Here is a 70,369-nt window from a genome sequence, read left to right as displayed (position 1 = left end):
TTTGCATTCTTCTGTAACAATTTAATCTCTCCCCAGGCAGAGGGAGGCCTGTGGCTATCCAAGGGGAAGGTCATATCCTCTGAAAAGCAAAAGAGAAAAGCACATGAGTAATTGTTCAAAATATTGCCTTCTTTATAATAATAATGATATAGAAGCATAAAAATAGGAATGTAACAGGGGCATTTGTGGATGGTGCCAATCTAAGCGCTGCTTTGGGAAAGGAGTTCTTGGCTAAGCTACCTGGTCAAGGCTAAGGAGCTTGGGAAAGGCTACTTGTCAAGAAGATGCCTCAAGAGATCCTCAAGCGCTCAGTGGAGAGCTATAGCCCAAGATGATGAGACCCAGAACTGCTGGAGGATTTACTGTTACTTGTTCACGTGGCCTCTCAAGTTTCTCACAAGGAGGAGATACACTGGTTAGGTGCACTCAAGTCTCTGGTTCGTCAGTTATATTTTGGATGGTAGCTATCTAAATAGTTGGGTATATTATCCTGAGGAGCTTGGGCAACATAAGCTGCCCCTGGGAGAGATCCTCTATTTGATTCTGAAAAATGCAAATTCCTGAACCAACAAGGCTGAGGATCAGACATGGAGAACAATGAATTAACCAAGACCAATGCCCTCTCACAGGACCCACCTGGGCAGCCAGGTGTTCTGAGGGGTCAGCTTCTCTGTCTCTGTCTGAGTCTGGAAGCCACCAAGAAGAAGAGCTCGAGACAAAGCCTTACATGTGAGATTTTATCAGAGAGGGGAACCAGAAGGCATGTGTAAGAGGCAGAGGGAGTGAGCCAGGGAGGGAGAGAGCGGACTCCAAGATGCATTGTCCGTTGGGCTTCTTCCTGGTTACCCGATTGCGTGGGACTGTCTGAGAAACCATTTGACAGACATCTCAGGACCACCTACCTGGAGGAAAGAAAGAGAAAGCTTTTATCCATCAATTCCAATCCCTCTCTGGTCAGAGGTTTGTCCCTCCACCCACTGGCCAAAGGTTAACTCCTCAGCACTTCTAGGTTCCCCTGCATATGGCAGAGAAGTCCTGGCTCACAGTGGTCCATGGGAATACTCAAGATCTCTCATCCCAACTGGCTCTGAAGTTCAGGCTGAATCCGGTACTGCCCCTCTGTCCTGTTTTCCAGGTGAGAGTCAGGCACAAGTTCAATATCTAAACCCCCCGCCCCCCCTCACCCCAGCTTCCCTCTAGTCAACCTGTGAGAACACAGTAAGCTCTCTAAGAGGTCCTGTAAACCCTCTCTCTCCCCATCTTATCTCTTCCTCTCCTGTGGATGGAGTTGGCTCTCTCAGACAGCAACAGCGCCTTCAGAGAAATCCTCTATAAATCCCTCCTTCTTTGTTTTCTTATCTTTTGTATATACTGGATCTGGCTGAGGGGGTCAACAATCGTGGAAAGGTTCTTGACCATTTCCTTTGTGGGTTTCATATAGGTATAACCAGCTTTGAAATTTCACATCTATTGTCTCTTGGTGTTTGGGTGGCAACTTCTATTTAATGTTCTGTCGCACTGAAGAAACCAATGAAGGCGAAGGTGCTTTCAGATAGTAATAAGCTGCATGAAGACGTGGAAATGGGGTGATGTGATAAAGAGTGGCCTGGGGGAAGAAGGCCTCATTTAGAATGTCTGATCCAGTAAGGCATCTCTCTCTGAGGAGGTGGCATTTTGAGCTGTGACCTGAAGGTCAGGAGCCAGTTTTGCCGAGAGCTGGGTGTGTGTGTGGTGAGGGAGGATAGCGCGTTTCAGGCAGTGGGAACAGCAAGTGCAGAATCCCAGGTGGGAGCAAGTTTGGTGGATTGAGTTGAGTAAGTGAGGGGAGGTCAATGGAGAGGGGGTAGGGCCTGCATCACACAGGGCCTTGGGTGTGGTAAGGGTTTAGCATTTTATTCTAACTGCAAGGGGGAGCCATTGGAGGGTTTTGAGCAGGAAATGACCTGATCTGATTTATAGTAAGAACCTGGAAGGACATAACAAAACACAATGTCTACAACTAGTGTGGATCCTGATTCAAACAAACTCTGAAGAGAGATATTTGAGGCAACCTAGGAAATTTAAATGCAGACTAGGTATCAGGTGATATTAAATAACAATTGTGTGATAATAGCATGATTCTTAGGTTAAAAGAAAGTCTGTATTAGTTTGAGATGCATAATGCACAGGTATTTGTGGATAATATGCCATAACATTTAAGATTTGTGTTGACATATACAGACACACACACACACACACACACACACACACACACACACACACCAGGGCTTCTTTATACTGTGCCCTCTACTGTAAAAATGCATATGAAAAGTTACAAAGAAAAGAATTTGGCGGTTGTGTGGAGAATGGATTGCTGGGGGTAAGGATGGATGGAGTAGGAGCAGAGACCAGTCAGGAGGCTTTTGCTGAAATCCAAAGAGATGAGAAGGTGGCTTAGTGTTGGGTGGCAGGGGCGGGGTGGAGCTGGAAATAAGACAGATTTCAGAGATAGAGCCCGTGGAGCTTGCAGATCAGATGAGAGGGTATGGTAATCGCCTGGGCCAGACTAATATTAAAGTGACTCTGAGGACACAAGAGTCTACATTCTCAAATTAATCCCCACTAGACTGGGAATGGGCAAATGGGAAAGCAGCCTCTTCAAATTATTTATGTCCCAGGTCAAATTCATGTTATTGGACTTGGGGCTGAGTCCAAGTTAGCAACGCAGCTGTGGGGAGCTAGCAAGCGGGTCGGAGGGGGGGGGTAGCGGGGGCTGGAGGACTGACTGAAATGTTTGACTAGCTGGAAATTCTGTAATTCTACAAAATTCTACAAGGTGGGCAACCAGAACAGATCTCTTCCCACTGGGAGTTGCAGTTCTCCACCTTCAGGTGAAACCCTTGGTTTATGCGCTCCTGGAATACATTGCCTCTTCCACCCGAGGCCATGCTATATAGTGCATTTCATCAGTGGGGCCCAGGAATATAGACTGCAGATTTGCTCTTGGTTAGATCAATTATGCAAATACCCATTGAACTGCCAGAACCTTGACTTCACATTTAGGGAGCTTTAATTCAGCCACAAGTACCCATCCCAGCGGGGGACTCCTGCCCGCCTGCAATCCGCCGGAGGCAAAGCCGTTTGTTGGTAGCTATTTGTTTTTGGTGTCGCTCTTTTCTTTTGCTTCCTGTACATCTGGTAAGACAAATGGACATGTGCACCTGTCATTGCGGATCTGTCGATGGCTTGGGTTTTCCGGACATAATCTTGTTTAATGGAGCCGGGTCTTTTTTTTTTTTTTTCTGTTTGAGTTTTTTCCCTATGAGTGAAGCATTGTTTTTGATGTTGTTGCTATAGTGCTCTGATGTCCTATAGCTAAAATACAAAAAAAAGGGGGGGTTGCTCTTGTGGAGACTTAAGAGTGGAGGCTCTGAGGCTCTGAATGGTGCTTGAAACACAATTGGGACAGAGATGGGCCGGCCTCTCCCTCCTAGGCAGCAGCTGCTTTGTTTTCTGCTGTCCTCCCTGATCCTTGATCTGCTCCCTCGGCTTGGCCCACCTTGTCGTGTTCCCTCAGATACCGGGTCACCCTGTACCTCCGGTTTCCCTGGCCAATGGTTTTAGCTGCTTATTGAGCTGGTTGTGTTGTGTCTCATCCTTGCTCAGCCCTGCCGTGAGCGCAGACATTCGAGAACACCATTCATCATCATTTACGGACCATAATATCTAATTCTAATGGTGAGAACAGAAAGCCGCCCTCTCCCTTGTGTCCAAGTGGCCGTTGCAAACTGCTGGGATGGGTCTCCTATTGTCTTCTTAACAGCTTAGTGTCTCCTGAGTTGGGGCCTCAAATCTCACGACTCGACTCGTAGTATGTTTGTGTTTTTAGAACATGCTCATTCATGTGCTTTCTCTGCTGCCAGAGATTGGCTTCTGCTCCTCAGGTGTCTGGTGGGTTTCTCCAGTAGGAACCAACCCTGGCCACTTGCTGTCAGGCAAGTCACTGAATGTATTTGAATCCTATTTCCTTCTTAGGGAAGTAGCATTTCTTCCTTCTTCCTTGTCATGGAGCCAAGGCCGGAGGGTTTGCTGGGCTGATCCCATGAGACACAACTTGGGTTTGCTGGGCTGATCCCATGAGACACGACTTGTAATAATCCTTTACAAAATATAAGATCCTGCACAGAAGCAAGCGATCATTATAGTAAAACAAAGAACTGAATATAGGAGGTGGGTGGTATATACAGAGCAACAGGTAAGCGTCTGTTTTAGTCAACAAACCTTATGGAGTACATGCCCAGCACAATGATCACTAAGCCACTCTTTAAAGAACTTAGAGTCTTGCCAAAACCGGTTTAGCTCAGTGGATAGAGCGTCGGCCTGCGGACTGAAAGGTCCCAGGTTCGATTCCGGTCAAGGGCATGTAACGTGGTTGCGGGCACATCCCCAGTAGGAGGTGTGCAAGAGGCAGCTGATCGATGTTCCTCTCTCATCGATGTTTCTGACTATCTATCCTTCTTCCTTCCTCTCTGTAAAAAATCAATAAAAAAAAAAAAAAAAAAAAAAATAAAGAACTTAGAGTCTTGTTTACAGATGAAAAAAAAACATGTGCTTACAATAGAGAGTTATAAGAACTATGCAGTGCTAAGTGCCTTATGAGAGTGCACAGAGAACACATCTAACGTAGATTGAGAGAGGCCAGGAAGACTGCCGAGGAGAGGTGGTGGGCATGTGCAAAGCTGAGCCCGAAGAGAGACTGGGAAATAGTGGCCTCTGGGAACCGTGGATGGAGCAGCGTGGCTCTGAGAGTGAAGTCAAGGGGTAAGATGGAGAAGCAGGCAGAAGTCAGGTTATGGAGGGTTTGGGGCACTATTGGAGAGTGACAGGGTCCAATTTATCTGAAAGCCAATGGGGACTATTTTGGAAGGAGGGAAGGCTGAATGAGGAAGGTCAGTTAAAAGGCTCCTGGGATAAGCTAGTTAAGAGATTATAATAGCATGGTCTAAGATAATGCTGGAGAGTTGAAGAGAAGTGGCTGGATTCAAGAGATATTTGAGAGGTAAAAATCAATAAAATTTGATGTTTGATTCGATATGGGGATTGGGATAGAAGAGACAGGGAGGGTAACACCTTCATTTCTAGCTGGGAGAACTGTATGGATGGTGGTGATATTCATTCAGTTCAGGGTAACAGAAGGAGGAGAAATACTGATGTCTATAGAAATGATCATTTCAGTTTGGGCTATGATTCATTCTCAGAGCCTAGAGATTCCACGTGGAGACATACAGATGTTTGTTTCACGATGCTGGACTGCTCATAACACCAGGAAAGGACAGAATTACAGACTTCTGGTTCTCCCAGGACTGTGACGCTGACTAGATATGGAATAGACGCCAGGCACAAAGACAGCATCCACACGGCTGACAGGTAGCTTTGCCCGTGTGCTCTGGGTCAAGCCATTGAGCTATACCAATCAGATGTTGTCTCGCGAGAGTTCCAGCCACACCACTGAGTACTGCCAGTCATTCATGGACATTGGGGCTAGAAGGTCGTATAGTGACAGGGGATGTGGCAGCAGCCATTGGGCCAGATGTAACCTGCTGAGAGGGCAGCGAATTGGTCCCCCATTTTCTTCCTGAAAGGCCTGGAAAGTGAGGAGGCTGGAGCAGACACAGATTGATGGAGAACTGGGTGACCACCCCCAAGAGAGAGAAAAAGAAAGAGAAGATGACTATTTTTGATTTGTTTTGTTTTTTCCCAATTTTCAGTCCCAGTTTCCCGGAGCCTGGCTGCCTTGTTCCTTCTCTTTCACTAGATATAGACAGACAGACAGACAGATATTTAAATATTTAACTTACATTTAAATATTTTTTACTTGAGTGTGTAAACCAGAAAAGTTGCCATTAGAATAGGGTTGGTACCAGGAGTGAGATTTTAAGCAATAGAGCCTTCAAACCTGAGACTAGCTATGGTATTACTGAGATGAAATAGAATTTAAAAATTTCCATTACAGGAGAGGAAGTTTGCAGCCTCTGATTTTTGGTTAAAAAAAAAAAATACAAACAAGTAATTAAGTTGTCACCTGCTCTCCCTTGAGACCCAGACCATATGCCCACTGAAGGTGGAACTTTGGGAGGCCTGCTGCCTGATGGAGAATGAAGCAGGTTGCGTGTTGCTTATAACCTTAGATAAAGGCCAGTAGCAGACACAGGTTTCGGTCCAGAATGCCTAAGAGCAAACAAGCCAAGCAGGGCGGTCATGTGACTCGGGTGCAGGAAGCCCATGCTGCATGTAGCGGGAGCTCCCTGATGACTTAGAGCCACGTCCAGGAACCAGTGGGTTTTGCCAAACTGTGGTCTGGTCCTAATTTTCTGTCTCATTAAGTGGCTAGTGACCAAGTTAAAGCCCTGATTGACAGAAATGGATGTTCAGGCTGTTGGAAAAGAAGTATTTGGGAAGAAAAGGAGCTGCTGGGGAAAAGGCATCTCTCACTCTGCCTTCCCCACCGAATGAGAAGAACCTCCTCCCTGCTGAGAGGCAAGTCTTCAGGGCTGCGGTGGGAATGTGGATGAGGACAGGCCGCCCTAGGCCTCTTCAGCTACATCTCCTCTGGGCCATGCATCAGCCATTAGGAGGACAGGCAGGTTGTGGGCCTGGTCTTCGCGATTCATTTGGGCTGTTACGGTCGGCAGCCTTCCAAGGACCTTGGCCTTCTGTGCCAGCCAGGGGCCCCCTCCTGCTTTGGGATTTTTTTGAGATGTGCATGGACCAGAAGTCACCATGGTTCTGCCGCCCTAGAGACGGCGTTCTTCCCTCTTGTTTTCTCATTCTTTCCTCTATTTTCTATGTAAATGGTCCCTCCCCACTCCCCACCCCCCCTCCTGGTTTTGCTGCATTATTTGATATTGGGGATTGATTGGCAGAGGTTAAATTTATCATCTAGTTCATAGGTGGTAAGAAAGTGAGCAGTCACATTTGGACAGGATCTCACAGATTAGAGGAGGCTGTGTCTGTGCCCCAAGTTTTACTAGTTGGGTTGGGTAGTGGGGACAGATGGTAAATGGTATTGTGTAAAAACAGGGTGGCATGGCCAGATTTGGGGAATGCTGAGTTAAATAAACACAAAGAGATTTCTTCCCGCAGTTCTCAGCCTGTTCAGTGTGCTAATGTGCGTCTTCCCGAGGGGCCTGTTATGGGAAGAATTTCCCAAACTTACTTGACACAGAATGACTTCTGAATACTGTTGGGTTTAAAGCAGAAATGGGGAAGAGGAGAAAGATATTACGGAGGGGAAGCCAGGGGCTTACAACACCATCTCAGATGCACCTCAGGGGTTCGAAAGCACCTCCTCTATATCGGAGCAACTGGCCTTGGCTTGAAATCTTGAGCACACGTGCGCAGTGTGTGTGTGTGTGTGTGTGTGTGTGTGTGTGTGTGTGTGTGTGTGTCCATGCACCCTCGCACGTAGGCACAATTCCTGGCTGTGGGTTCAAAGGCAGGAACCAGGTTGATTCTTATCCCTTAGCCCTGAGGCCTCTCATCCCCTGACATTTGCCCGGGTCTCTGTGGGGACTCCCTGTTAAATGAGGCGTAGCCTGCCTCCCAGGCTCTGCTGGGCTGGGGCTGGCTGGGGCGGGGTGGGGGAGCTCATTATCATTCTGAAAAGTGTAGGAAGGAGACAAGGCTTGTGCCCCTCCTATAGGCCCTGACCCTCTCTCTCTGGCCCGCCCAGCTCCTGAGAGCATGTTCGAGGAGCCTTTCCAGGGACCTCTCAAACTGACACCCTCTGTTTATTTTTGCACCCCCAATTACCCTTTCAACTTGCCTGGTTTATTTTTAGAGGTTTCCCATCTACCTCATTAACATCTCGTAAGAGCTCCTGTCTCATATTTTTACCATTTATACCCTTAATTAAACACGGTGGCCTTTGTTATCTCCAAGTACAGGGCCTTGTTAGAATTTACATGGGGTGACAGCGCAGCTATTGCCTAACTGATTTTTAAGTATTCCTTCCCTTTCCTCCAGCCCTTCTGGGCCACAGGCCTGTCCTGTCTCCCCAGGACTCTGTTCCCCTTTGGTTATTCTTTCCATAATCAAGGGCCGAGGGTGCAGAAGGAGAAGGCTTGGGCTGCTGGCTGCTCTGTTGTGTTGATTTTTTTCTTTGGCGCCCCTTGAACTCCTTGCTCTACCCCCACCCGGAGTCCTGAGGGGAGATGGTGGGGATTGCGTCAAGCTTTGCCATTCGATGTGTGAACAGAACAGCGATACTTAATTAAATGCACCCCAGGACTCAGCTCCCTGATCCTGCACCCGCTGACCTGCCTACCCCATCAGGAGAGCTCGGCCTAATTACCTTGTCCTGCTGGCCCAGTTTATTTTCAACCCTTCTTAGTGGGACTGGCCACTATATTGAGAGCATCCATCATCACAGGCACCGATCCTAGGTACCACCTTGCGGAGGGAGGGAAGCTGGCGTGGGTCAGAAGCAGCACCTTCAGTCTGGAAACAGTGGCAGGGGCTCAGGTTCCTAGGGCACAAAGGAAGGTGTTTTCTGGGCGGTGTTTGGGGGCCTGGGGAGGAACCTGAGCTTTGGGCAGGAGAGATCAGTGGTCTGTCTTGCGTGGCCTGAGTCCAATCTGCTGTGTGGAGTTCACAGTGTCCCTGTAAGAGGTAAACTGTCTGATGGCCCAGGAAGAGCCAGTGGGTGCAGGCTGAGGTGCACCAAGCCCTCCAGAGGCAGGATGGAGCAGTTAGGGTCAGACCCACCCACGTTTGAATCTCGGTTCATCCCCTTGGCCTTGAACAAATGACTTTTACTTCTCTTACTTGTTTTCTCATCTATACCATGAGGCAATACTAATGGTGCCTGCCTCAGAGGCTTGATGTCAGAACGAATCAGGTAACACATGTAAAGAAGCTGGCATGGTGACTGGCACATCATAATCGTTTAACAGGTGGGAGCTGCTATTATCAATATTAGCATTATTGGAAGATAGTGGCCATTGTGGTCATAAGAGGCCACTCGAGATCATAGCAGCAGTGGGAGCCCATAAAGAACCTCTGAAATATGTATTCCCTTCAGCCTGTCTCTCCAGAAATGACCCTGTGGTGTGTGGCTGGTGTAGGATAATTCTGGGTCATTGTGATGATGTGGATTTTGGCGTGTAGGAGAAGTCATCTACTCATTCATTCACATCCCAATGTATCCAACACACATTTATTAAGCACCTACTATGTGCCAGGCGCTGTGTAAAGTACTAGTGTAGTGGAAACATCAGCCCTCAAGCAACCTCAGTTCTGATGAGGAAGACCCTAACGGTAATGTGCACCAGAATGAAATGGGTTCTAGAGAGGAGATACAGCATTGAGTTGGAGAGCGGTAGGTGGAGGGGCTCTGGGAGACGTGCCCAGGCCTCCTGTCCCTGCTGGTGCCCAGACTGTGGTCAGTCTGGTTAGAGCAGGTGCTCTCAGTTGTGGGGGAGGAAGAATTTTTCCTCTAGCCTTTTAGGTTATTCCAGTTGGTCTAATAATTAAATCGACATGAGACAGATTAGCAAGAGAAAATAGCCAAATTCAATTACATATGTGAGTCAGAGACCCCACATACATGAGAGGTTCTGAAACAGAAAGTGAAAATGAAGTGTATATGACATTCTGAGCCAAGGAGTGAGGGGAGGCACCCTGGGGCTTCAGAGAGGAGGAGGGCAATTCACGGGAAGATAAGCAAAGCAGATGTTCAGTAATTAGTTGTTGCCCAGCCACGCAGCTCAGTGGTTGAGTGTTGGCCTACGAACCATGAGGTCGTGGTTTGATTCCCAGTCAGGGCACATGCCTGGGTTGTGGGCTCGATCCCCAGTGTGGGGTGTGCAGGAGGCAGCCAATCAATGATACTCGCATCATTGATGTTTCTATCTCTTTCTCACTCTCCACTGCTCCCTGAAATAAATAAAAATATATTTTTAGATGTTTTAAAAAATAATTAGATGTTTGTCCTGTCCCATAGATAGGCCATAAAAGATTATCTGGTAATAACTCTTTTTAAAAAAAATAAATTTTATTGATTTTTTACAGAGAGGAAGGGAGAGGGATAGAGAGTTAGAAACATTGATGAGAGAGAAGCATCAATCAGCTGACTCCTGCACACCCCCTACTGGGGATGTGCCTGCAACCAAGGTACATGCCCTTGACCAGAATCGAACCTGGGACCCTTCAGTTCCCAGGCTGACGCTCTATCCAGTGAGCCAAACCGGCTAGGGCTCTGGTAATAACTATTGTTGTGGGCAAAGCTCCCAAATTTAGATTCTTCTAGAGAGAGGTAAAATTTCTCATGAGCCTGCAGGGTCTCCATTGCCTTCAACTTATAATTCATATGCCCAAGTGGCATGTCTTGGGGAGCCTGTTCTGAATCCCTGCGCAGCCATGATCAACCTCCTGTCTCTGCTTTAGCTCTGTGGCTACAGAAGAAAGGATGTAGGAATGGGAAGCAGATGGCATGTCCTGCTCTAGTAGGGACTGAACTGCAGTATCATTGGTTGGTGACCTAAAGGGCGCTGGGCAGGGCTTCTGGAGCAGGCGCCTAACAACCTGTTTGCTGCTTACTCCCCCTTCCTGTTCAGTTCGACAGTGTGCTGCCCACGGGGCTGTAAAACAGAAATGCCCAGGGGGGAATAATCCGCCCCCCGACAAGACTCGTCCATGCGCACAGCCCTCTGTGACCGCCTGCTTGTGGAGTTCAGAACACAGTCACCCTGTGAGCTGGCTCTGGGTCAGGGTCTTCTTGATGAGAAACAACTGTCTCACTCCAGGTGAAGCCAAATCTCTGATTCAGGGACCAGATGTTCCTCGGTGCGTGGGCCTGAACTTGACTGGCATCACAAGCATCTGCCAGCTTGGCGAAACACAGGCTCCTAGGCTCCACCCCAGCACTAGAGCATCGGAATCTCCGTGGTAGCAATTTACCTTTTTCACAAGCTTTCCGGGTGGCTCAGATGCACAGGCATGTCTGAGAGCCGTGGCTGGAGGCCGTCCTCAGTTCCCATTATGCTGGGTTTTCTAGATGCTGTTTCCTGAGCCCAAGGCTTGGTATTCTGAATCTAGGCACTTGACTGGTTGTGGCTTGTGTGCCCTCCCCCTTCTGGCAGTCGGCGCTTCTCTCTGGCAGGCTCACTACGATGGGCACCTGGATATGCAGGGCAGTGGGAGGGAGCCAGACAAGGAAAAGGCTCCGATGCTGGTTGCTGGTGGACAGGAGTATGTGCACGGAAAAGAGTAATAAGACAAGGAAACACACACTGACATCCAACAAGGGAGTGCGGGCCAGCACCTGCTTTGGGAGTATGGGGAAGGAGTCCCTCTCCCTGCAGGGGTCCGGGAAGGCCTTTCCAGGAGAGGCTGGGGTTAGGCCTTAAGGAATGGATGGGCCCCGGCCAGTGTGGATCACGTGGTTGGAGAATCATCCTGTGCAATGAAGGTCGCAGGTTCCATTCCCAGTCAGGGCACATGCCTAAGTTGTGGTTCGATCCCCGGTCGGGATGTGTGCAGGAGGCCACCAGTCGATGTCTCTCTCTCACATCGGTGCTTCTCTCTCTCTCAAATCCATTTTTTTAAAAGGAGAGAACGGATGGGTTTCCCAGGGGAGGGCGGGCGGAAGAGCAGCATGGTGGGAGGAGCGGTTTCATTTGCCTGTGGGAAGGGTGGGGTCCCATGCAGGGTCCCGAATGCCAGTTAATCCACTGCCAGCTTCCTGTAAGACAAAATCCTGGGTGATTTTTAAATTTTACGCAGACATTAATCATTCCTTTTCCCCTGTGGGCAAAGGGGGAGTCAGGAAGGGCTTTGACTACCGTAATATGGAAGGCATACTAATCATATTAGAGTGATAACACTACCAGGGAAGTGGAGGCCTGCTTTTTAGGGGTGCAAAGTCCCTGTCCAGGGAACAACTCTGATTAGTTTGCCTAGAGGGTTTTAAATTTTTAAAAATTTGAATGTCTTTAGATAGAGCTTACACTGTCCGGTGCCCACAACCTGCCACTCATCCTTTGTCTTACAGCCTCACACATTCATGCCACCCTTTTAGTGCAGAGTTCTAGAGTTTTCAGTCCCTGGAGGGTAATCCAGGAGGGAAATAACAAGGGTCTAGAGAAAGAGTGGGCAGTGAGACCACACAGAAGAAGAAATAAATGACTTAAGGGCTGATGGAGGGAGAGAGGGAGTCAAACATTAAACCAATGAGACAGTGCTTCTGAAGTTCAAGGACAGCTGAAGGAGCAGCTCTGAGAGGCATTCACCTTGGGAAAGGCAGGCTTTAGGCTGCATCAGGACATCCGAGGGCCTGGTCTCTGGCAGGTGGCTGTCTGGGCCGGGCACTCCGAGAGTCGTGGCAGCTGGGATGTGGATCAGCTTCAGCACAGAGGCAGTAGCTGATGTGGAGGCGATGGGGGTGAAATTGTCCAGGAAGAATGAGAGTTGGGGAGAGGCCAGGGCCTGGCCTGTGGGCCTTCCCATTTCTAGGGATGCGTTTGTAAGAGTTGGGGTGGATCCCACGAAGAAGACCAGAGTCAGGCAGGGAGAGAACCTTAAGGAAGTACGGCTGATCATGGGGGAGGCACTGTGGGAGTCACGAAGAGATGGCCTGGGAACGAGTAATAAGCCACTGGCTCTGCGTAGGGGTGAGAAGGCAGCGGGCTGAGTGTTCACGTGGTTGGCTCTCCTCTAGATGATGGTGCATTTAGGTGGGGGAGACCCTGTGTATGTGGCTTTGCCTGAGGGGCTGGCATGGATTTCTTGGCTAAGAGCTGGACTGCCAAGGGTGGCCTGTCCTCTGACATGTCACTGTGTACTCCCTGCGCACCTGGGCTTGGCCAAGGCCGAACTGTTACCATTGGTCCTGAGCTGGCTCGTCCTGCCCTGCTCCCAGCAGCCTGGAGCACCGTGGCCCTCCCTGGCTCCTCCTGCCAGCTCCTGCCTCGGTGAGCTGCACTGGCCGGAGCTCTGTCGTCGGCCTCAGCCACATCAGCTTCCAGGCTGCTTGCTCACCAGCCAGTTTTCCACTCGGGTCTTAGTTGCTCCTCCTCCTCCCACCTGGTGCCTGGGAAGGTCACAGAATGGCCGCTCAGCTGGGGCTGACAGTGGGAAGCTCACTTTGGGGGCAGGGATGGAGTTTGGGACAAAAACCGTGCAGTGTCACGTAGCTGCACATTTTTATCCAAAGTGAAAATCCAGCTGGTCACTCTCTGAAGCGTTATCTGGTATTTATAGGGGTCGGAACCAAGGGCCAGTGGCTCGGAATGGAAATTCCTGAGCCTGGAGCAACGGGATCTTGGCTTTCTCTCTCCCTGGAGTTCAGCTAAGGTTTTTCTCCTGAGAACTTTCAAGCGCTGAGAAGTTTGAAGAGGCACCGTCGGGGGGCACCTTCTTCTCAGTGTGGACACCTCGTGTGTTCTCTAGAGTTGATGGCATGAAGGAGGGTGAAGGGCAAGGAGAATGGGCCAGTGGGGGGACCCGAGGAGCAGCTGCCGTGCCCGGCTCTCTGGGGTGACGGTCATTGTTCCCTGTCCCCACAGCCTCTAGGACTTCCTGCTTCTGAAACCACGTGCCCATGCTAACCTAGGGGGCAGAAACAGAGTCAGTGCTTGTCGTTGGCACAAACCTTCCAGCTGCAAGGAAAAGGAGCTGTGAGATATTTGACATTTAAAAAGACAGCTGGAATGAGCGAGATATCGACTGACACATTCATTAAATGTCACCACTTTTGTTTCTCTTCAACGGCTCAGTGCTTACATTATTCCAAATTAATTACACAGCCACTCGATTTCTTCCCTACACCCCCTCCCTGCTCCTTCCCACCCTCGCCAGGGTTAAGAGCAGCACAGTGGCCGAGCCCCTTTGTTCTCGGTTACCCAGTTATGCGCGGTGACAGGGCCTGCACGGGAAGAGGACGGTGTGCAGGCAGATACGCTGTGACATGCTCTCAGGGTGCAGATCGGAAGCCGAGCCTCAGAGGGGTTATCTGACCTGCCCAGGGTAGACTGGGGAAGTGGGGAGCCAGGATTGAACCCCAGTCTCTGGCTCTAGGCTCTCGAGTTTTCCAGATGCATTGATGTCGAAGCGATGACTCCATCCTCACGTGGCCAGCCTGGCAGGAAACAGCGCGCCCTGTCAGGTGGCCCCTGGGACTGAAATACGGGAGAATGGGTTCAACCCCCAGCTTCAGTGCCAGGGAGAGAGCAAGCTGGGGCGTCCGGGCAGCTGCAGGTTCCGAACCAGAAGGCAGAGGAAGTACTCGCGCATGGCAGTCGCGCATGTTGGAACCATTTGAGAAAGAAAGCTGCTGGTCCTTTAAGGAAGACCGTGTCTGAAGCTCGTCTGCTTCTTTGATTTCACAAGCCACGGGTGTCATTGCCAGTCATTTCTCCAGGAAGATGAAAGGCCATGGTTCAAAGGGCATAGCCCTTTCAACCGTGATGAGCTAGTCTGCGTCTCAGGGACTCGCATTCCCCCAAACACTTAGGATTTCTAGCCCCGGGGGTTCATTCCTGACTGCCCAGCCCTAAGGGTCCCCACAGGCCTGGCTCCGGCACAGGCTGCAGGTGAAGCTGCAGAGAAGACAAGAAGCGCTCCCTGTCTCAGGAAGCCGGAGGCACCTGCCACGTGGGTGCTCTGGTCTCTCTGGATAATCCCTGATGTCTCAACAAACTCCCCCAGTCTGTGTGGGAAAAAGAATCACCTCAGGGAAAGGAGTCACAGGTCTGCCCACTCCAGCCCCAGGGCTAAGTTCCCGCCAGTCAGTCGTCCCAGCTGAGACCTCCTTGAGAGGGAGACGCAGGAGGCAGGAGCGCTGAGCCAGCCTGGGTGAGTGTCTGGTTTGCAGACACTCTGAAGTCTCCTGCCTGCCCTCTCCCACGGCAGCTCATCCACGGGTTTCCCTTTCCATCAAGTCTAACGGCACCGGCTTTGTTTGGAGCTGAGTATTGGAGAGTAATGAGCCTTCCTGCCCCGACTGAGCTCAGCACCGCTTTCCAGTTACAGCCAGCTTCACTCAATAAAAATATTTTTATTGATTTCAGAGAGGAAGGGAGAGGGAGAGAGGGAGAAAGAAGCATTGATTGGCTGCCTCCTGCATGACCCCTACTGGGGATCGAGCCCGAAACCCAGGCATGTGCCCTGACCAAGAATGGAACCGTGACCTCCTGCCTCAACCACTGAGCCACACGGGCCAGGTGCATTTTCCAACATACAGCACGTTTATGGGTGACTGGCCAGGGTTGGTGTGGTGGGCGGACTCTACACTCTTTAGCTGTTCCTGGAGGAATACCTGGTGGAGGGGATCGAATTAGTATGCGTGACCGATGGCTCACCAAGAGGCCGCTGCAGGTCCTTGACCTCTAAATTTTGATGGTGCCCAAAGAATCTCTCCTGGTCAACTTGTGCCCTCGTGGCAGAGTGCCCCTCTGGCTTCACACCTCTGGCTTCCTGTGAACTCACGGCTCACGCTGCCCTCTCTGCCAAGCTGCACCTTGAACTGCAGCTGTCAGCTAGACGTCCCTCCAGCATCTCAAACTTGATTTGGCCCAAACTGGGCTCATCATTTCCCCCCTGTTCTGCTGAGTTTCTGGTTTCTGGAAGGCACTGTCATTTTTCTCCTGCTTCAGATGTAAAAACATAGAATGCTTTTGAATCCCCCTTCCCTCTCCGTCTTCCCGGGGTACTGCCCATGCCTCGCTCAGCCCTTCGGGAGCAGAAGCCAAGCCAGCACGGGAGGGAGAGGGGCAGCAGGTCCATGTCCAGTGGAGGCAACAGGAAGAACTGGGCAGGGGCCGTGCCTATGGCCTGCAGGTGGGGTTCGGGCGGGGAAAGGAGGGCTCTGGGGCAGAAGTCCAGCGTCTGTTTGGGCTGAGCAGGGCAAGTAGGGTGGCATTTGTGCTCAGCGGGTTCATTGTCCCTCCGGGGTCAGGGTGCTTGGCAGCCCTGGGAATTCCTCAGCTCTGGGCCTGCACTGCACCTGGGTGGGCCCTCTGGAGGGTGTGCCCTCCTCACAAAGGTCTCGGTCAGATGCCCCTTCTCTCTCGAAGCTGTCACTCACCTGCCCCCCGGGACTTCTGGAGCCTTTGTTTCACCGCCCGCCCAGCACTGACACTTCCTATCCTGGGCTGCGTTACTTGTGTTGGCAACTTACTAGACTAAAAGCTTTTTGTGGGCAAGATTCAAGCCTGAGGCTGGCACAGCTGTGTTGCCCAATGGGCAGTCCTTCTTTTCATCACACAGGAAATAAGCTAGTTTCTCTTTACTAGTTTCTCTGAACCAGCCCTCCCAGGAGTCTAAGTTCACTGTGATCCTCCCAGCGCCGAGAACCAAATAGTTCCAGTTCTTCCTCCCCTGGCACTTGGGCCCCTTACGTTTTGAGAGGTCACATGAGTAGTTCCGGGTGATGAACTGTCAAAGGGAGGTGACATGTGTTCCTTTCGGGCCAGAGCATCGAGGCCACTATGAGACCCGTCTGAGCTCTTTTCTGGCGGCAACTAGCAGCGTTTGAGATGTTGGCTGCTGTGCCATTCTGAGTCCCGCTGCATAAATCCGTGAGCAGATACTCCCCCCCAACCCCAGCCCCTCGCTGACCTTCGATAGACATCTGGCATGAATAAATAAGCCTTTATTTGTTGCTTTCAGCCACTGAGATCTGAAGGCTGGCATTGCTGCATGACCCAGCCCGCCAGCCGGGCACATGCACCCCAGGGTGGATCAGCTCTAGATACCACTAGCACATCACCGCGTGGGAGCGTGCTGCCTCGTGGGTGACTTGATGAGGAGGCGGAAGCGAGGGGGAGCAGCAGAGTGCTTCTCTCAGCAGCTTAGCTCCCTGGGTGGCATCTCACTTAGATGCAGAGATGCACAAATGGGTGGCGCCTTCCCTCTCCTCTCTATGGGCTGCCTTCTAAATTAAGAGCTGTGGTGAGCAGAGACAATATTCTATGAAGCTAGAATGCTCTTTTTTACTATATATTTTTGATTTTAGAGAGAGGAAGGGAGAGGGAGAGAGAGACAGAAACATTAATGATGAGAATCATCAATCAGCTGTCCGCTGCATACACCCCGCCCCCCCGCCACACACACACACTCGGGACTGAGCCGCAACCCAACCCAGGCATGTGCCCTAACAGGGAATCAAACCATGACGCTCAACCATTGAGCCACACCGGCCGGGCAGAATGCTCTTTTTAAATGTTCCAGTCTGCCATCGGATCTTCTTATCACTCAACCGCGGTGTGTTTTATGAGAATTAGCAAGATCCCTCCCCTGGTGGGCAAAGCATCTCGCTTTCCAGATTGAGGGTGTGACCCACTTCCCTAGAGAAGTTGCGGCATCTGGAGGGGCTGCGGATGGTGCTGAACGGCTGAGGAAACAGCCCTGACCGGGCCCCAGGTGCTGAGAGCCCGCAGCCTGGCAAACACAGGTGGCTCCAGCTGTATGGGCCGTGCAGGTGTTCCTTGGGCAGAATCAAAGCCACCAGCCCTCTTGCTGTACCGTGAAGGGAGGTGGTCACCTCCGTGGAACAGATGAAAAATAAAAGCTTTGCAGCGTCCTGTGTGCACGCTGACGGATAGACCCCAGGATCGCACAGTGATGAGAGAAATGGGCAAGAGACAGCAGTTTAATTGAATAAAGACTCCAGACAGTGATGGGTAGGGAGATGCGAGGCAGTAATTAACAACATAATTTTTTAATTGATGATGCAATTAATTAACATCCCGAGTATGGGGCGGGGGTGGGGGGGTGAGAGGAGGCACGTTTCAGTCCAGGAACACTGCGGCATAAAGGAGCAGGCAGCTCCGCAGTTTTAAAGAAAACATCTTTGTGCCGAGGCTCCGTTATCCCAACGTCAGCAAAGCTCACAAGAGCAGCCCAAGAGGTTTCTCATGGCGGAGGAAACTAACAAACGAATCAACCCTGTGTTTTATTTTATTCAGAAACTTGTAATTCATTTTATTCTCGTCTATGGGAGAGAGATATTGGGCCAGATAATGAAGTTGGCAGACGTTCAGGTTTCATTCAGGCTTCCGGTCAGAAACAGTTTCCCCTGAGGATGGGGAAGCGGGGGTTGTGGGGGGTGCTCCCAGCCTGTGGAAATCTACCAACTCACCAAGACTGCAGTTGGTTAGGCTGGTGTGGGGGCTGACCATAGTCTGCTCAGGAAATGATTTTCCAAAATCATGTGTGAGAGAGCTGCTTGGACAGAAGGGGAATGGCTGAGAGCAGTAATTAGCCCAAGTTTCACACCAATCACACTACCTTCTCCAAAAGTTTAGAGTGGTTATCTGCAAGTGCCTACAGGTTTTAATTTTTTCTTTTTTAATGTGTTTTTATTGATTTCAGTGAGGAAGAGAGAGGGAGAGAGAGATAGAAACATCAATGATGAGAGAATCATTGATCGGCTGCCTCCTGCACGCTCCCTACTGGAGATCGAGCCCGCAACTCAGGCTTGTGCCCTGACCGGGAATTGAACCGTGACCTCCTGATTCTTGGGTCGACGGTCAATCACTGAGCCACACAGCAGGCATGCCTACGGGTTGTGGATGACAGCTGGATGTGCATGCACTTGAGCTCACTTCTGGGCTCCTTCTGGCCCAGGAAACTCAAGTGTCCCCTCGTGGTTGCAGGGGACTGACATGGCCCTCTTGTCTGCTCAGTGATTGACATGGCCCTCTTGATAGGGTCAGTCAAGAAAAATGAAGTTTATGGCTGGATGTGAATCTTGCCATGACAGTGGGTTTTTTTTTCTCGTACTCTCAAGAGAACATCGGCTGCAGAACTGCCTAACTAGGAAGGCCTATCTGTCCATCACAAGACATTTGGGAAGAAAATGTATCTTTATACCAATGACTCAACTGCCCCTAAGTTGAAGGCTCAGTACAATGGGGAGTTGGGGTTTATCTACATTTACTTTTCTAAGCTTAACATGTCTTCTGCCACCATATCCTATTACCTCATGCCCAATCTGGTCATTTTTAGGACTAGAACACACTACCCAAAGGTATTATCAGCAGAGAAACCTGGTAACTTGGCTTTAAAATGAGGGTTACTTTATTGAGTTGCAGCTCCTACAGTATGTGGCATATATAAAGAATAAGACACAGGGTGTGTGAAGAGTTTGTACGTTCTTGACCTCTCGTGGTTGAAAGAAGGGGTTCTTCAGCAGACCTGCCTTTGGGACGCCACACACGGTTCTGTCTGAGCACAAGTTGAAGGGGAAAATCTCCTCCACCATTGACGAAGGCTCCACAGACTGAGCTGAGCACGTCAACCTAGTTCCAGGGGTGGGGGGTGGGGTGGGGAGGCCAACTCAACAGAAATGTACTCTGACAATACAGAATAGTTTAAATATATTTTTCCTAAACTGAATTTGGCCTAAGATAGATATCTAAAGGAAAAAAACAAACAAAAACACCTTCATTACCACTGAAACAAACAACAAACACAGAAGTACTCAGTAGTTTATAGAACTAAAGTTCGAGATGAAGATTGCCCCAGAGTCAAAGGGGCTGAACTAGGTTTAAGAGAAATCAAGAAGACACTCTTCATAGAAAGCTGGGCTCCCACTATTACTTGGATTTCATACCTCCCCATTCAGAAAAGGACATGTTACCTAGGGTTTTCTTTGGCCTGTATAGGCTTTTTAAACAGCTCCTTGGTACCTCGTGGAATTATAAAGCCATGTATAATACAGAAATCATTCCAAACACACGTACCTCCTTGACAAGGAAGGTTATTTTCGAGACCAAAGATCCCGTTTCCAAACAAACATGGTCATTAACGGTGGGGTGCGCGAAAACACGGGGCACGTTTCATTTCAGCAGAATCCTTCCTAAAGAAAGTGACTAAGTTCCCAGGAGGGGTCAAGACCTTTTCAAATCATGAATGAAGTCCATGGGGAAGGGGAGCGAGGAGCCCTGTACAACCCCCTGAAGGTTCCCAGACACCACATGGCGCTCGTGGTTTCCACATGGGACCAGGAGTCCGCATCTCAGCTTGTGTCACCGGGCAAAGAGCTCCAAATAGTCTCATAAAGGCTCTTGCATGGATTGGCACCTGCAGGCCACCGAGAAGGAGGCCATAGCTCCATCCCTCGTCCTCCTTCTCCAGGGTAGTGGCACTTGATGGAGACACAACATTCCAGAAATTCACATCACCTTTCCCCCAAAAGACGACTATTTTACACTGTATTTTACTGAACCGACTTCCGGGCTCTCCACTCTGTTTTTGCCTACTTTCCTTTTTCTTCTGTTCTTGACAGCAGATCCATAAGAAGTGAAAACCACACACACACACAAAAGAAAATCACCTTGGGAGACAGAAAAGACTAAGACAGATCTGACCGCAGGACAAGTGTCTCGGCCTTGACCTACACAGGAGCAGGTAGGACCCCGCGCGCCGCGCTGCCCCTGGTGCGCCGACTGCACGGCACTGTGCGGAGCCGGTTGAACAGGTGCAGAAAGAACGGTGCTGAGTCCCGTTTGTGTGGCTCGGCCGGCCGTGCGGCTCACGGTGTCGGAGGTGGCTTCGGAGAGGGGCACGAGCTCTCGCTGTCGAAGCTGGCGGCGCGGCCCTGCCACTGCTGGGAGGAGAGAAGCCGGTTATTGATTGCGGCGGAAACTGACAGCTCAGCTTCCAGAACTGGTCTGGCTCATGCACTGAATTCACTCTTATAAGCTTTCTTGAGTGTTGCTGTCAGCCATGCAAAAAAAAAAAAAAGTAAGGAAACAGCTCTAGTTGGGAATACCTGGTTTTAGAAATAGACCTACTGCAGAGACCAGGAAAGCGTGCTTCAGTGTGAGTGTATGTGTTGAGGAGGTGCGGTGACTGGGCCGTTTCTGAGCTTCCGCCATTTCTCACACGGAAAACCGGGTTACGTTAGCGAGAGGCAGTCTGCAGAGTATGCCCTCCCTGCCAAGAGCCCGATCATGAATTATTAGCGATTTGTCTGCGGGCTGTTAGTACAGTTAAAAGCCTGATGTTGCTCTAGCTCTGGGTGTTCTTCAGTCTTAATGCTTCCTCGGGGCATCCATGCTGACTGGTGGAGAGGTAGGAGGTGGAGGGCCGGCAGCCCCTTCTCCTTCCAGGTGCCCGCCTTTGCTCCCCTCAGCTCTCTCATCTTGGGGTTGCCTCCTCTCAGCCCGGCCCTAGCCCCTCTGTGAAAGTGGGTGATGTCATGAGGCATGATGGGGTGATGGAGAGGTTGAGGCTGATGGACCCGCACTTGAGCATCTAGCCCTTGTTTGCATGGAAAAGCCAGCCAGTCATAGCTACAGCAGTGTTTGCTGGGCCAGGAGCTGATCCTGCAGGTGAATGGGGGCTGTGAGCTTCAAAGGGAGACAGTCCGGCCTTTCTGTAGCTGAGGAGACCCAAGCCTCTGCTAGGTGCCTCAGGACCAGGCTCCGGGAGAGTCGGGGAGGGCAGAATGGCCTTTCCGAAACGGATGTGCAGCCTGTGCTGCTGGGAGCCTCAGGGTCTCCTCGTGGAGTGATGGGGCTGCGTGGGGGCTGGATATGCATTTGTGTATGTGTGTGTGTGGGGGGAGGGCACAGTTCCCCCCTCAACACGGCCATTTCCAGACAAAGCCGAGCCCCCTAAGGAATGGACCATCTTCCATTAGCATCTCCTCTGGACAAAGGGGGAGGCCCTGGTGCTGAGGAGAGACCCAAGCCTACCGAACGCCTTCATGTCCCCCGTTCTCCGGAAAGCCAGCTCTGCCATCCTCCCCCAGCTCAGCGCCTCGTGGCCCCTTCATGCTTCCCATCTAGGCTGAGCGGCAGCGTTACAGCCAACCATAGCTGGACAAGCAGTACTGACCACTGTGTGACCCAGCGCGCCAGACCCCAGGCAGGCCTGGGAGACCATGCCATCTAACTCTCTCTTTGAAGATAAGAAAACAAAGACACAGAGACATGAAGACACAGCTAGCTCGGGGCAGAGCCAGGATCCGAAACCAGGTCTCCTAACTCCCAACTTCGCACTCCTTCCACACCACCCGGCTGCCATCCTGGCACCTGGCCACGCCAGGGGAAGGAGACAGGGAATGCCGTAAGACGCCTGACCTCTTTGGTACTTACTCCTAACTCCGGGCGGCAGTCTCTGCTCGCAGCATCCACGTGAATGCACTCACAACCGAGGGTTTCCCTGGTGAAATATTTTAGATCAATAAATGCCTGCTTGTCGAGGCCACTGTGACTTCTGACTCAAGGGTTTCTTAACCAAAAGGTGATATGGCATGAGACGGTGGCTAAGGCTTTCACTGAACAGACCTTCATTTTAGAAGTTCTCCTTTTTCTGTGATGACCATCTATGTTGGTACAAGGTACCTTGTAATTATTGGCTTCTCCCCTGGGCTCCCGTGCCACCTAAACCACCTGACTGGTGGGCCAGATCAGAGAGGAAAATGAAATCTCTACATAGAGCACCCATTTTTCCTTCTGTAACAGCCCACAGAGAAGGCACACGGAGCACACTTGTTTATCCAGGGCAAAGGAAGAAGGCACACGGGCTCCCCGCCAACCCGATTTTCCTATGACGATAAACACAGAGGAGACGGGTTCGTGGACAGTGGGCAGGCGAATGCATGACCCAGGAGGCTTGCCCGGGGGTTGTGAACTAGGGGAGACCTGGTCCCCACAGGCGAAAAGATGGTCGTTCCCGGGGGACTGCACTCCAGGAAGACCTTGTACTGTTCTGAAAGGGGTCACATTCCAACAGAGACCTCAACTCTCTGGCAGGTGATCTGAACTTGGCCCTTCAGAATAGAACGCCTTGGAGAAGGTTGCTGGCCATCCCGGGCGGGGTAGGTGGTGACAGCGATGACAGGTAGAGAGGGAAGGATGCTGGCTGTGGCTTAATCACTTTGTATTCATGGGGAAAAAATCCCAGCAGGAAAAAAAATGCCTTTCAGTTAACTTGCTCCCCTCGACCTTATGTAAAAACCCCAACAAGCGAGCAAGTACGGAGCCCTCTGTTCTTGTTAATAAAAAGAGAAATGATCACAGCACTCGAAACTCCTCTGAGAAAAGTACAATATAAATACAGATGCTTCCCAGGTGCGGTGCCATCTATCTTCCTGGGAGCTGGGGAGCGAGATTTCTTCACGGATTATACTAACGGGAGAGAGCGGTCCCGGGGCAAGACTCTCCCTCAGTGTCCGGAACAGGACGGAAGAGAGTGCAGGATGAGAGCTCTGAGGATGACTGAGCTAAGCATTCAAGTACAATGCGTCACATGAACCCAAAGAACACAGACTTCATATTAGCCTGGTGGGCTTTGGACGCACGTTTATAAAGATCTTTAAACTGTGGGTGCTCACGGTGTAGATGGAAATTTTATACACGTTTGTACAGATGGAATCCTAGGTTGCCAAGCCAAATGTCATTTTCAGCTCCTTCATTCAGAGAACCCATCCGCTGAGCAGAAGATGGAAGGACAGTGCATGGGGGAGGGGCGGTCTGGGTAGCTCCGTTGGTGAGGCCAAGAAAAAAGTAGAACCCAAAGGATATAAATCAATTTATTCTCTTTTTGTTTCCCATATACGGTTACTTTCCCTTTACTGTCTCATCGAATATTCATTTTCAAGGGCTTGATTCTACTTTATCTTTCTTTCTTTTGCAGTCTGAACGAGTGAGTTGGACTCACAAAAGACAGGATTTGGAATCAATTATTTGGCTTAATTAGGTTGCATTCATCTCAAAGAAGAGTGATTCTGGGTCAGACCACCTCTGTGCTGTCCTGCACCCACCCGAACCCCGGTCTGGCTGGTTACATCCAGTTTATGGGGGCAGCCCAGTTGGGTAACAGTGATGGGTTATTGCAGATTGAAGGTTAGAAAGGGGGTGCAAGATGCTGGCTCCCCTGCCCAGTCGTCTTGGAGGGTCAGAGTTGCCTAGGAGGAGCCTAGCCCTCATTCATCCACCAGGAAACTGAAGTCCTGGGTGGGAACCGTGAGCTGCCTGAGCCCATCAGAGCCTCTTAGCTCCCATCCGATGCTCCGCCCCTAAACCATGCAGATCGGTTAGCTATATTCTTAAATATGCCGAAGTATTTTTAAAGGGGAGGGGCACGGCACAGTGAGGGGCCAGGTGCTGTCCCCGAGTCGTCTGCTGCCAGTAGCTGCCTTCTGTGTAGGTGGAGGCTGGTTGTGGAACCTCACCTCCACTCTCCAGAGAGAACCTTCTGGAAAAGACAGGGCAGAGGCTTCCCTGAGGGCTGGGAGCTGCACAGCTGAGGAACCAGCCTCGCTCACTCAAGCTCCACAGCTGTGGTCAAACCAAGGCCACGTGGCGGAAAGGCGAGGCCGCAGATGGGCAGGAACTGCGTCTATGTCTTACCCCTCTTGGGGGCCCCGGGGCTGCAGGGCGGGAACTTCACAAGGCCCTCACCTACCCCGGAGGTAAAGCAATAGCCTGGCTCCCCGAGGCGCCGCTCCCCCAGGTCCCATTCCACTCCTCCAACCCTCAGCTGCCCGTCTCTCTGGAGACGCCTCACTTGCTGGAAGCCGCTGGAAAGGGGCTTGTCTGCAGAGAAGGAGCGGGGCAGGCAGGTCCTCTGGCTTGGCTGCCACACCTTCTCTGTGTCCCAGAGTGTGGCGACGAGATTACTGTTTTTAGGTGACTCTGCTTTTAAGGGCCCATGTGGTGGGAGGGATGACTGCTTTATTTTTTTATTAGCAGATTTCCCAATTTTACACAGCTCCCTAGACTTGTGAGGCATGAAGTCTGTTAAATGAGTGAATGATCACCTGGCTTTCCAGGATATGGAATGGGGTGTGAGACATTCAGAATGAGGCTCAAAGCCTGCCTGACCACCTCCTCGTCCCAACCCACGTGAGAAAAGCAGGCTGGGACCACCAAGGTGATAAAGCACAGGATCTTACTCTGGGGGAGGCCCGGGGAGGTGGGGCAGAGGAACTGTCACTGGAGGGGACGCTTTCGCTTTCCTTGCAGTTGAGAAAGAACTGGCTCAAGGTTACACAGCAAGGCAGGAGGGGCCAAGTTCAAAGCCCGAATCCTGGGAGCCCCAGGCAGTGCCCTGTCCACTGCATCTCTGTTAGACCCACCAGAAAGTGAGACCCTACAGCCGAGCTAGTGAGCACCCATGTATATTAGAGCAGCACCGATCTCTGGCGTCTCCCTCCGTGTAAAAACTGCCCTGACTGCCCGGCTGCAGCCTTGGGAGCTTGCTGCTCCCAAAAGAGGTCCAATTTCTTGCCAAGTTCTGATCTCACCTCCGTGGGGTTCGCTCCTCAAGGCCTGTCTTGGCCCAGGGCCTCGGTGAAAGCATTTGGGGCTTCTGGGAAGGCTTCCTCTGAGTTTTTATTTTCCAACTAAAACTTAGTGTTGCTTTCTGTCTGCCCCCCATCAGAGGCTCTTTGTCAGGCAGCTTCCCACGGTCTGCCTCCCTGCCCATCACACTGGGGGAGAAGCACGTGGCCCCACGCCCCTCCCCCCAGGACCCACGAAGGCGAGGCCTCGCAGCAGCCCATGGCCATTCTCCAGCGCGCGCTGCCATGCAGCAAGCATGCCAAGGGCCGAGGGCGACCTCACCCACCTCTTTGAAGGATTTCTTTACCTCCACCAAGGAGTGCCAATGTGCGATGGGCTTCCGCGGGTACGCCAGCATCTCATTCCAGTGGTCCCTGCCCAGGCCTTCCGCGTTGATCCCCACACGGCAGACTCCTATGATCTCATTGTGGCCCACTCTGAGGGAGAGACAAAAGGCCCGGCATGGGGGGCCAGGCGCCTCTCAGAGAGGGTGGGCGGGGGCTGGGACTCTGTTGGCAGGTCTAACTCCGAGCACTGAGCTTTGAAAACAGGTGCTCGGCAGGGCCGCAGGGTGCCAGTAACAGTGATGCTTTGCCCCGCCTCCTTGGGTGGACACTGGACACAGACAGATGAGCAAAAGGTTCTACACTTGTTTGGAGTCTCAGGAAATGATGGGCAGATGACCTGACTTTGGGGAATTGGAGGGTTCAGGTCTCTTCCCTTCCTGGACTCGGCTTGCACATCACCCCCACGCTTGAAATGCTATCAGCATTTGGAAATAAATCGACCTGCTCTGAGCACCATTGCTCCATTCCCCCAGCGGCTGGGAGGTGAGTTACTCACTCAGCATGAACATCAATCATCGCTCAACTATGTTCACCGAGCACCTACTGTGCCCGAGGACTTTTGCTAAAAATCCCGGATTGAGGCTTTACCGCCTGGTTTTCCTCTCCCTCGGCAGAAATGACAAGTGGAGAGAGGAGTGCTGGTAGCTAGAGGAGTCGGAAAATTCTTTTGAGCCAGTCTGGATGGAGGAGTGGGATTGGATAAGTGGAAGAGAAGAAATATCTCCAATAAAGGAGAAATCAAGGATGGATGTGCTGGGTCCAGATTATGGAAATCCTTGGGAGTCCAGGGGAAGAGCCTGGACACCAGGAGCCATGGATGGTTCTTTGAAGGTTTTTTTTTTTTTTTTTTTTGAGGAAGGCGTGCCGTTCGTAGGTTGGCTGGGTGGAGGAGGGAGTGATGGAGGCTGCACAGCCATCCCTGAGCGCGAGTGGTAGCGGCAGCGGAAATGGAGAGGATAGAGGCCTTTTCAAGGACAGATGAAGGACTTGGTGCCAGAGGGAGGAACGGGAATAGTCAGGGGGATGCAGGAGAACTGGTGGGGGGAGCTGCCCCGATGGAAATGGAGCAGCTGGGAAGGGAAGCTTGAGCTTCTGCTGAGGGGAACCCAGGCTCTTCCTCAAGCTCCTGTACTCTCCGTGGCTACAGCCAGGCTTGAAGCCAGTGGACACCTGAGCTGTGAACCACAAGGTCCACGGTCAAGAAGCCCTGCGCTGCCAGGAGACTTAGGGAGTCGTGTCCCTCTGGGGCCCGTACCTACCGATCATAGTCCATAACCGAGATGAGCAGGCTGACTTGGTCCATGTTCTCTGGCGGGATGTCAAAGATGATGGCCTCATTGTAGACAGGATTGAGCGTGTTCTTCTTTATGGTGGTTTTCTTCTTCTTCAGCCTCCGCCCGTCACAAAGCAGGGACACTTTGACGTAAGGATCTGTGCCGACGGGGGCGGTGGGAAGGAAGGGAAGGCAGCGTGTTAAACAGATGTCCTCTAACACCATTCGCACCAGAGGGACAGAAGCCCTATTGCATCTACTGTTGGTCACCAGATGCCACCAGTGGGTTGTTAAAACAATTAAAGCACCAGTAATTTATGGAGCACACCTTTCTCTGAGGACACTCCATGCTTCAGAGACCTCAGGATTCTTCGGAGAGTGCTTAACAGATCTGCACTAATGGGAAGGCTGGCCCCAAATCAGGACACCTGCCCGTGGGTATGCCGTCAGTGCCCTAAATCTTGGCTCCGTGCTGGCCGGCTGGCTCCCAAGGGTAGTGAAGAGGCACTCAATTCCTTTCACCTCACTGGAGTCCTTTTCTCTGGGGGGCTTGTCAGCATTACTAACCAAAGAGTAAGGGGGTAAAAATAGAACTCAGAGGCACCCAAAGAGAAGAAACGCTGTCTGGGTAAATGAGCAGCAACAAGCACAGTGCTGCCCGTGTGCTCCACACCTGGCAGAAGGATTAGGGGTCCCATTGTCCGAGCAGCGCATTTCCATCTAGCATCCAGAAGGGGAGTGGTAGCCCCTCTCTCTGCTTCCTCTGAGGCGGGTCCTGCCCACTTCTGGGCAGCGGTGGAGGAGGGAGCTGTGGCCGGGGCAGTGAGGGCAGCCGCTGGCGTTTCATTTCTCAGTGGGATCTTGGATTCTCTCCATCCCACGAGAAGACGTCCCTTTACTGAACATCCACGGGCCTCCCATCTTTGTCTCTTTCGTTTTCTGAATGGGTGTTTCATGGTCATCTTTCCACCCTGAAATTTTCTACTCATCCCAGTGAAGTGACGCCTATTGTACCCGTAGCACAGGTGTCCTGGGCGGCATCATAACTGTTATTTATGCGGCACAGCCCAAGAAGCGGGAGGGCGGCCCGCGGGTAATAGCAGCTTTGGAGACACTGATGTGCGGAGACACCCTCTTGCCCGGATGCCAGGGCTCATGCGAATCTGTCAGGAGGTGGGGGCGGAGCAGCCGCTCCCCGACTCCTGGATTCACAGGTGTATTTCATCTCCCAGGCGCCCAGCAGGCCTCACGCTTCCTGGGCATTGCTCGGTGGCAGTTGAGGCACACAGCTACAGGGGAGCTAGAGAGAGCTGTGACCCAGGTCAGAAACGCCAAGCCTTGAAGGCATTTATTTCCGTAGGCAGATGAGCCACTGACTAGCCAATGTGCAGTGGCAGCTGTGCCTTAACCACAGGGACAGGGAGACATGGATTTATGAGGAACTGGGAGACGATGAGGTGTTTAATCAACCCTGTCCCCCCAGGCCCCCCCCCCCACCACCACCATCGCCCATTTGAAAGGGCCCCCTCTCAGGAGCATTTTCAGTAAAAAAGAAAGAGGGCCTGAGCACTGCTGCGGGACAGTGTTTGATTTCGCCGGCTCCTCCCTATGCATATGCCCGGGATAGAGTTCAGGTCCAAGCAGAGAAGAGGGAAAGCTAGCGCCCAGACCTGTCGTTACCATGGCAACCCCGAAACTCCTGAGGGGTGTACATTGCTTTGGAAAGTGTCTTCAGGCGGAGGCTGCCACACCACCTGCCATGCCTGTGTCCATGCCTTCCCATGGCAGGCCACATGTCCGCGTCTCCAGGCTGGGAAAGAGCCACCTGTCCAGGGGTCGTGCATGGAGCAAATGCCTTATGACTGACGCTCAGCTTCCGCCTCCCTCTGCCCACCCCTACGAGGCAAACCCAAAAACCCAGGGGTGCACGTCCCTTGCCGGAACCAACCATCTCACCCGCACCCGAGACACTGAGCAGCGCAGTGACTGTTCCCTAGGGTGCCTGAGGCCAAACTTCACGGCTTCCGGTGGGACGCTGGCTCCACACGACCTCTGAGGTCCTCTCCTCTCCAACAGCCTGTGCTGTTGAAGCAGCCCAGGGCGTGGCACAAAGACCAGCAGGGTGTTTCAAGCCTCGTTGTCACAAGAGCCATCATGACTCGGCATTTAGTATGTGCCAGGCACTGAGCTAAGAGATCTCTATGCATCATGTCATTTACATGTCACCTTAACCTTATAAAATATTCGTCATCGTTATCATCCCCATTTTACAGGTAGGGAAATTGAGGTTTAGAGAGATAAAGAAACTTGCCTACGATTTGCACCCTAGCCTGTCTGACTCCAAAGCTCACTTTTTAACCACTGGATCCAAAGTAGTGCAGACCAGATGTGGCAGAGATGGGGGAGTTCACTGACTCACCACCCCTTCCTGGCAAACCGGTCCTTACTATTTTGAATTATGTTCACAGTCATGGTTCCAGTAGATAGGCTTAGAGGATTGATTTACGACCAGTTTAGATCAAGGAGAATAGGAAGATCCTTGGTTTTAGACGTCAACGCCATATAAATCAAGAACAGCCCATGAATAAGCTCCATTCCCTCCCTCGTTTAGTCCAACATCAAAGCAGTCTGGGCAGAAGGTAACCTCAAAGTCATCCTCAAAAACAGGGGGTCTAGTCTGAGAGGCCCTTGGCATGTATGCCCCACTGCATCACCTGGATAAGGCTCCTCAAGCTATAAATTCATTCACTCATTCATTCATTCATTCACTCATCCATTACATATTTATTCAATGCTTACTGTGTTCTCCACACTTGATTCTATCAGTGAACAAAGTAGGCAGAAATCCCTGACAAGTAGCGACACCTGCGTTTTCAGAATCAAGCTGAGACAGCACCAGATTCTAAGCCCAGGTGGGAAAGGGGGGCAGCTGTGAGAGGGAGGTTAGGACTCAGCCCGTGGCCCCTGCCCCCAACCCTCTGATGGGGAGCAGCCTCGGCAGTGACCTCAGTGGCTCCGCCACCAGCTCTCTCCCTAGCACATCAATTTAATTACACCCCAGAAGATAGTGTGGGGACTTGGGTAGCAAAATCCCATTTGCCTCAGCAGCCTTGAGAGTCCTCCGTGAATTTCTGTCCCTGGCATGCACTTATTTTGATATTAAAATGAAATCTATGGTGGCTGTATTTTTGGAGAAAGCTGACTATGTCTGAAAAGGTTTTTAAGCTCTGGCCCACCTCCCGATGAGTGGTGGTAGCTTTTGTGAAAGGAGAGGCATTGGGCGGGGTGGGGGTGGGGGGAGGGGCAGAGGCGCTAACTGGGGGAGTCTTTGGCCTGGAGGCCAGAGTGCTGCAGGGAGCGGGGTGGGGGCGGCTAGAAGCAGAGGCTCCTAGTGATTCAAAGCTGCAACCAGGACACAGTAAGTGCGTGGGCGTTTCCCTGAACCTCATTTTTCAAGACCTCTACCGCCTCTTCTTCAAAGGGCACCCCCAGGTTGCACCTGGGCCAGATGTTTTCAGCTGGACGGGCCCCTCTTCCTGGCAACTGTGATTAGACAAAGGAGATTAGACTAAGGGATAGAAGGGAAAACCTTCCATACACTCCCATCCAAGTTCGGAGGCGCCGCGGGAGAGGCTTTCCTCTGTAATCCGAGTCACCAGAGCCTCTGAGGTGGGCTCCCAGGGAGCCAGCCAGGCCTCTTCCTGCATGTGCCCTCCACGTGCGGCCCAGTCTGCTCCCTGCGCCTGCTCTTAGGGATGCTTCGCCCCGTTTCACTTCTAGGGCTAATGAGCCAAGAGTGGGTGGATGGAGGCTCCTGGGACCCAAGCTACACCTCTGGGATATCAAAACTCAAACACCTTCTCCTCTGACAGCCTTGTAGAATCATGGCAAAGGGGCAGACTTGGACCCCACGTCCAGCTGCAGTCTCTACAGCTGCCCCCAAGCAGGCATTTCCTCGGTGGTGAGACTGGGACTTACTTTCCCCTGCGGTTCCCAGCAGCTTTCCCGCTGCTGAGGCTGAGGCTGAGGCCGGAGCCCTGCGGGGAAAACTCACACACAAATGCACTCGGCTTTTCGGTGGCGTTGCTCCTTTGAATGGGACTGCAGAGCTGCCGCAGGTGGCGTGGACCTCCAACATGTACTCACTCCTATGTATTCGCCTCCTATGCCCGCCCTCCTCTGGAGGAAGGATGGTGGTAATAGCTAGTATCTGCTGAGTGCTCATTATGTGCCTGGCACAATTCTAAGCATTTATGTGAATTAACTTGTTTATCCTGAAAGCAACCTGGGAAGTTATTTTTTCAGATTAGGAAACCAAAACGTGACAGTGCAAGGAAGTGGCAGAACGGGGACGCGAACCCACGGCGTGTCCCTCCTGAGCGGCCGCTTTTCTGTGAATGCTGACAGTTCTTCCCCTTCTCTCTCCAAATCCTAACGGGGCTGCGGGGTGGCCGCGGGCAGGCCCCTGGGGCGGGAGAGGTACCTGAGTAGCCGGTGATGTCCATGGCCTTAAGGTTCCGACACTTGATCACTGTGAGGGTGAGCCTGCCTGCTGTGGGCAGGTAGCAGAGGGAGAACATGATCTCCCCCAAATCCACGCTTTCCTGCAAAGAAGCAGATGAGGGGTTAGACATGGGGCTCCCAAACCCTCTGCAGTTTGTGACTGGGCCTCACTGGGCCTGATGAGGAGTTGGCTGCTCTTGGCTCAGTGGATCAAGGGGATGTTGCCCCTGCACACGCAGGAGGCAGAGGACTGGGTTAGTTGATAAGGAAAATGATAGGCAGATGCTGAGTAAATAGAGAGGTGGGGACTAAGGAAACAGAGTCGGCATCTCGGTAGCCACGTTCCTCTCTGGAAAGCCTGGTCCCACGGGTGGCCTCGCCAGGCCCTCTTCCTGCCCTGCTCTCTTTCCCAGGAGGCTCCAGCCCCAGATCTGTGTGCCTTCCTAGCCTTGATCCGCATTAGGGATGCTTGCCCCTTTGGCTTTAATAAAACCAGGAGGGACCAGGAGCTGCAGAACAGCCAGCGTGTTATTGCTTTCCTCTCTACCCACTGTCAGGAGAGCCGCCTTAGGGCCCCTGCCTGGTAATGAGCTCCCCGCTGCCAGAGAGGTCACTGCTGTCCAGAAACTCACTTGGCCCTCCCGACTCCTAATCTAGGGATGACAGGGTAGATCTGAGCCCAGCAGCGACTGGCTAAACGTCTTGGCTAGTGCTTGGAGGGGGCGGGCCTGCTGCCACAAAGGAAAAGCCAGGATGTTGACTCCTGGAGAGTCTGTGCTTAAAATGCAACCTGTCTGCCTGACATCGCTGCCCACAGTCGCAGCGCTTTCCTTGGCTGCAGTGCCCAGGCATCTGGGCAGTCAGGTTCTTAAAGGCACAGCATCGCTCCCACTGGCTCCCCAGCAGCCCGTCTGCAAGCGCTCACGAAAGTGCTTCTCTCTCCTGATGCACTCACATGGCCCCAGGCAGAGAGAACAAGTCCCTGCGGAAGGCTGCCCAGGAAAGAGCCGTGACCCACAGGGGCTTTCGTCCCTCGGCCGCTAGCGAGCTTCGAGCTTCGAGACCTTGGGCCGGTCACTTCACAGCTCTGGGCTCCCGTCTGTGATATGAGGGACCTGTACTCGATGTGCTATCCTTAAGGTCCCTGCGACGTCATAAAACCAAAGATTCAAAGTGGAACGTCTATCACCACTGAGATGGCCAAGGACGCCTGGCTGGTGTCTGGGGCCCACCTCAAAGAATCAAGCAACTTGGTTTTGAAACCAGATTGCTCTCATTCCTCCGATCCCCACCGCCTCAACGTGTTCTGTTCCTCCCCAGGACCAGCTTTCTTTCTCCTACAGAGGCAGTGAGTGGCCGCAGTGTCTCCCGGTCCGTCTTGGGAATCGAGGCTGAGCGAAGCCAGCACGATGCTTCCCCATCTCAGAGAACACTTCCAGTCTCTTAATCATTAAGTGGCTGGTCTGAACCTCTCAGCATCAGCGGAGAAGCATCCGCTGTGCTTTCAGGAAAGCCCCAGGAGACAGAGGAGCTCTGCGGCCCTGGGCAGGGCGCGCCAAGTCACCCCGGGGCAGGAAGAGAGCCGGGTGGAAGCCAATTTGACTCCATTGGGTAAAGCAACCTCCACAGCAACGTGTTGGCCTGGGGCTGGGAGTTGGGGGTGGAGATGGGTCAGGTGTGGAGGCGGGACACCGAGGCGGGACCGCCCTGCCCTGGTATCTGCCGCACAGCATCGTGACCCCCTCTTCATAGCCTGTGCCATGACCACAACTTCTAAGTTGATTGTGGGGATCACATGTGAACACTGTTCTCACTAGATTGTGGGCTCTTAGCACAGGTATGGGAGCCGGTTTGACCCATCTTTATAGCTTCCATGTCTAGCCCACTGCCTGCTGCATAGTAAGTGCCCAGTAAACACTGGTGATGAAGGAATGGTTGTGAATATGGGTTGCGGGTCAGGCAAGCTCCACCGCTGACATTTATGAGTAGTACGACTTACTTAACAGAATGGGTGGCATGCCGGTTTCTTTGGGATTTAGCCCTTGCCTTTCCTGCTGGCCATTCTGTTTCAGGTGCCCTACACACCAGCGGTGATACCCACTAACATTTATCGAGTGTTTACTATGTGCCATTCAGTCCTAAGTGCTTATACATAGGAAGCCACACAATCTTCACAAGAGCCTAATGAGATAGGACAGCCCTCCCGGTTACTTTGCACGGCCATGCCTCTGCCCTGTTCTCTCCACCCTGAAATAGCCTCTCCCTGCCTGGCTGTCCTGGTCAGCACTGACTCTCCCGGCCAGCTGTCCTGCTCCCTCCTCCTGGGTCACCTCCCCTCCTGCCCCTGGTCTGGCTTGGGGTGTGTGCCCATGGTCCCTGGGTCCAAAGGCCTAGGGACAGATGTTACAAGTGCTCTGGAGCAAGGCCAAGGCCCACCTGGGACCACATCTGTAGGATGGGGAGACCCACTGATGAGGGGGCTGCAGTGGAGGAGAGAGACTCACTCCACCCGCCCCGAGCCCCCAAGCTGGCTCAGGACTCAAAGTTGGCAATGGTGGGTGTTTCTTCCAGTGCTGAGAGGGCTCCTGCTGTGAGCGCTGGTCTGATGACATGGGTGGGTGGGTGGATTCCTCCTGGATGGAGGGGTGGGTTCCTCCCTGGGTGGAGGGGTGGGTGGGTTCCTCCCTGGGTGGAGGGGTGGGTTCCTCCCTGGGTGGAGGGGTGGGTTCCTCCCTGGGTGGAGGGGTGGGTTCCTCCCTGGGTGGAGGGGTGGATTCCTCCCTGGGTGGAGGGGTGGGTGGGTTCCTCCCTGGAGGGGTGGGTTCCTCCCAGGGTGGAGGGGTGGATGGGTTCCTCCCTGGAGGGGTGGGTTCCTCCCAGGGTGGAGGGGTGGATGGGTTCCTCCCTGGAGGGGTGGGTTCCTCCCTGGAGGGGTGGGTTCCTCCCTGGAGGGGTGGGTTCCTCCCTGGGTGGAGGGGTGGGTGGGTTCCTCCCTGGAGGGGTGGGTTCCTCCCTGGGTGAAGGGGTGGGTGGGTTCCTCCCTGGAGGGGTGGGTGGGTTCCTCCCTGGAGGTGTGGGTTCCTCCCTGGAGGGGTGGGATCCTCCCTGGGTGGAGGGGTGGGTGGGTTCCTCCCTGGAGGGGTGGTTGAAGGGTGGGAAGTTCCCGATGCTCGGGCTCCCTGCTGGGTTCTGTTTGTTCTGAGCTCCATGCCTGCTTTCTCTCTCAAGTGCTTTCCGCCCCAAGGGCTTTGCAGCTTTATGAATAAATAATGGGGCAGAATTGAGGCACCTTAAACGACTCCATATACTCCAGCTGCAGCCTGTGGTATGGACACCGGGAGCTCAGACCCTATGGAGAAGAGGGGACCCTCCAGCTCAAGTGGAGCCCGGGGGTGCAGGAGGAAGTGGGGGAGATCCTGGAGGCTGGGTTTGGTCCCCAGGGATCCAGAGAGGCTCAAGCACAACAGGAGGCCAATGTTACTGTATCTGAGCATCTTCAGGGAAACAGCCGGTTTTATTTAGGAAACTTTTTCTCCCATTGGTGAACTTGCCCTTGGAAAGAGGTTCAGTGTTTCACACGCACCATTACTTTTGGGCAGGTATCTGTGACTCAGAATTGCATGGGGAGGTGCAGCTCTCTTCCTAATGGCATTTGGGAAGGTGGGCGCAGAGGGAGAGGGGCTGTGCGGGGGTGGAAGGAGCCAGAGGGGAGCGGAGTTAGGAAAGTTCCAGAAGAGATGGAGGCAATGCCTGGGCAAGCTGGAGAGTCTGCACCCCAGGCTCTTGGCCACGAGAGGCCAGAGCCCAGGACCTCAGCTCCACCCTGGTCCGCCCACTGGCATCTTCATTAATGACGGAGTAGCAGGAGGCACATTAACAAAGTTGGCAATGAGAATCTGTCTTCATTTCCCGACTCAAGCTGTCTGTCTGCCCGTGGCTGTCAAATAGCCATTAGCTTCCGCAGGAAGAGAGTGGGCATCTCGGGGCGGTGAGCACCCCCCTCTCTGTGCCGGCAGGGCTGTGGCAGGAGCGGGGAGTCCTGGTCCCAGTGGGTGGTCTCCTGGGGCAACTGAATGGTGCTGCCAACAGGTGCCCGGGGACACCAAACAGGGCTTTGGGCTCAGCTGAGGGCACACACTTGAACTGCCAGTGACAGCGGCTTGGGCTTCCTTCTCTTTGCTGACCCGAAGCTTTGGGCCTGCCCTCCCGCGCCCCCCGCCCCGCCCCAGCATCTCTCGGTCCTGCTGTGTGAGGCTGCTCTGTGAAGCCTTTCATGGAGATGACCGTCTGCTCTTGAAGCATCCACTTCCGCGCTCCCCCCCTCTGGCTGCCCCTTCCCAGTCTCTGCTGGGTCCTCCTCCCATCTTTGCCTCAAATAGCACAGTTCAGCAGAACTCGGGTCTGCGCCTCTCCCTCCTTCTCATCCACGTCAATGCCCATCTCCATGGTCATGACTCCGAACTTAGGGCCCCTTCAGAGGCCTGTCTTCTAGACTCCAGCCTCCTGGAGCCAACATTTCTCATTGTGGACATCTCACAGACATCGAACACGTCTCAGACGCTCAAAGGTGAACTCTCATGTTCCATTTACATTCTCCTCTTCTTCCCCAACTCAGGGAATGGCCCCTTCACCCACCTAGTTGCTGAAGTCAGAAACAAGACACCACCGACTCCTGCCTTCCTCTCCCCTTTGCATTTAGTTCCTCACCAAGCCCTGGGTCAGTTCTATCTCCAAATTCCATCTCCAGTCTACCCACTTCTCTCATCTTCAATGCCACCCAGAGGGCCAAGCCACCTCTCACCTGGCCACAGGTAACTCCCTGGTTCCTTTGGTTCAGCCTCATTCCCCCATGCCAGCCGGAGTGCTCTTTCAGATTGTAAGATGGACCGCATCACTCCTCTCTTTCAAACCCTCCAATGGCTTCCCCTGGCGCTAGGCATGAAAGCCCAAACCCTTACCGCGACCTGCCAGGCCTACACCACAGGGCCCAACTCTTGGCCCTCGCCCCTGCCACGGCCCTCCTTCCCACCGCCAGCCTCTCAGGCTCGCTTTCAGCTCCACAGAGTCCCAGGTTCTTCCCGCCCCAGGACTTTGCACATCTTGCTCCCTCTGATCACTTTCCCTAACTCTTCATAAGGCAGGTGTCCGCTCATCCCCGGGACCACTTCCTCCAAAGCCACAGTCCCTGCTCTAGACTGTGAGTTCCCGAAGGACAGGGCGGGTCTGTTTTACCAGGACTAGTGTGAAGCAGGGCCCAGTGTGACGGAGGCCCTCTCTGGGGCTCATGCATGCCTCCAAGAGTGGGTGTCTCCTCCCATTGTGCCCCCTAGGCCTTGCTTTCCTCACCCTAGTTCCGGCCCTACATTGTCCTCAGCACTGTCTTTCTGGGCTTGAGCACAGTACTTGGTATGCAACAGGTGCTCAATAATTACCTGCTGACTTAATGAGCAACTCAGCTTTGTGGGGTATAACTGATTGAGAAGGTGGCAAAAAGGATGGGTGACAGGAGTGTCCCTGTGGGTAACAGGATGGCTTCAGGGTAGAGCCTCAGCAGGTGGTTCCTCAGGGTGTGGTTTGGAAGGCAAGGATGTGATTCTTAGCTGCACCCAAGATCTGCTGAGTCAGAGGCTCTGAAGATGGGGCCTGGATGTGGATGAGTAACAAGCTCCCAGGTGATTCTTATGTACCCTCAGTTTGCAACTTAAGGCAAATGAGGAGACTGTAGGCTGCCCTGGATCAGACCCTACTAGCCTCTCTGTGACATGGAGCATGTCCTCAGGGAGCGTGACCAAAGCCATTCAGTCCCCATGCTGCTGAGCAAAAGTTATGATCCTAAAAGGGCCTCTTCTCCTTTGTTAGGTGACAGGTTCCCGGTGGATCAAAGCCACGTGGGATCCTCAGGGGGGGGGCCTGGTCGCTATTGCCCTTCACCTTCTCCCTACATACCAGCGGTACCCTGGATAGCTAAACTGTAGCCAGAAGCCATCTCAGCCCCAAAGGGTTTAAGAAAACTAGGTAGTGTTTTAAAGATGTCTGGCCTCATTCTGTAAATATTCCTTAAGGCATTGCTCCAAATGTGGTGCCCAGACCTACAGCACCTGCATTACAGGGAACTTGCCAGAAATGCAAATTATTGGGCCCACCTTCACCAGGGGTGGGGTCCAACAATCTGTTTTAACAAGCCCTCTCGGGAAGTCTTAGCAAGTGAGAATGGTTGCCTTATCGAGTTAAAAGAACCAATTGAGCATGTCCACCTGGCTGGGATTTAGAAGTTTCTTCCACTCCGTTTAGCCTACTTCTTCTGGTGATCAAAGCCAAAGTCAACAGAGAAGGGAACTACCAGATAAAGAGTGTCTACTGGTTGCAGGAGACCCTGCTGGGTGCTTCACTTATATTTAATTCGTTTGTGCAGCTTTGCTCAGAGGAGGTCATGACAGCCGCATTGAGGTTCGCAGTGGCTAACCCTTGCCTAAGGTCTCAGAGCGATCAACCAAGTCTGGATGTGGACTCATGTGCTGACTCTGAAGGCTTTGCTCTCCCCCATCCCTCCCTCCCTCCGCCTGCTGCAGCCTGCTTCCTCTGGAAGGGAGACACATGGGTAGTTTTACAGCCTGCATCACAGATTTCGGGGGGAGCCATCTCCTGCTAGCTTACAGCAGCCAGTGTGGTATCCTGGCCAACGCAGCCTATCGTTTGTCTTGAAAAACACCTGTATGGCCTCATCTCGCGAGGTGCTAAGTTGCTGTGGACACTGCTTTGCGGGAGAGGAGGAAGCTGGGCAGCGGTGGGCAGGACCCCTGCGCAGAAGCTCTTGTCCCCATGCGGAAGCTCAGTGGAAGGACCCTGGGCTCTCTGCCTGGACCTTCCCACCTGAGCTCCCCCGGGTGCAGCCACCGGCACTGGGAGGAGGAAGCCGGGGGAGATGTTGGGAGTGTCTCCCTCTGTCTCTTGCAGAATTGGAGTTATTTTCTTGCTTCCTGAAGTCCTGAGGTGGGGGAGGGGGTGGTTTGCAGCCCCTGTGGGCTTCCTAGGAGAGCTGACGGTGTCGGTGTCGTATCTCAGGGTGCATTCCCTTGGGATCTTTGTGGACTGGAGGAAGGCAACTCCCATCTCACGTCACTAGGCATCAAGAGGCCGGGTGACTGGTTAACTCATCCAGTCCCAGCTTCCAAGCAGGGCCACCCTGCACCCAACACCGAGGCCTCTTTTTAAAACACCTCACTCACACATTTTCCTGTTCCATCACCTGGACCTCAGGAAACTCGCCTTCATGTCCAGCCTGGTGCCTCCCTCCTCCTCCCCTCCTTCCCATTTGCTACTTCATCATAAAACGCAGACACTGCGCCTTCACACACTGGGAGAATGTATCAGATTTTACTCTGTCTTCCCTTTGCCAAAGCTGAGAAACTCTGTTTTCTTGGCCATCTAATGTTTCAAGGCATATTGGCCTCACCTAGACCCACGTTAGTCATCAGCAAAGAACTTTTGGTTGGGGGCTCTGGTGGGAAGCTGGGGTTTTGGTTCTTCATCCAACCAGAGGGGAGGGATCACAAGTCTGAGAATCAGTACAAACAGCCCCATCCAGTCCTCCCACGGGTTTGGGGTTCGAATCCCTGCCCTATTGCTTACCAGCTGCATGGTTGTGAAAGGCATTGATTGAACCTGTGGGCAATGAGCATCAGCTGCCCTCGAGGTAGTCCCTAACCCAGCTGTGGGCAAACTACGGCCCGAGGGCCAGATCCGGCCCGTTTGGCTGTTCTATCGGGCCCGCGGAGCCGAAAGAGCGGAGGGTTCTCTTGCTCTCCCCTCCGCTCCTTTACTTTGAATTTATATTAGTTCACACGAACACTCCATCCATGCTTTTGTTCCGGCCCTCCGGTCCAGTTTAAGAACCCATTGTGGCCCTCGAGTCAAAAAGTTTGCCCACCCCTGCCTAACCGGTAGCTCCTCCAAGCCCTGGATTGGCAGGCAAGAGAAGAAGCCACTAGGAAGACTTTACTGGCTGCTAGGAGAAAAATCAAGATTGGCACGCAGCAAGCATATGGTCTGTTGGTAAACCTCCCATTGTCTGCCTGCTGGGCCAGGCGCTGGTCCTGCACCACGGGCTGTGCTATCAAAGCCCACCTGGTGGGCTGTGGGGCCAGGTGGGCCCGTGGACAGCGGAGTCAGTGAGAGGAGAGGAGGGGCAGCTGCCCTGGGTATGTCGCTGGGTGGAGGATGGGAGTGAGGACATCTGCCAGCCTGGGTTGCAGAGGCCACAGCTCCTGGCTTTCGGCCCACGGGAGGATGCCCTAGCTTGAGGGTTGTCTCTTCCTTCTCAGCCCTGGGCTTCCCCACCCACCAGCACCTTCAGCAAGTGGACTTACGGAAGGCATCTTGTGGGTCTTCTGAGGCTCCAACAACAGGATAAACTTAGGACTCACATTGACCTTGGAGCCAGAAGGTCTGGGTTCAAATCCCAGCTCTGCTGCTAACCAGCGAAATGATCTAGGCCCTAGATTCTAGGGCAAGTCACTGTGCCTCCGAGCTGTGGCTTCCTCAGCTGTAAAGTGAAAGCATTGCACGGATGACCCTCCCTTCTCTGCTGTAAAACGGGTTGGCCGTGAGAATGCGTGACCGTGTACAATCACCCCCTCATCAGGTGTGGGTGAACAGCACTCTTGACACGTCCTGCCCTGGCCTGTGGAGCTGCGTCTGGGGCCCCAGGGGTTGGCTTCAGCCACTGCCACGCTGCTGTGTTGTGACAGTGCACCACTGGAGGGAGGGGGGACGAGGGTGCGGGGGACAGCCCCCACCACCCCTGGGAGAGCCGGGCAAGTACAAAGCTCTGTGCTGGGGGTGGCTCTGAGCCAGGTCCTGGCCTCTCTTCCCCCTTTGCTCACCCAGGAGCGCAGTGATGAGACACCAAATTAGCCCCATTGTTGTAACTACTCCAAAAATTATAGGGCGCATGTTCTTCCAGAGTCGGTAACGCCTCCCATTGGCGAGCAGGTGACACTCGGCTACTTCCTCTCTTCCAGGCACCAAGTGCAGGGGGCAGACACGGAGATGGGGCTCGGGCTGGGGCAGCCTTGGTGGGGGGGCGGGGACATGGAGCCCAGGCCCCGGCTTGTCCCGGTACCAGAGCCAGGGCCAGCAGTTGTCTGAGCTCCACAGCAGAAGTTCTTGAATTAATGAGCAGCTCTTTTGGAGGGACTGCCTCTGGGCACCGAATGAGCCTGGAAGAGCCCCCCAGAAGGGCCCAGGCTGGCATCAAGGCCTGGCCATGCCCGGCAGCCCCTCCCATGCCTCATATCCCAGGGAACTCGGGACCCCCTGATAACAGAGACACAGTGGTCTGGTCTTCGCTACCCCACCTCTGAGCCTTGGCCCTGCGCGCCTGACACTGCCTCTGCCTGTTCTCCACACACATGCCGAGAACTAATTCCAGCATGTAATAATTACAAGAGTTTTACCAAAAGGTTGGTGAAGCTTGGGGAGCTCAACAGGGCTGAGTCACATGTAATTTACCTGTTGGAAGCGGCTACACGGCACTCCCCCCAAACCTGAATAGGATAATCGTTTGCTGCCAGACAGCTCAGGGCATTTTATTGCTTCCTGTTGGCCAAACACCTGAACAGCTGTAGGCTATTCCCCAAACTGACAATACCCTTTGATACCTCACCCTTTGAAGTGTATATTTCCACCTTGCCTTGGGACAAATTGTGTTTAATAAAAGCACGAGGTCTTGAGACAAGGAGAGTCTTCAGTTCCCTTCAGCTGAAGCTCCTCTGACCCCCAGTGCCTTTCAAAAATATCTTTCGTTCTTGGGCTTCTTAATCATCTACGCGCAGCCCCTTTCTCCAGAATGCTGAACCCTTTGTAAGGCTGGGACAAGAACCCTGGCATCATGGTGCCCTAACGAGGGACACCAACACACACACCCTTCCTTTCTTCCCAGCATCCGTCCAGAATGGGAAAGCTTCATCCTGGAAATTTCCAGGCCCGACCTCGCCGGTGGATTAGCTCTTTCTGTCTCCAGTGCATTCCCACATTCACATGGTTTTTCTAAGCAATGGGAGGATTCTGGATTTCATAAAAATGTTAGCGGTGGTTACCTCAGGATAATTAGCTTACCGCGAGCAGTGTTTCATTTCTGTGCGGCTTTCTGTTTTTTCTGAACGACCTCAAACAGGAATGTAATACTTCCGTGGGGCAAGGAAGGGTAAAATATAGTACAGTCACATAGCTTTAAAGAAAATGATCGCAGTGTTGCTTCTCTGTTCCATCGCTTTAAAAGTGTGTGACTCTGGGGAATTGCCTCAGGTTGCCTCATCTATAAAATAAGAATTCCGATTTCTTACGGTGTTGAGAGGGTTGCGTGGGATAATGTATTTGGCAAGTGCTTTAGAAACATGCTACGTATTATTGTTCTTAGGATCGGGATCGATAGACTGTGGCAAGAGCCTCAGAAGGCCCTTCCTCATTGATATTTTATTATATGCTCACCACAACCTGTGCCGTACAGGTGATTTCCCACAGTTTACTCATGGCTCTCTTATGCAAACACAGGAAACAGAGAGGTGATGTGATCTGTCTGAGGCCACACAGCACAGGCAGGATTCTAGCCTTGGCTTCCGGACTCCAAGTCCTGCTCACCTGCAGGTTTTGGGAGCTGGCGACTGTCTACCAAACACATTTCAGAGGCCTCCTGACGGGCAGACCAGAGCTGACCGTGGCCTGGACCACTCTTACTCCCTCATCAGTGCCTCAGCTTCCCCATGAGGGACAAGAGCAGCTGTCTTTCTCCTCCTTTCTCAGCGCATGGGAGACGAAGTGGAAGCAGTTGTGGGCTTATCCTAACCACTCACATGGACAGCGAATAGGTGCATAATCTTCAGGATGCAAGGTCTCCCCGAAATTCTCCTTTTTTTTTTTTTTTTTTTTTTTTTAGGGAAACAAAAAAGCATCCCACATTGGGGGGCTGGAGTCCTCGGGGGAAGAGGGAGTGACAAACAGCCAGTCGGACAAGCTTGTGTCCGGGCCCCGCGCGCGTGGGTGCACGAGTGTGCACAGGGCTGCCTGGGTCTGGCCCGGGGGGCCCAGGCTGATGCCAGCTGGACACCCCCGCAGGCAGGGGCCCTGCTGAGGTCCCCCCTGCTGTCTCCTGGAAGAGGCAGCCATCGCTCAGCCAGAACTGCTCCGGCAGAAAACATCGCCCAAATAGAGTTGGGAAATAATTTTCCCTGAAGAGAGCTGGGTGTCTGCCCAGTCTCGGATAGGATTTACTAATACCAAAAAAGTAAACAGAAAGAGCGCTGTCAGCAAGAACGGGAATTGGAGTTACAGAGGCACTCGCTGCCTGCCTTTCCCTGGCCTCTTCCCCCCCCCCCCCCCCCCCCGCCCCAAGACCTGCCAAAAGGGCCGAAGCAAGGAGAAAGCTTGGCCCCCATGTTCCTCCCATCCCCTTAAAAGCCACCTGAGAGCCTTCAAAATGCCCATCCATCCCGGGCTGCTTCCCGGGACCGCCCGCCAGCTCCAGGGTTCTCCCCAGTGGCAGGTCCCTCTCCCCTCAGCCCTCCAGGCCCTCAAAACCCAGCTGCTCTCGGCCCCTCCCTCGTGCTTTCTTGCTTCCGATAACTCAGTTAATGCCATATACTCATCTGGGGGTGGGGGGGGGATGGCAAGGAGGGCCCCTCCAGGTGTTACTGCAGAGGCCCCTGGGGAGGGACTCCGCTGGAGGTGGTTTCTGACAAGTGGGGAGGTGGCGAGGCCTTTTCAAGCAGGTGCCTCGAGTCACAAAGCCAGCCTGTCCTGACCTCCCTCCCGAGAAGGGAGATGCTGCTGGCGGCTACGTGACTCACCAGCGCTATTTCTCTCTCGAGCTGGACTGCTCCTAGCACAGGGCTCAGGGTGTCACTCCAGAGATGCGAGTCAGCCCCCCCAGGGAAGGAGCCCCATGACAGCCTGCTCTGGGTGGGGGACGCCTCCCCCATCACTCCCCACGGGGACAGGGCTCCCTCCTGCAAGTGGCCGCCTCCCTGGGGGCAGCAGGTAAGGGCCTAGAGGGGGCCTGCAGGGTGGGGGTGGAGCAGTGGCTCCCTTCTCTCCCCGCTGAGTTCCCCTCTTTTCTTCGGGGTTTTCTCTTTGGGCCCCGCTGCCCCATCACCTCTGCCCCCCGCACTCTCTCAGCTCTGACCACCTGTGGACCCAAATCTGGTCCCTTGGGGTTCCCACGGCTTCCCTGAAGCAGCCTGGCGAGGGAAAGGGCCTTTCTAAACACTAAGGTGACAGAGGAACAAGCAGAGACCACGCAAATGGTACACAGACAGAGGGCCTTGGGCATCTCAATCACTGCCCCGCCCCCAAGGGGCTGGGACAACGCTCAGCCCCTCCCTGGCATTTCCCCAGGCAGCTCCCTGCTCCTTTCTGGGGAGTGGCACCCGCTCTCTCCTCCATGTCCACCTGTGGTGTCCTAGCAGCCTGTGTCCTTCCTTCCTGAGACCCCATCCAGTCCTCCCACGGGTCTGGGGGCTCCCTCTGAGGCCTTTTCCTCCTCGGCCCACTGGCAGGACTGGGAGGTGGAGATGGAACCCCCTTCCTATCTCAGGTGGCAACTCCACCTGCCCCCTAAGGCTGGGCTTCCTCAGGGTACATGCATGGCCCCACGGCCCCTTCTGGGCTCACAGAATGTGAGGAGACAAAGCAAGCCGCAGGTAAAACCACAATGGCCTTCCCTGGAGGGCAGAGCCCTTCACCTGCTATGCGACAGCCTCAGGGTCCGAGGCTCCGGAGAAGTAGGGTTCTACTGTTCAAAGATGGGCTGGAACTGAGCGGGGCACAGGGGTCAGAGAATGAAGCGCCCTGGGCAATGTAAAGAGCTGTCTTGCTAGTCGGCTATGACGGAGCTTGGAACCTGGGGGACTGTGGAGAGGAGCCAGTAGGAGATGGGACCCGGCATTCTGTGGGGGGCATGGTGGGAGGACCCCTTGGGCAGGTGCCCCCCAGCAGCCCTGAGCCAGGTGGGGCTGTTCACTGGGCAGTGGGAAGGTCAATGCCCAGTTCCCATGACAACCAACCTCCCACTGGAGCATGCGACTCACTTCGTGTTGCTTGGGGTGCGGTGGGCTGGGCTCGTGTCCCAAGACAGGGCAATGGAGGAACAGCTACTGGACCCCGAGGAGAGGATTTCAGAAAAGGCAGGAACAAAGAGCCAGGGAGACCTGCTGTCCCCATCCCAGGCAGGCCGGCCGTGGGAGGAGCAGATGGAGGGCAGCCAGCTCCCCCGGGTCTGACTCCAGCTCTGCCTCACTGGCTTCGTGACCTTGAGTGAGTTGCCCGAGTTTCCTCACCTGGACCCTGGGAATAATAACGGCCTCACCCTGCAGGGTGGTGGTGAGGATTCAATGTAAGCTATGGCACCTACAGCCTGGCACGTAGGCAGCAGGGGAGCCCCAGTGATACCCCAATTATACCTACAATCAGAATTCTGCAAGTAGACAATGATCCGAGTCTTATTCTCCCATCCGTTCCTCACCCCTCCTTGACTTCCTCACCCCCTACGCGCTCAGACCCATGATTTCAGATCACAGTATAAAACAGCCCCCGGAGAAACCAGTTTCATGGTCGAGGATGCTGGTGCCCTCCCTGAATTCCAAGCTGTGCCCAGGCCAGCCATGAGCAGGGTGGAGCTCTAACATGGCCGTCTTCTGACACAATTATTGGTATTTCTCAGGCCACTGAGACTGAGGGCAATACCAGTCTCCACTGGACAGAGAGGTGGGCATATGCAAACATCTCGCCTCAGCCCCCCAGCCCACGATCTGTCTCCTGACTCTAATCCCCTCACCCTGTGGCCAAGTGGAAAGTGGGCTCCATGGAGAACCCTCCATCCCAAGTTTGGCTGCAGCCCTGGGGAGACCCGCAAGGTCATTCTTTGTCCAGAAAGGAAGGCATTGCATATTCATGGAGCATGAGTAGGTGTCAGTTCAGACACAGGAGGGAAATGTGGCTACAGGGGACGAGTGATGAGGATGAATGAGGGCCAGATGGGCACAGGGCTGGCAGGGGAGTGGTGCGGAGGAGGCTCCCTGCTGGAGCGGCTACAGCTTTCTACATTGTTGTTGACATCAAAACCCCATAGAAAATATGCCAGCAACTGGACAAGGGCGACCTAGACTCTAAGGCCAGCCTGGTCTCCTTCCTCCTCCGAGGCATAAATATTTATGCGTGATGGGAGGGGTTGGCTGGCTTAGGGTCGGGGCACTTTGACCAAGCCTCTCTTTCCTCCTTGGTTTTCTGGCTGATGCTTCCTGTCAGTTTGCCTGTTTGCAGTCTCAGTAGAGACGGGAAGTCCCTTTCATGGAAGAGACTGACTGTTGGCCGAGAAAATGCCATCTCTGCTCTGTGCCTTTAAGAACACTTCATGCCTTAGACCCCAGGTCTCCCCTTGGCCTCTTCCCTATGAGACAGAGAGGCTCACAGGCCCAGAATGAAGACAGTGAGTGGGCAGTGGCCTTGGGGAAGCGGGGAGGAGTAAAAAAAACCTAGAGACGAGAGAGGAAGTGGGCAGAGCTTAGGCCTGGGTTTCATGAGACCTGGGCTCAGGGTCCAGATCTGCACGGACTCACTGAGCCACCCCAGACAGGTGTGACTTCTCTGGTCTTCACTTGCTCATCTGAGGCAAGAGGACGTTGGGCCAAATCATCCCCAAGGTCATTTCTAGCTCTGACCTTCCCCAAGTCCAGGAGAACATGGACGCATAACACCGTGGTCTGCTGGAAATCAGAAACCCCTCGGGGACTGTCCCAATTCTCCCAAGGCTGTTGGTATTCTCTGGTCATGGTTACACCCAGTCTCCCCAAACTGCTGCTAATCCAGGGGACACAATGCACCCCTTCCCCTTCCTCCGGAGTGAACCCTGGACTTTGAACATCTTTGAGGGATGCTAGGTGGTCGCTTCCCTGGGGACCAAATCCTCTCCCTCCAGGAGAAATGTCACTGTGGGTTATCAGGCGACAGAAGCAACAAGGCGGGGAAGCACACAGAGTGCTCAGTGTTAGAATGCCCAGTGCCCATTTCTGTTGATGCATGAGCCTGTCCACTAATGATTTCCCATTCATTCCAATGTAAGGGGGAGATGAGGTATTTATACCACTGAGACGCACCACACACTAATGAGGGGCACGCAGGGCTGGGCCGGGCAGGGTGGGCTGGCCCGTCAGCCCCGAGCTGTAGCACGCCGCAGAGCTGGGTTCTGCAGGAGGCCAGTGGAGTGGACAGTCAGGCTGTCTGGATGCTGGGGATTAAGTAAGAGACAGAAGGGAACTGTCTCCACTGTTCTGAGCCTCCGGCAGCCTCTTAAGGCCATGTCCTCTGAAGCTGTATGGAAGGACCTGTTGTGTTAAAAACGACTTCAAAGAGAACACCTGAGGCCAGCTGATGGGTTATTGAGCAACTCAGCTTACAGCCAGGTCAGAGCCCTGTCTGGACCAATTAGCTTTGTTTTCCGGCATCACCCAGGAAACCTTTAACCCATGTACCCAACCAGAGCCACCGGCCCCAGCCGGCCCAAGGGGAAGGATAGGAAGGGTCAGTGCCCATCCATCACCTCTGCTAAGGGATGCAGGCTTGGCACGCCCACCTTTGCTGCAGCCACTCCGGGAGTGGCTGCCCACCTCCCCAACCAGTGTGCTGCCCATGGGATGGGGCCCACACCCCCTCTCCCCCTTCTGGGTTCTTGCTGGCTTTTCAGCTATTGCTGTCTAGAGGAGCCTTGGCTCTCTGGGGAGTCCTAGGAAGGTCAAGGTCCTCTTGGCTTCAGAACATGGCACCTGGCAGGGTGAGCTACACTCTCAGGACCTGAGATCTGAGCATGGGGGACCCCTTGGTGCACCCCGAGCTCTGAGGGTAGGGCTGCAGTTCTTATTTGGAAGCTGAAAACGTTGCTCCCGGCTTCGATGTTTCCATCGCTTCAGGGAGGAGAAGAAAGGAAAGATCCCACCCAGCTGCCCTCCGCACAGCCAAGGGCCGGAGGGATACACAGCGGGGGCTTGATGGACATTCCCACCCACTAGAAGGGAAGTGGAGGAGGAAAGCTGGGTATTCCAGAGAACGATGAGCAGGAGGCCGGCCTGAGGGAGTGCGGTGGTAAAGGAATATTAGCCGAGACAAGCGGGCCAGAGGCAGCTTCGGCTGGGCAGCCCCAGGCGGCTTCTGACTTGGGCTGCGGGCCAGGCAGCCGGGAGGGCACAGCCAGGGCTCGCTGGGGCCGGCCGCTTACGGCAGGGCTGGCCAGCTTCATACATTATTCAGAGCAGCTCTGGCTGCCCAGCTTGGGGAGCAGTCTTCATGGGGCCGGGCCGGCAGCCCAGGCCTAGCCTTGCTCCCTTCACACCTCCCGGGGCTTCTGTGTGACCCTGACCCGCCCTGTGGGCCCTTCTGGAAAGCTCTCCCTGTCTGCTGCCATCCCGGCTTGGTGCTGCCTGCCAGAGTCCAAACTCTCAGGCATTTAAGGCAGGTTTCCAGGGATACTGAGGCTGGATGGAACGTCAGCTACAGTGAACCTTTCAAACTTATGACTGTGGAGTCCCATGAATCTCTCCTGCCCCTTTCCCTCTCCCATTTCATCTTGTACTTGCTCCCCAGGAGGGCAGAGCTGCTTCCCTGCCCCCTCCCCGCAACTAGACTGGGAGGCCTGGGGGGCAGGCAGGACTGGGGTTGAAGTCCTTGTATTCCTGGTACGTAGCAATTACACCACAAATAGCTGCTGCATGCAGAAAAGAAAGCCTGTCTTACGCGCGAGAAGTTCTTTCTAGATCTAGATCCTTCCCCCAATCCAAGGAAAATAGAGAGCAATTACACCACAAATAGTGCTGCATGCAGACAAGAAAGCCCGTCTTACGCGAGAAGTTCTTTCTAGACCAGGGGTGGGCAAACTTTTTGACTCGAGGGCCACAATGGGTTCTTAAACTGGACCGGAGGGCCGGAACAAAAGCATGGATGGAGTGTTTGTGTGAACTAATATAAATTCAAAGTAAAGGAGCGGAGGGGAGAGCAAGAGAACCCCCCGCTCTTTCGGCTCCGCGGGCCGGATAGAACAGTAGTTTGCCCTCGGATGTAATCTAGACCCTTCCCCCACCCCAAGGAAACAGAGAAACACACACTCTCCCCTCGGAGCCTCTTGGAGCACTCTCCACCTCCACTGCCGCCACAGCCAGGCCTGGAACCTTCTCTTCTAGAAATTGTCTCAGACACATCGCACCCGACCCCGATTTCTTTTCTCCACTTCTGCACCTGGCTTGTCGCGCAGCAGCTGGTGACTTGGTAGTAAGCTTCCTGAACCGGTCTGTCCCCAACTGTGTGTGAGGCGCTCAGGGGCTTGGGGGCCACTGGGCATGCTCTGCGGTCCCCGTCGGCCGCGGCACGCTGTGGAGGGTTCACTCTTGGCCACTGTTTCCACAGCCGAGCTCCACAGGTGCTCAGCGAAGCACCTGAGCAGCACGGGGCCGACACTGGGTGTGGGTTTGTTGAATGAAAGAACGTCAAGGTCAATGCCCACAGGACGAATACTGGGAAGTGGCAGAGGAATCCCAGTGTCAGCACCAGAGCTGCCCCTGAGAGAGGAATGAGAGAGCCTAACCAGGCCACATGGGAAAACCAAACAGTCTCGGGGATCCCCTGACACGCGGCCCAGTTTCAGAAGCAGAGTCACCACGGGCCGTGCGAGGGCTGTGCTCTGTGCAGGAACTGGGTCAGAATCTTGGCTCCCACCACTCTCTCTGGGTGGCTGGGTGAAGCCGGTAGCCTACAGCTCTCGTCTCTGTTTCTATGCGGGGGATGATAATAAGGATTGTGTGAGGATGAAATGTGAGAAAGCTGGTTGTGCTCTGGGCTCCTAGTAGGCGCTCAGGTACTAACCGGGGTATCCCCAGCGAAGGCGCCAGGTGGGGAGCGAACTCAGCCCCGGCGTAGGCTGTGCCACGTGGGGAAGCAGGAAGACAGCTTGTTAGTGCCGCCGTCCCTGCAGCAGGCGAACCTCCTCGAGGACATTTCCCAGGAGCTTAAGGGGAGGCCTGATTCCTCCTGACATTCAAGGGAGGTGGGGAGGCCTGACATTCTGCTCAGTGGCCTGTTATCTTGGGGGTTAGGCCTCGCCTGTGGAGACCGCACTCCAGGGACGGGCCACCTCCACTCTGTGTCGGCTAGAGAGCCGAGCGCTTCTCTGTGGGAGAAATCCAGAATCTCAGCATCTCAGCACATCACAGCTGGTTTCCCACTGAGAATCCACAGCCCAGAGAGGGCAAGTCACTTTTCCAAGGTCACACAGGAACATGTGATATATAGCTAGGACAAGAAGTAAAATAGGAGTAATAATAGCCAACGACCAGTCAGAACAGGTGGTCCGGACCAACGTGGGGGGTCAGGCCTGGGAGTGGTCAGTGCCCCTCCGGCCGAGCTAGAAGGAAAGGCACGGTGAGGAGGGCTCAGGGGGACAGCGTTCTCCTAGGCATCTTGCTTGTGTGTTTTATTTAATTTCCTGCTTATGCTACACTATGAGCTACACACCATGATAATCATCCCCATTTTGTGGATGTGGAAACGAGGCACAGTTTAGGTAACGTCCCCAAGGTCTGCAGGCTAAAAAGGGCAGATGCAACATGGGTTTGTTTGGCACCAAAGCCTGAGCTCTTTGCACACGCATGCACACACATGTGTGTAGACACACACGTGTATACACAAACACACATGCTCACTCTGACCTGGCGGGAACCTGGTAAGGCAGGAAGATGGCCGAGTCCATTAGCACCAAGCACAACACATATTTATGGCTCCAATTATAGCCTTCACCCTCCCTCCACTCCCCGCCACCGTGAGGAGCTGGAATAGCGACAGGAATAGTGTGCGCACTGAGGTCTGAGGCCTCGGTAGCAATAAGTACAAGATTACAGAGATGTTAGCAAACCTGGTGACGGCGGCTCTATTATAATGATAAATCTACAGCTTTATGTAGAAATAATGAGACTGGGAGCAGAGGGAGGGGGCGGGGAGGGCAGGGTGACTTCAGCCAATCAAAGTTCTGGGTGGGGAGAAACATGGCAAGGTGCTGGGAAAGCCCAGGAGACCATCAGGGGCCTTAGCCAAGCCAGGCAGGACGGGGTATGGGCAGCCCTGCTGGGGATGGCGTGGATTTAATGAGCTCCCCCAATTCCTTCCCACGCGTGGCTTCTTGATGGGATGGGGCAGTAGAGGCCTCCCACTGCCCTGGCGCGATTGGCTCGCTGGCTTCTCACCCTGCAGCCTGGAGCGGGGAGAGGAGCTAGGCTTCTGTTGTTGCCTAGGCTTCCCCCCAGAACAACCTGGGCTGGTGAGGCAATTGTCTGTCCTGGTGGCTTAAGGTTTGCAATTAACAGAGCTGGACTCCTCTGACGTACACCCCCTTCACTAGCCTTGAAACTCCATGCCCAGTGGTTGTGGGAAACAACACCAATGTTCCAGGCTTGGCTGCTGCAAACCACCCGGAGTGCTGGGGTGGGGCCCAAACTGGGGCCCACGTGGGCCCGCCGGCCAGGGCTGGAGCTGATTCTCTGATACAAGCAGGGGGAGCAATAAGGGGACGGCATCATGGACCCGTGTGACCTCAGAGAACCCTCCCCAGCACCCTCTCCTTCCACCCAGCCTGTGGGTCACTGACCCCCCACTTCAGTGCAGACGACCGGATCCCACTGGTTAATCTCTTTGCCGCTTTGAACACAAACCATCTGCCCAAACCATACCTGAAGGAACACAGGCTGCGTCTCTCCCCACCAACCCCAGCTCTACCCATTTTCCAATGGCCTCCTGCTCCAGGAAGCCTTCCCAGGTTGCCTGAACCCAACGCCACTGCCTCTTTAATAATCCTCCCCTTTGCACCAATACAGACGGTCCCCGACTTTCAGTGGTTCGACTTTATGATGTCAAAGCTGCATATTCAGTAGAAACCGAACTTCGAATGTCGGATGTTGGTCTTCCCCTGGGCTGGCAATCTGTGGTCTGATGTTCTCATGATGCTGGCAAGTGGCAGGGAGCCTCAGCTCCTAGTCAGCCACCGAGGGAAAACCACCGGCACAGTACAGTGTGTTAACTGTGTCAGGTGATCTGTGCCCAGCTGTAGGCTCATGTGAGTTCTGAGCACGTGTCAGGTGGGCTCGGCTAGGATGTGATGTAGGTGTATTACATGCATGTTGAGTTACTATGTTTTCAACTTCCAATGGGTTTATTGAGGCATAATCCCATGGTCAGTCAAGGTGCATCAGTACATAGTTGTGATTGAGCTAACTAAGCCATTGGTCATTCAACTAGAATGTGCTGAGTTCCTGATGACATGCTGAGCCCCGAGGGACACTCCCCAGAGAAAGCCAAGTGTGGGACACAGCCATTCCCGAGCCACTGGGAGCACTTGGCAAGACAGAATATGATTTGGGGTGTAACTGAGGGATAATGGGCAGAGTAAATCTACGGAGCCCCCTTCTAACCAGAGTGCTCCCTCTCCAGGGATGCTGTGAAGGCGGTTGCTTTGGGTCAGGTAGAGCGGGGAGGGAAAGGCCTGCCCCACAGGGGGGGTTGGGGGACACCTTGTGAGCAAAGGCCAGAGGCAGGAATGTCCGTGTGTTCAGGGACCAGCCTGCGGGGCACAGGAGCTGCAGGAGTTCTGAGCTCAGGGCCAAAGTGCAGCTCTGGGAAGGGAACTGGCAGGCGGGAGACGGGAGCGGCTGCGCTCTGCTCCACCCCCACCGCGCGGGCCGCAGGACTTCACGTGCACCGAGTGCTCCATCATTCCTGGGAACTGTGACCTGGGCTTCTCTGGCCTCAAAATTATTACAACTTAGAATCAGCACCAAAAATCAAACAAAACGAAAATCCCCCCAAAACGGATAAAAGCACCAGCCTTCTTTATTTCCCTTCCCTCTCCTTTGCCTGGTTCTTTGCCTGCAGGAGAGGTCCCCAAGGGCCTCACTGAGGCAGGACATCCAGCTCCGGTAGACAGCATGGGTGAGCCTGGCCACTGGCTCCTCAGCATCGGAAACTCCTGGCCTGGGCCCCCTCTGCTCCTGGCCCCTCTGCTCCTGGCCCCTCTGCTCCTGGCCCCTCTGCTCCTGACCCCTCTGCTCCTGGGCCCCCTCTGCTCCTGGGCCCCCTCTGCTCCTGGGCCCCCTCTGCTCCTGGGCCCCCTCTGCTCCTGGCCCCTCTGCTCCTGGGCCCTCTGCTCCTGGGCCCCTCTGCTCCTGGGCCCTCTGCTCCTGGCCCCCTCTGCTCCTGGGCCCCCTCTGCTCCTGGCCCCTCTGCTCCTGGGCCCCCTCTGCTCCTGGCCCCTCTGCTCCTGGCCCCTCTGCTCCTGGGCCCTCTGCTCCTGGGCCCTCCGCTCCTGGCCCCTCCGCTCCTGGCCCCTCTGCTCCTGGGGAGAATGCTCCCCCTTCCTCTTTGCCTATCAAGTCCCTCCCCACCTAGCTTAACCCCCAACATCTGGGAAAACTTTTCTGCTGTACAAATTCTCAGATCCAACCTCACAGTGTATAGTACTTTCTACCGTGCATCGCTAGCTGCCGCATGGACAGTTCCTGTCTCCGTAATTGGATTCTGCATTTCTGTGGGGTGCAGAGGCCGGTGTCTGTCCCGGCCCCTAGGGCCTGGCACTGTGTTCTGCCGGAGGAGGTGGGGGAGGACTGTCATGGTACTGATGCGCATGATAGGGTGCCACTGCTGTGTCCAGCACCTCTTGGACGCTCTGCCTTTTTTCTGAAGCTGGGCTGCGGAAGGGAATGGGATGAGAGCAGGGACAGCCACCAGTTCTAGGGCCGAGGACCTTATCCAGGTGCGGGTGTGCTTGGGTGGACTGCCTCCTCCAGGACTGGGGGCTCCACTCAGGCCCGGAGCTGAAGTCCCAGGAGAGGGAGCACTCTGGTTAGAAGGGGCTCCTTAGAGGGCTGGCCCTCACGTCTCCCTCTCTGAGCCCTTGGGTCTCAGCCGCAGTGGGGGAGGATGAGCTGCTTGTCTCTACCTGCACAGTCACCAGATGAAGCTGCTGCCTTAGGAGACCAGCAGGGGAGGGCTGCACCCCATGTGAACTTCCGAGTGATTGATGGGCAGAGCTGCTGTGGCATCCACCCCGTCTTCCTGCCCCGTCTGCCCGCCCTGCTCTGGGTGCTGTTCTTGGGGTGACATTTCAGGCAAGTAAGGGTGGGGAGGTCAGAGTCAGCAGCAGCTATGAGAATGGGGTGTCCCAGAGACAATGCCCCAGCCCAGGAACGGAGCCCACCAAGCTTTCTCTAGCTCTTAGAACATACCCTGGTGCTTGCCCTTTCTCACCAGAGCGGGGCTGGCTTTCCCAGCCCCTCCCCTACAAGTCCAACACAGAGATATCGGGTATTGACTGTTCAAAGGGAGGGCCCGCAGACTGAGTGGGGTCCCGCCTGCTCCAGAGAGACACTCTCTCCCACAAGGGGCTTAGCCAGGTGTCCTTTGAGGCCACCCTCCCACACCCACCCCCCTCCCAGCCTGGCCTGGGAAGGCAGTGCCTACGAGAAGGGGCTCTGCTGTGTGGTGGTCACTGGGGTTGGTCATTAAGAACACCCGGTTCTCTTGGGCACACAGTAGGATGGCCCTGCCCAGCCCCCTCATATTAGGAGTGGCCTGTGTCTTGCTTTGGCTGATGAAATGTGAATGGAAGTGACATGTGCCACTTCTGCGTGGAAGCTTTGAGAGACAGTCACAGTTTGCCACCTCCCCCTCCTCCTGACATGGTCACGGGAGCACGTGTGGAGAAGGAGCCGTGGGCTTGGATCCCTGGGTAACAAGGAGGAGCACAGCCCGGGCCAGGCTGCAGAACACGGTACCATGAATGAGAATTCGCGCTTGGTGGCTTTAAGCCAGCGATTTTCAGCCTTTCTCATCTCATCACACATACACTAGTGACTAAAATTCTGCGGCACACCAAACAAATATATTTTTGCCCATCTGACAAAATAATAGGATAATTTTCATTCATTTATACCAGATGGCTGTTGTGTTGGCTGTTGTCATTTTTCTATTTGACAGCTAAGGGAAAAGAGGTCAGGGCCCCTGACTAAATAGACAGGTATTGCATGTTTTAAAAATTCTCACGGCACAGCGGTTGAAAATCGCTGCTTTAAGTCACCAGATCCTAAGATTGTTGCTGGGGCATAACCTGGCTCATCCTAACTAATGTAGCCTGTTCTTGATTGCCTTTGATTCAGTCTCTGGGCCTGGCCCCCTCCTTACCCACGGTCAGAGAGACATATGCCGTTATCCTATAGGTGGTAAACCTGAGGCCCAGCAGGTAGAGAGAATCACCTAGAACTTGTGATCAGACGCAATCGATAAACATTCCCTTCCCTTCTCACCCACACGGGGCGAGTGCAAGGACTCCCTCTGGGTAGGTGTGGCCACTGGTCAGTTCCCAAGTCCCTCTTCACATCCTGAAGGGTCAAGGCCCACCTGTCCCCAGGGTGAGGGAGCTGGGACACGTCCACTCCACTTAGAAGTAGGGATCCTCGAGAAGCCGGGGGCGGGGCTGTACTCACGCTCGTGGCGTACTGGATGTCCTTCCAGATGGAGGTTTCTCGGGACAGGTCGGAGGCCTCGAAGAGGTTGTCCAGGATCACCTCCCCGATCATGTCGTGGCGGGAGAAGCGGTCGAAGTCGAAGACACTGAGGTGCAGCTTGCGGTCGGCCAGCTCCTCGTAGGGCACGGGGAAGTGGAAGCTCTCATCGAAGGTGGGGTTCAGGGTCTTGCGGTGCACCCGCGTCTGCTGCTTGCACTTGCGGTCGGGCAGGAGGTAGATCTTGACGTAAGGGTCAGAGCTGCCGCAGAAGTCCTTGGCAGGGAGGTCGAAGGCCTTCAGGATGCGCACAATCAGGGTCTCCGTCTCGTAGTCGTAGCGCAGGGTGAAGTTGATCTTCCCGCAGCTCTTGGCGGCCTCGGACTTGGCATCGTCCCCGTCCACCGACTTCTGCTTGTACAGCTCAGGCTTGATGCGGCCGATGCTGGTGGGCTGCTCTGTGGCCGGCGGCAGCTCGTGGCCGTAGTCCACGCTGGAGACGTGCATCTGCCGGGGCAGGTGACGCTTGAAGGACGTGTGCCTGGCGGAGGGCGGGAGGGGGCAGAGGGCGTGGTCAGAGCTCGGGGAGGGGATGTAGGCAGGCACCCCCTCGCCCCCCGTGGCCCTGGCTCATCCTACCCGCCGTGGGGGCTCCCTTTCCTCCTGCACACACTTTGTGTGCGGTACATCTTAATATATGTAAAGTAGTTGCAATGGGGCCTGGTATAGAGTAAGCCCAATAAATATAAGCCATTGCTTGCATTCGCATTCTCCCTGCTTTTCTACCACCTACCTGCTTCCCAGGTTTCTTTTCTAGTAGATGTGCCTCAAGTTTCCACATTAAACCATGAGATCCCTTACGAGCAGGGCCATCCTTTCCTCTCCTGGAGGTGGCTGATGGCTGGTGGCTGTCCCTCCACCACGACCCCATCACCACAGTTAACGTTACTGGGCTTTACAGCCCGACGGTGCACATTCATCTTGGCTCTGCACTGTCTTGCTATGCGACCTTGGGCCAGTTACTTCACTTCTCGTTGCTATAAAATGAGGATGATAAGAGGAGCAATTGCATCGGGTTGCGGTGAGGATGCAATGAATTCATACATATAGAGTACTTGTTAGAACAGGGCCAGTGCATACCAAGTGGCATGTCACGATCACAGGGATTCTCTCATGGGCTCCTCACCGCAACCCGAGAGTCATTAGCTCTGTTTTACAGGGGGGAAAAGTGAGGCTGAGGAACGGTGAGCGACTTGCTCGAGGCCATACGATGAACTCTGTCAGCGTGACCCCAGCCTTTTCATTCCAGGCCTCCAGCCTGGAGACCAGGCCTCCTTCCTTCCGGCTGGTCCCCTGGGAGCTGGGGACCAGGAACCCACACAGCCCTGCGTTTGGAAGAAACAATGCCTCATGCCTGCACGCATCACTTCTGTTAAAAGTGTTTCTGGATTTAGAGCAGATTTTTGTGATTATGTGGCGGTTGTTGGTTTGGGTTTTTCAGTTAAAGAATGCCATGTATACAACCGCTGTCGTGTGGGGAACTCTCCCAACAGCTACCAAGAAATCCTCATTCTCAAAACGCTCCTCCTGCCCTCCCTCCCGGGCACTGCAGACCCAGCTCCAAGGCTTTGTTGACATACCCCTAGCAACGTTCATGCCTCTGGGCCTTTGCATATTCTCTTCCCTCTGCCTGATGTCTTTCCTTCCCTCCAGACACCCAACACCTCCCACCCACACACATCCCCATGCACACCACACGCACAGCACCCACCCGGGGGTTCCCCTTTCCTGAGGTCTTTGCCGGTGCCACCTCCTAGCTGATCACCCCCCGTGGAGCACATCCTCTGAAATGTTCTCCAATCATAGTTCACTGTTATTATTTCTGGCCACTGCCCCTCGCAGAATCTCTTTATTGAATACGGGAATGTGGGGGTGTGGGGTGAGGGCACCCCTCACCTGGTGGATGACGCTGGCTCTGTGGTCTGTCGCTGCAGCCGTGTGTGACGCACGATGTGCTCTCTGACCGACATCTGCACCTCGGCCGGGATGTCTGGGGACGTGTGGCTGATCTTCACGGCCGCCTCCAGGAAGCCCAGGGTGCTGGGGTCCTTCAGCTTGTCCGCCATGGCGCCTCTGGAGCTGGGGACCTTAGCAGAAGAGGGACTGGAGGTCTCCTTGTTCCTCCAGGGCGTCCAGCGCAGCTTCCAAAAGAGAAAGAGAAAAACTGCCACCAGGGCCACGCCACACACGATAACCACCACTGCAAGGAGGCCGACAGAGGTGCCTGCCCTCGGCGTGCACCAGGCAGGGAGGGACAGGCGGACGGAGGCGGGAGAAGCGGGCAGGGCCATGGAAGAGGGAGCACACACAAGGGACAAAGACGGAAGAAGAGAAAAGAATGGTCGTGAGAAAGCTGCCCAGGCGGAAGGGACATGGCTTCAGGGTAGACGCTCCACAGTCCACTGGCCTTCACCCGCGTCTGATTTCACAGCCCCCCTCCCCCCACTGCCAGCTTGGGGAGCACCTTGTCGGCTTGTGCACGGGGAAGGGAACGTAATTTCAATAACAGCTTAAGCAAATGTGCAGACTCGTGAAGCATTCACATTTGGATGCCGTTAGAATTTCTATTAGGCTGTTACGACGGCCGGGCCTGTGGCAGGGTCATTGTCGGGCACAGCTCTCTTCCTCAACAGGCTGAGCGGCCTTGGAGATCGGGGGCTCCAGGATCCCACCCTCCGCCCTCCCCCTGCCCCCCAAGGAGCCCAGAGCGGGAGCTCAGTAAGTAGTTATTGATTTGACTTGCAATGAATGAAATCCTGCATCATCGCTTTAATGGCTGAGATTAGGTCTAATACTTCTTCTATACTCAGAACTCTGCGCGTAGTAGGCTCCATAAAGACTTGTATTACGTTGGAATCCGATGCACACAGTTTATTTCAAAGCTAAATACAAACGATCCCTATAGCTGTCTCTTCTTTTTCCCCCCATTCCTGTGGCTATTTGAGAGCGCTACTGTAAAACTGGTATTTTTGAATGTTGTACTTGGTTCAGGGGTGGGCGCTCCCTGCCCCACTCCCAGTCCACCCCTGCCCCCAGTAGGATGGCCGTTATCCCCAGAGAGCTATGGGGATGCCTCCCTCTGGGAGAAATGATTGAGCAGACCTCTCGTCCCACCTGTAGGAAAGGCCTCTTGAGCCCAAGACCTCTTCTGACTCTGAGTAGAGAGGTCAGAGGCTCTGAAGCAATGGTGCCCCGGCAGGTGTGCACAAAGGTCACCTGTGGACAGGCCAGGAGGGAAGTCTTGTATGCTTACATGGTGATTGGAAGATTGAGATTCCACCGCAAGCACCACCAGATTTTTTGCTTCTCTGGCAAAGGACCGATGACTTGGTACCTAGCCTTGCACTCATGCCTGGTGGGAACATTCGGAGAGGTGTGTCCGCACCAGTTCCACTCCGTTTCCTGCCTGGCCCCTGCAGCAGGCCTGTGAGTTTGCAGCCCCTGATTATCTTGTTCCGATGCCTTAAGAATCCTATGAAGGTGAGAAATGACCCTACAGGCCAGGCTGTGCTTCTGCAGGTGGGAGGAGTGGTCTAGAGAAGGAACTAGCTTGGAGTCACAGAGCCTGGACCAGGGTCCAGATGTCACCGCCCAGCCTGGGGCTCTTTCCACCGTCCCAGCCTGTTTGTCCCTGATTAAGCTGTCGGCTTCTGGAACCCTGCGTTTTTTTATGTTCGTCTGACTCAGGGCCTAGCACAGAAACTGGCCCATGAGAATAAATGAGTGAATGAATGAATGGCACAGAAAGGAGCTGTAATTATCTCTCAACCAACTTTGCTGAGCATCTGCATTGGGCCAGGTGCTAAGCTCTGCTTGGCGTACAGAGATGCTAGATCCCTCCTGGGGGGACCCAGAGTACTCTCAGCACGCAGGCCCCAGGGAAAGCGGTCCCCCATCCAGAGGGGCCTGACAAGGAGGCGAGGACACCAGCCACCCTCTCTGGGGAGCCAGCACTGCCTTCCGGCTCCCTCGCTTGGAGTACTGGCCTTGACCAGCTACCGCTTTATGAATAGGGAGTAACAGCAGAGAACCCTCAAGTCCTCGGCCAGCTGCTCCAACCCCCAGGCCCCTGCACAGAGACACTGGAGCCTTTCCGGGCCAGAGGAGCCGGGGTCAGTCCTTCCCCGGAGACTGAAGGTCTCTGATGGGGTGTTGCATGCATCCAGGGGGCACAAGAGAAGAAATATCAGATTGTTTTAATATCTATTTACTATCTTAAAAATAAGACATCAAGCTCTGGCCAGTGTGGCTCAGTTGGTTGAGCGTTGTCCTGTGCACTGAAAGATTGCCGGTTCAGTTCTCAGCCAGGGCACATGCCCAGGTTGTGGGCTCAATCTCCAGTGTGATCCCTGGTCGGGGTGTGTATGGGAGGCAGCCGATCGATGATCCTCTCTCGCATCAATGTTTCTCTCTCCCTCTCCCTTCTTCTCTCTCTAAAATCAATAAAAAACAATCAATTAAAAAAATAAGACATAAAAACTTTAACATACATAGAGGTTGACAGTAATAGAAATGATGGCATTTTATTTCTGTAATTAGGTCAAGTTATGGAACATTACCATGTCCAAAGTACAAAGCGCTTTTTATGTGTATTACTCATACTCTCCAAGGAAAGGGGCCTGGCTATTATCCCCATTTTGCAGATGAGGAAACTGAGGCACAGAGGACTGAGTTGACTGCCTAGGGTCACACAGCTCAAGTGGTGGCGCTGAGATACAACCCAGGCTATTCGGCTCTGCAGTTCTCTCTATTGATGTGTGGTATATACATCACGGGGACCAATAAACACCCCGTTTCCTTAGGCCCTCAGCCCCTAGGGTGCTTGAGAGCAACCACAGACAGATGCGTCCTCCTTCTGAGTATCTGCCAACTCTAGACCCTTGACCTCTGCTCTCTGTTACAGCTGTGCTGGCTGCCTTCTCTGCAGTGAGTCATCTTAAAACAAAAGGTATTTCTAGGACTTGGCTTTCTTTTGATCATACATCTTACTTGCTCTGGTAGTAATTCGAATTTTAATGAGGAAGAGGGAGAGATGGGGGGGGGGACCCAGAGAGCATGGAGTGCATTTAAATGCTCAGCCTGACAAAATACTGAATTCCTAAATGAAAAGAGAGGTGGGGCAAGGGGCCGGCCGAGGGAATCAATTCTTCCTCCGTGTGGTTGCTATTTTGAACGCTTCTCCGCATGACCCCCTGCTGTTGTTCCCTCGAAGCTGTGATTAAGGGAGGCAGGGGTATGGATTCCTGGGAGTCAGCGCCCAGCGCTCAGTGCTGGTTATGTAAGGCCAGCAGGCCTTCCTCTCTCTGCCCACCGGATCTTCTCCCTGGACACCTCCCAGGCAGGCACTGTGAGGAGAACCGGGTCCTGTGCTGAGTGGGTTCGCCCTCACAGGAGATGGATGCAAGGAGGTGAGCAAGGCTGGTAAGAGCAGAGTTAGGCCAGGGCAGGGGATAATTGTACAGGACTTAGCCCCCTTCATGTCACTAAATATGGCCTTGAACTCAGCCAGCCCGCGTAGCCTGGTTAAAGGTGCATCGAGGCTGGGAAGGGTAGGCTCTCAGAGGCCTGAGGACTGTGCAGAGGCCCAGATCACCGAAGCCAGCGGTCGCCAACCTTTCGGACCTCACGGATCACCAGGGATTCATGGACCACCGGTTGGCGACTGCTGACCTAAGCTATGTGCCTCTCTACCCTGCCTGCGGGGGCCAATGGGCCAGGACATGTTGCCCTCATCGGGGCACAAGTAGCCTTCAGAGTCTTTCTCCCACCCATGTCTTGTTTGAACCACAGCCCCGTGAGGCAGATAAGATTTGATGGGCAGCTCAGCCACCATTTGAGTCCTGATCCAGTGCGCTTCATATGGATACCAGGCACAGCTTCATGACAAGACAGAGGCAGCCCTCTCATAAGGGCAAAGGCCCTGTCACAGCACCGGAAAGAGAAAATACTTCCTAAGTATTGGTATTCTTCCCCCATCTTCCTTCTTTATTTCCCCTTCAGCCTGGAGAGAAAGAAGCATGGCCCCGAGTCAGATTGGGCTCATTCAGTGTCCCTCTCCACTGGCTTTAAACTGTGTGACTCTCACAAGCTACTTAATCTCTCTCAGCCTCGGTTTCCTCATCTGTACAATGGGTATAATGATAGTATCTACCTCATGCGGGCATTGTGAGGTTTCAATGAGATCAAAAGTATATCAGAAATGCTAAGGACAGTGCCTGGAAGGTAGTAAGCAATGTAATAAATATTAGCTATTTTAAAATATATATATTTTTTATTGATTTCTGAGAGGAAGGGAGAGGGAGAGAGAGATAGAAACATCAGTGATGAGAGAGAATCACTGATTGGCTGCCTCCTGCAGGTCCCACACTGGGGATCAAGCCCGCAACCCGGGCATGTGCCCTGACCGGGAATCGAACTGTGACCTCCTGGTTCATAGGTCAATGCTCAACCACTGAGCCATGCTGGCCGGGCAGCTATTTTTATTGGAAGTACCTGCTCCCACCCCGTCAGGTTTTAAATATCCCCTCATTTTGAAATTTATTTTGTTGGCAGAACACTTGCAAGCCATGAACTCTAATACACAGAGATAGCTCTAACTTTATCAGTACCAACCAGGAACAAACTTACTAGCAAAAATACTGCATTTCATACATAGCCCGGTCTCTCTCTAGCTCAAGACATACGGGCACCACAGGAAAGCGCTCACATCTCCAAGTCTCTAAGTCAATACTCATGTGCTTGTCCTTGTCCCGTTGTTTTGTTGTTGCCCTCACCAGCCAGCTGGTGAGCAGGAGTGAGCTCCAAAGGAAAATCATAAAGAAAAGTCAACAACTGAGATTGTGCGAGGCTTTCGCAACGCTTTTCTTGGAAGCTGGAGGAAAGAAGTCCTTTGCTCAATATTCGGCATGAAACATCTTCATCGGGGCGTCTGAGGAGCCGGACTCCACAGGCACCTGCTTTGGGAAACCATTCTGGCCAATTACCCAGCAGCAAAGGGCTTTGGAACTAGGCATGGGAAACACACCGTGGGACCTGGTGCTATGCGAGGGCGCATGGCTTCTAGGCCCGGCTGGGGAAGCGGGTTTCACTGGGGCTCAGATGCGGGAGGACATCTCCGGTGAGCACCAGCGCCAGAATGACCACAGATCATGTCCAGCCACATGTCTGATTGTGTGACCTTGAACAAGTTACTTCACCAAACCTTGGTCTCTTATTTAATGGGGATTCTAACTATCCCTACTTCACAGACTCACTGTGAACATAAAGAAACGAAGACTTTCAGCACAGCAGCCAGGACATGGCGAATGCTCCCCAAATGTACACTGTTATTTTCTTCATGCTTTGCTTTTTTTGGTGGAGGATTATCATTTACTGCGTACAGAATGGACCCAAAGCTGGGCCCTCCGAGGCAGAGGAGGGGGACACCAGCCCAGAGGCGGAGCGTGTCCCTCTCTGGGGACACCAGCCCAGAGAGGGACACAGGCCCCTCTCCTGTACCGGGAAGTTAAGATCTTCCTGAGGGACCTGCCTGTCACCTTAAGTGAGGCTGTCTGGCACGGGTGATGGCTCATGGCCTCCCTCTCTCGCCGGGAAATGCTGGGTTATTAATTAGCAACCAGGGCTTTCTTATCTCCACGACTGACACTTCTTTCTCCAAACACAGAGCCCTGGTGCCCCCCGCCCTCTTTCCACCCATAGTGTTAGGATTCATCTGTGGCTCTTATCGCTTGCTATTGTCCCCATTTTTCCAATGGGCTTCCATGTCAGGAAAATCCATTTTGTAACAGTAACAGGCATTTTCGTTAACAGATTGTAATTGAAAAGATAAACTGGGGAGAGGAAGTGAAAAGAAAGGACCATTTTCCCCTGCTCCCCTCAAATCTGGAGAAGGCTGCAGGGCGAGGGGCTGTCATTCAGACGCAGACAGAGACAACGCGACTCAGAGACCCAGAGCCGGAAAGCAAAAGCCGCAGAGGCTCAAGCCTGGAAGGAAAGGGCCTGGTCTGGACTGGAAACGCCTCTGGGCATTATTATTCCAGTATCAATACCAGTCATGTTATTTGTTACTTACTTCTATGCGGTCAGCACTGTCCCCCCTTACACTATCTCACTTCATCTTTAAAGCCTCCCTAAGAAATTAGTGTCCACCTCTCAAAGACAAATCAATTAAGTTTAGAGATGTTAACTAAGTAAGTTGTTCAAGAGAACATCGCATTAAGTGGAAAAACTGGGATTTGAACCTGGGACTTTCTGATGCCCGAGTCCAGGCTCCTGAGCCAGGCCTCCGAGGGAACTGGAGGCTGAGCTGAAGAACTGTCCAGTGTGAGGGTTGGGCAGAGGAACTGGGGCAGCATCTCTTCGTTATAATCAGGAGAGGGTGGGGGCCATCCTCTACTCTATGACCTGACCCTGCAAACCTGGGCAGAACCTGGAGAGCAGGCTTATGGCCAACCTCCTCATCCCCATCCTTTCTTCCCGGAAAGTGAAGACACTGCGGGTTGCTCACCAGCCACCAGGCAAATCACATACGGCCCCTGGAAAGCCTCACTGCCGAGATGTACCTGAGAAATACCTGTGAGTGTGTGTGTGTGTGTGTGAGTGTGTCTGGGGGGGTGGGGAACAGGGGTTCTTCTGTTCCGAGGCGCACGGACGTGATTCATTCATAATGAGATCTGCCGAGGCTTGTAAATTTATTAGGAGAACCTGGTGTAATTAAAATTCCGGGTTAGCAGGAGGGGGAGTGGAGAGACTTTGCTTTCTCTCCTGCTTTCAGAGATCCAGGCCAAAGTACCGATGGGGATAATTAGCAGAGTCCAAACAGAAAAGGAATTAATGCTCCCGAAAAGGCCATGATGGGGAGAGACAGTGCTGAGCTAATTACGGCCGCACCACGCTTTCTGACTGGCCACCGCTTCCACCTTCATTAAGGGCTTCAGAGATAAGACGGGGCTGATGTGGAGTGTCACAGCTAGCAGAGCATTGGCATTCATTTAGCAGTTCTTAGCGTTATTTTGGCAGATGGTGACTGGACCTCTCTGCCTTGTTGGTCAGGGCATGTGGTCCCTCTGAATGTGGGGTGATGGGGGGCGGGGGGGTGGCAGACAGAGAGCCAGAAGATTCTTTACCCTCCACCCCACTCTTCCTGTTTATACCTGCAACTCGTCAGGGGAAAGGTCTGCCTGGGTCCATATGGAGCAAGAAAAACAGATCCGCAATAGAGAGAGAGGAGGGAGGGATGAGGTGGTGCCACATCCCTAAAGCGTCCCGAGCTGGAGGCCCCCCTGACTTCAGTTCCTACGTGTGGCCCAGGCCTTCAGTCCCAAGAGGCCACTTTTTCTATGTAGGACCATCGAGGGTGCCACCAAGCTCGGTGGGTATTTCCTTCCCCCTTTTATCCTCCCCTTCAGACAGCCCCACACAGACCCTCTAGAAGCCTGGCCTGCTCCTATGCCTCCATCTTCGTCCGCATTATCTGCAGCCACATGTTATCTGCAGCCCAACTCTGAGGACAGGGAGCACAGAGCAATGCTACCACAGTTAGAAGAGAACCCGTCTTTTGTACAGAGCCCGGAGGGATGGAGCATTCTGGATCCACCTCCCCCACTCTTGATGTCCCCACAGTCGGGAGAAGAGAACCTCTAGAACTGTAAGTCCCAGGCTCTACCACTCCACATGCTGGAGCCTGGTTCTAGAATCCTAAAGCTCAAGACACACCGGAGGATGAGAATGCCACCAGGCCAGGTGCTGATGCCAGGATTCTCAAAGGAAGGCAAAACCTGCAGAAGGCCTTCCTCCCAGCAAGGAGGGAGGGAGGGGCTGATCATAATAGAAACAGGACTTCTGTGTTTGGATGACACGCTGTGCATTTAATGTGCCATCACAAGCAGGGACCATATTATCTGTGCTGCAAACAGACAACTTCAAAGCCGGTGGCTGAATCAAAGTACATCTCCAGAGTCATTAGAGAAGTGAACAAACATCGCATACATCTCATGGCCATAGGTGAGCAAGAGAATAACCATTCCTAGCTGCCAGCCGCAACAGGGCAGGGCAGCTCAGGGTCTCCCCGCAGGCTCCTGCATTTGCTGGAACACCTCCAAACCTCTGCTCGCTACCTCCAATCCAGAGCCCATGCTACCCACACCCAACGCTATAAAACTTGGCCTCTGGAAAAAGCTGAAAGATGGAGATTGCCCACCCGTGTCCCCTGGTGGGGGTCGGAGGCTTGTATCAAGGAGGAAGCAGACGCTTTGCCTTTAGAGCTTTTAAAGAAAAGGGGCACTTGCTTTTAGCTGGGATAGTTTGTGTTGAGATGTTTCCAGGTTGGGGCCTGTTTGAGACTTGCTGTGCAATTCCTAGCACAGACCCTGGCTTAGAATGGGTCCCGGTAAATGACAGTAGAGTCTGAATCGCCATTGCTGCATCTCAGGATGTTACTAGAAACCTCACGAGGTAGAGACTTAGAGCAGGAGGAAAGCAGGAGAAACGTACAATGATAAAGTGGACTGGGCATGCGCTAGCCACTTGCATTTTTCATGTAACTGCAAATGGAAAAAACAAAACACACAGCATTCTCTGACTGGATTCTCTGGACCCAGGCAGTGGCTCTGGGATGCAGGGAGCAGGCTGGGAGGTGGGACCCCGGAGGCCCGGTCCTGAATGCTACAGCATCTCCCCAGATCCTGTGCTCACCTAAGAGGCTAGATCCCGAAGTAGCTCTCAACCTCTTTCTTTCTTTTGCTGGGATCCAGGACCCCCCGCTGCCTCCCCCATCCCTTTCAGCCCCCCAGCTTGGCCCCCAGGGTTCCTGAGGCTTGTGACTCAGCAGGAAAAGTTAAAGCCCCCGGGGGCTGCAACTCAAACACGCTTTCTGGAGCAGCCTGCTTTCTGGAGCAGCCTGCGGGGAAGACACTGGTTCATCTGGGCCCGCTGGCTCTCACTGTTCAGCCTTCTCTCACCCTCAGCCTGGTGGTCAGGTACCTGTCATTCCAGACGACAGGGTGTCCCTCTAGTCAGAACACAAGTGCCTCCCAGGATTAGGATGTGCCACGCACACACACACACACACACACACACACACAGCCCCAGCATTTCTGCCCTGGACAGACAGGAGGGGCAGCCTCCATTCCAGATGGAACTCGACAGGTGTTCCCCCACCTTGTATTATCCCCGTTAGGGTTTGAGGGCTCAGGACTAGCACTGAGGGCCCCACGGGGGTGTATCATTGGAGGGAGGATGGAAGGGAGCCCGAGGCAGGCAGGAAGAGCCTCCCTGACTGGGGGAAAGTTGTGCATCTGGTGGGTATGGATGGGGAGTTGGGTGGTGGAGGTGATGGCACCAGAGAACCAGTCTAATAACACTTGCTGGGTCTAATCTAGTCTGAGATTCTTCAAGAGGGAGAATCAAACCTTCCAACCTCCATCACCGCACCACCCTCTAAAGTTCCTCGTTTCTAACCTGAGTCCCTTCTGTTGTCGCAATGAAGCCCTCAATTAAACATTGCCAAGGCCAGAGAGAGAGCAGCGCCTCCTACACCCGCTCGCACAGCTGAGATGGACCCCACTTCAGGCTGGACACGGACCCTCACACACAGGATTCACGAGGCCCCTACCGCCTCCCTCTCCCCGACCCCCAGGGGCCATTCCTAACCCAGGACCTACCTATGGGCCTGACCTTTAACCTCAAGTGAAGACAGGACCCTGGACCCGCGGCCTCTGGGGAGCTTACCCCGCCGGTCCCCGCTCGGGAACTGCTGCTCAGGTCTCGGGTGGTCTCGGGAGAAGTGTGAGGAGACGAAATTCCCGCCTCTCGCAGCCCCTTCCTCCCTTTCCCGCGCCGTTGGCACGGAGTACCGGGCAATCTCCGCGCACCCCAGGCCCGGCGCCACTGGGGTCAGGGTGGGGGACTAGGAGGACTGGAGTCTGCGGAGCGAAGGGAGCCCGGGCGCCCTGGTCCCCTCAGGACCTCCCCACCCCCACCCCGCATTCTCCGAGGCCTCGCGCGCCCCAGCTCCTCCCCGCAGGAGCGGCCGCGACCCCTTCCTCCCTCCCGACGTCGGTTTCGGGACAAAGAGGCTCGGCTGCAGCAGGCGCGCGTGGCCGCGCGGCTCTGGGGCTCGCGGGCCACCACCTGCCCACCTCCCGCGCTCCCGCCGCCAGGGCGCGACGCGCCATCCCCGCTGTCGCGACTCGGGGAGACGCTGCCGCCCCAGCCCCGACCCCGCGGGGCCCGAGCGCCGGACTCACCAGCTCGGGCGAGCTCGACTCGGCGTGGGCTCCCGGCCGGGCTCGGCGGCCACCCGGGCTGCGTCGGGCGCAGGGTCCGCGCCGTTCGGGCGGGAGGCGCCCGCTTGGCAAAGTCGGCGAGAGGCACCGGCTCAGTCGCGCCCCGGCCCCGAGTCCGAGTGAGTCAGAGAGGCCGCGGGAGCGAGTTATAGGCGGTGGGGGAGGATGCTGCGACACCTCCCACCCCGCCCCCCAGCGGAGGCGCGGGGAGCCGCTCGCAGCCGAGACGCCGGGACACAAAGACCGCGTGCCGGCCTCAGACCCAAGTTTCTCCCAGGGAGACCCAGGGGGCTCGGGCCGCGCTCCCCGAGAGAGCAGACAAACGAACGGACAGACCGACAGGCGGGCCCTGGGACCTCGACATCCCGAGGAGACGAGTTATGTCCTCAGCCGGGATGTCTGTGGTCTGCTCGCTGCACAGAACCCTCCCCTGGCAGATCGCCCCCAGAGCGAGCGCAGAGACGCAAGGGAAACTGAGGCCCCAGGGGGCGCCGCATCGCGGGGGCCCAGCTTTCCACGGTGTCCCCGCGGGGTCACACGGGAGCGGGGAGGGGTTCCTCTCCTCCCGGTTCCCCTTCCCGCCGCGCCGCCTGCCCTCCGGGCCACGGGCCAGGGCACTGGCGGAGACTGGTTGCCAATCCAGTATCTGGAGCCTGAGTTCTCTCTCGGTCCCGGGCTCCCGGGGCCAGAGGGTTGGGGACTGGGGGGGTGGACAGTCGGGGTGACGATCCAGGAAAGGAGGGGCCTCGGGTTTTGCGTTACCTGCGTTGGCCGCGCTCGGACTCCGCTCTGGGGTCTGTAGCTCGAAGCTCTGACAAGTCTCCACGTCCAGCCCGAGAGGGGGCGGCCGGGCCCGGCACAGCGAGGCCAGGACCGCGAGCGCCGCCTGGCACCGAGCCCCCTCGACCCCCCACGCCTCGCTCATGCCCGGGACACCCAGGCCCTCGGTGCAGCCGCAGGATCGCGCGCCCGGCCTGACTGGGGCAGGGCAGGCGGCCCCAAGAAGACCCTCCCAGCAGCGGCCCCCTGCAGCTCCCTTGGGCTTTTAATCACTTCCCGGCAGGGTCTCCGCCCCTCACGTGGCATCCCGCGCCCATCCCGCGGCAGCTGGCACGTCTGGCGCCTCTTGGCCGCCCCCTCTACACTTGGGGACCCGCCTGAGTCCCGGCGGGCTCCAGGAGATGGCACCCGGTTGTCCCGCACCCTGGAGGATGCAAGGCCCGGAGAGGGCCGGGGATCTGGCTCCGCGTTCACTGCCTGAGGTGACCTTGGGCCTCTCTGGGTCTCGATTTCCCTCTCTGTTCGGGACTGTAATGGTAACCAGTGTTTCACGAGCTGCCTGTGGCTATAAAGATAGTGTTTGTGAGATGCTGGGTAAACTGCCCCATGCCACACAAGTGGTGACGAAATAGAAAACCTGTAACAGAGAATGTGACCGGCGGGTTTGGGGGACCTTGGCCAAGGTTCCTGACGGGAAAAGTTAGACTTGCCCCAAGTCCCAGCGTCGAGGCAGAAAACCCTCAGACTGCGGGGCAATGCAAACTGCAAAAAGTCTTCGCGAGCCCCGCAATCCTGCGGTCCGCGGTACCGCATGTTGCTATGGCGACGGGAGGCAGCGGCCGTCTCTCTCCATGGCAACGGGAGGGGACAGTTTCTGGAGAATAGGAATGGTGGGGGCCTTTCAAGAGGGCGCTGGGTTCCCACTAGACCCACCTCCCTGCATCCATACACCACCACAGAGATCATGTATGTTGCAATTAAGCATCGTGGGGGCCAGAAAAAACAAAATTAAATGGGAGGATGGAGGCTAGACTTGAGGCAGAACTCCACTAGGGGAACTGCGGAGGTGCTCCGAGGAGCTTCGCTCAGCCCGGCAGAGGTCTGAGCCGGCACGGGGGCGCGCCCGCGGCCTTGGTGGGGGGGGGGGGGCGGGGAGGGCTGTCACAGAAGTCTCCTCGCCTCGTTGGCAGGTGGACCCCTTCCTATGTGGAGCTCACCCGAAGCTCCAGGCGCGGGCCCCTTTGCCTTCGTAGAGCTGGGAAGGAAACTTTAGCTGGAGCATCCGGAAGCCGCGGGGCTGGTGTGTACCCGGGTGGCCGGTGGGGGAGGAAGGTCTTTCCTCCTCATTAACACGCTAATTGGAAGTGGCTCTGGTGGTGACTCACGTTTGGGCGGGAGGAGATTCTCGGAGCCCAGTTCCCGCAGGTCGGCACCATCTGCGCCAGCCGCGTGTGGACTTGAGGACTGCAGGCAGCTGGTGCCCCGGGGACAAAGGGCCTGCGAGGCCTGAAAGGACCCGGGCCTAACCAAACGGGTTTTCCCGGCCGGACCACTCCCTGGCTCTGTCCACGGTGCTGAAGGACCAGTGGGTGAGGGAACTGGCTTAGGGAAGAGGTAGGGTGGGCAATTGCCGCGGGTTTGCAGCTTCCGCGCTGACCTCTGCAGTAGGAGAGGGCTGGAAACCCTCTGCAGGTAGGAGGAACTCAGCTGGCGTGACCCGGGCGACACTAGGCAATCCAGGCCGCCTTCCTGCGGGAGGTGTTGACTTACTGTCCCAAGAACAGTGGAGGCTGTGGAGTCCCCATTCGCCTCCCAGTGCTCCAGAACCCACCTGAGGAGCCCAGAGGTTCTGCCACCTCCACCCACCACCGAATGCAAAGCTCAGCACCTGGGGGAGACGGAGCACAGAGGCCCTTGTTACCGGCTCATTAGCAGGTTCCCAGGTGGCCGGTTTGTGTTTATGTAAAATACAAATGGGGAAGAACTGCTCTCTGCCGTGTTTATGGCAGCTCGCACTCCGCGGTGATCTCTCTCCCCATCTTGAGTTCCCGGGAAATTCGCAGAACAAAGCGCCTTGTTTTGCCTTTGCAGAGAATGAAAACAAAACAAAACAAAACAAAACAAAACCCACACAGGATTCCAAGGGCCCAGACCTGTGATGCAGAGAAATCAATATTTTGCTTAACAATGACGGGGGGGGGGGGGGGGGGGCGGGGTGGAGGTATTTACATCTAAAGGGAAGGGAAGGGCGCCTGTTAGGAGTAGAGCA

The 70,369-nt window shown here is 54.3% G+C and overlaps 1 protein-coding gene across 4 annotated transcripts; it reads right to left on the bottom strand.

Annotated features, from left to right (window-relative positions):
* Nucleotides 1–17,678: 17,678 nt before the first annotated feature.
* Nucleotides 17,679–68,245, bottom strand: SYT6 (synaptotagmin 6; the record flags this gene model as incomplete). Of its 4 annotated transcripts, none has more annotated exons than XM_080649313.1 (8): nucleotides 17,679–20,590; nucleotides 22,086–22,152; nucleotides 25,564–25,714; nucleotides 26,884–27,055; nucleotides 31,381–31,501; nucleotides 54,959–55,517; nucleotides 56,933–57,260; nucleotides 68,083–68,245. In XM_080649313.1, 7 exons carry the CDS (start codon nucleotides 68,243–68,245, stop codon nucleotides 22,135–22,137), a joined length of 1,512 nt encoding a protein of 503 aa, XP_080505439.1. In that variant the 3' UTR covers nucleotides 17,679–20,590; nucleotides 22,086–22,134. The 4 variants fall into 4 exon arrangements, with proteins under 4 accessions (XP_080505439.1, XP_080505440.1, XP_080505437.1 ...); XM_080649314.1 differs by having other exon boundaries at nucleotides 25,585–25,714; XM_080649311.1 differs by lacking the exon at nucleotides 22,086–22,152.
* Between the last annotated feature and the right edge of the window lie 2,124 nt (nucleotides 68,246–70,369).

The sequence above is a fragment of the Plecotus auritus genome, assembly GCF_963455305.1.
Source record: "Plecotus auritus genome assembly, chromosome: 12".
NCBI lineage: Eukaryota > Metazoa > Chordata > Mammalia > Chiroptera > Vespertilionidae > Plecotus > Plecotus auritus.
The sequence above is the reverse complement of the archived record's forward strand: the minus strand, read 5'-3'. Positions and strand labels throughout refer to the sequence as shown.